Source organism: Homarus americanus, unplaced genomic scaffold, assembly GCF_018991925.1.
Source record: "Homarus americanus isolate GMGI-L3 unplaced genomic scaffold, GMGI_Hamer_2.0 scaffold51704, whole genome shotgun sequence".
Classification (NCBI taxonomy): Eukaryota; Metazoa; Arthropoda; class Malacostraca; order Decapoda; family Nephropidae; genus Homarus; species Homarus americanus.
The window spans coordinates 3,561-75,649 of record NW_024734086.1 but is presented as its reverse complement, the minus strand read 5'-3'; the positions used below and the strand labels follow the sequence as shown (position 1 = coordinate 75,649).

Sequence of the window (72,089 nt, the reverse complement as noted above, 5' to 3'; positions counted from 1 at the left end):
GTACTGTCTATGTCCATTGTTTGTATATGCACTGTCTCTGTACATTGTTTGTATACCTGTATATCTCTGTCCATTGTTTGTATACCTGCACTGTCTCTGTACATTGTTTGTATACTTATACTATCTATCCATTGTTTGTATACCTCTGTCTATCCATTGTTTTATACCTGCATATCTCTGTCCATTGTTTTTATACCTGCTATCTCTGTCATTGTTTATACACTGCTGTCTATATCCACATTTGTATTCCTACTATCTCTATCTATTGTTTTTATACCTGTACTGTCTATGTCCATTGTTTGTATACCTCTGTCTCTGTCCATTGTTTGTATACCTACACTGTCTCTGTCCATTCATTTTCTTCTGTCTCTGTCCATTGTTTGTATTCCTGCTATCTCTGTCCATTGTTTTATACTGTACTGTCTCTATCATCCATTGTTTTATACCTGTACACTCTCTATCCCATTGTTTGTATATAACCTGTCTGTATATTGTTTGTATACCTGTACTTTCATCTATCCTTCCTTTGTTTGTATACCTGTACTGTCTCTATCCATTGTTTGTATTCCTACTTATCTCTGTCCTTTGTTTTATACCTGTACTGTCTCTGTCCATTGTTTTGTATTTACCTTACTGTCTCTATCCATTGTTTCTTCACCTTGCTGCTTCTTCTATCCATTGTTTGTATACCTGTACTGTCTCTGTCCATTGTTTTATACACCATACCTGTCTCTATCCCATTGTTTGTATTCCTGCACTGTCTCTGTCCATTGTTTTTTATACCTGTACTGTCTCTGTCCATTGTTTGTGTCCTGCACTGTCTCTGTCCATTTGTTTTATACTGCAACCTGTCTCTGTCCATTGTTTGTATACTATACTGTCTATATCCCATTGTTTTATACCTGTGCTGTCTATCCATTGTTGTATTCCTGCACTGTCTCTGTCCATTTGTTTTTCTATATGCTGTCCTCTGTCCATTGTTTGTATTTATACTGTCTCTGTCATTGTTTTATATATTACTGTCTCCATCCATTGTTTATGTTCTGTCTCTATCCATTGTTTTATACCTGTACTGTCTCTGTATGTTGTTTGTATACCTGTACTGTCTCTATCCATTGTTTTATGCTTATATACTGTCTATGTCCATTGTTTGTATACCTCTTTATCTCTGTATATTGTTTGCTTATACCTCATATATCTCTGTCATTGTTTATGCATACTGTCTCCATCCATTGTTTTTATACCTGTACTATCTATATCCATTGTTTTTATACCTACACTGTCTGTCATTGTTTGTATACCTGTACTATCTCTATCCATTCTTTGTATACCTATACCTGTCTCTGTACATTGTTTGTGTATACCTGTACTGTCTCTATCCATTGTTTGTATACCTTATCTGTCCATTGTTTTGGCCCATACCTGTCTATCTCTGTCCATTGAACATTATACCTGTACTGTCTCTGTCCATTGTTTTTTTATACCTGTACTGTCTATGTAAATTTGTTTTTGTATATATATGCACAATTCTATATCCATTGTTTGCCTTTTCTGTCTATATCCATTGTTTGTATATATGCTGTCCTGTACATTGTTATGCCTACTGTCTATATACATTGTTTTATACCTGTACTGTCTATATACATTGTTTGTATACTATATATCTATATCCATTGTTGTATACCTGTACTGTATCTCTGTCCATTGTTTGTATACCCTGTACTGTCTCTGTCCATTGTTTGTATATACTGTCTATGCATTGTTTGTATCCTGTACTGTCTATGTACATTGTTTGTATACTCCATTATCTATGTACATTGTTTGTATACCTGTACTGTCTATACATTGTTTGTATACCTGCACTGTCTATGTTCATTGTTTGTATACCTGCACTGTCTCTGTCCATTGTTTGTATACCTGCACTGTCTATGTTCATTGTTTGTATACCTGCACTGTCTATGTATATTGTTTGTATACCTGTACTGTCTCTGTCCATTGTTTGTATACCTGCACTGTCTATGTTCATTGTTTGTATACCTGCACTGTCTATGTATATTGTTTGTATACCTGTACTGTCTCTGTCCATTGTTTGTATACCTGCACTGTCTATGTACATTGTTTGTATACCTGCACTGTCTATGTACATTGTTTGTATACCTGTACTGTCTCTGTCCATTGTTTGTATACCTGTACTGTCTCTGTCCATTGTTTGTATACCTGTACTGTCTCTGTCCATTGTTTGTATACCTACATTATCTGTAATTCATTGTTTGTATACCTGCACTATCTCTGTCCATTGTTTGTATACCTGCACTGTCTATGTACATTGTTGTATACCTGCACTGTCTATATTGTTTATACCTGTACTGTCTCTGTCCATTGTTTGTATACTATATTACTGTCTCTGTCCCATTGTTTGTATACCTGCATTACATCTGTATTTCGTGTTTGTATACCTGCACTGTCTCTGTCCATTGTTTGTATACCTGCTGTCTATGGCACATTGTTTGTATACCTGTCAATGTACATTGTTTGTATACCTGTACTGTCTCTGTCCATTGTTTGTATACCTGTACTGTCTCTGTCCATTGTTTGTATACCTACACCTCCTATGTACATTGTTTGTATACCTCTGTCTATGTACATTGTTTGTATACCTGTACTGTCTCTGTCCATTGTTTGTATACCTGTACTGTCTCTGTCCATTGTTTGTATACCTGTACTGTCTCTGTCCATTGTTTGTATACCTGCATTGTCTATGTTCATTGTTTGTATACCTGCACTGTCTATGTACATTGTTTGTATACCTGTACTGTCTCTGTCCATTGTTTGTATACCTGTACTGTCTCTGTCCATTGTTTGTATACCTGTACTGTCTCTGTCCATTGTTTGTATACCTGCATTGTCTATGTACATTGTTTGTATACCTGCACTGTCTATGTATATTGTTTGTATACCTGTACTGTCTCTGTCCATTGTTTGTATACCTGTACTGTCTCTGTCCATTGTTTGTATACCTACGTATCTATATTCATTGTTTGTATACCTGTACTGTCTCTGTCCATTGTTTTTATACCTGTACTGTCTCTGTCCATTGTTTGTATACCTGTACTGTCTCTGTCCATTGTTTGTATACCTGCACTGTCTCTGTCCATTGTTTTTATACCTACACTGTCTCTGTCCATTGTTTGTATACCTACACTGTCTCTGTCCATTGTTTGTATACCTGCACCGTCTCTGTCCATTGTTTGTATACCTGTACTGTCTCTGTACATTGTTTGTATACCTACACTGTCTCTGTCCATTGTTTTTATACCTACACTGTCTCTGTCCATTGTTTGTATACCTGTACTGTCTCTGTACATTGTTTGTATACCTGTACTGTCTCTCTATCCATTGTTTGTATACCTGTACTGTCTATATCCATTGTTTGTATACCTGCACTATCTCTGTCCATTGTTTGTATACCTACACTGTCTCTGTCCATTGTTTGTATACCTGTACTGTCTCTGTCTATTGTTTGTATACCTACACTGTCTCTGTCCATTGTTTGTATACCTGTACTGTCTCTGTCCATTGTTTGTATACCTACACTGTCTCTGTCCATTGTTTGTATACCTACACTGTCTCTGTCGATTGTTTGTATACCTGTACTGTCTATGTCCATTGTTTGTATACCTACACTGTCTCTGTCCATTGTTTTTATACCTACACTGTCTCTGTCCATTGTTTGTATACCTACACTGTCTCTGTCCATTGTTTTTATACCTGTACTGTCTCTGTCCATTGTTTGTATCTGTACTGTCTATGTCCATTGTTTGTATACCTGTACTGTCCATGTCCATTGTTTTGTCTATACCTACACTTTCATCTATGTACATTGTTTTACACCTGTACTGTCTATGTCCATTGTTTTGTATACCTGTACTGTCTCTGTCCATTGTTTGTATACCTGTACTGTCTCTGTCCATTGTTTGTATACCTGTACTGTCTATGTCCATTGTTTGTATACCTGTACTGTCTCTGTCCATTGTTTGTATACCTGTACTGTCTATGTACATTGTTTGTATACCTGCACTGTCTCTGTACATTGTTTGTATACCTGCACTGTCTATGTACATTGTTTGTATACCTGTACTGTCTATGTCCATTGTTTTTATACCTGTACTGTCTCTGTACATTGTTTGTATACCTGTACTGTCTATGTCCATTGTTTGTATACCTGTACTGTCTCTGTCCATTGTTTTTATACCTGCACTGTCTCTGTCCATTGTTTGTATACCTGTACTGTCTCTGTACATTGTTTGTATACCTGCACTGTCTCTGTCCATTGTTTGTATACCTGTACTGTCTCTGTACATTGTTTGTATACCTGCACTGTCTCTGTCCATTGTTTGTATACCTGTACTGTCTCTGTCCATTGTTTGTATACCTGTACTGTCTCTGTACATTGTTTGTATACCTACACTGTCTCTGTCCATTGTTTGTATACCTGTACTGTCTCTGTACATTGTTTGTATACCTGTACTGTCTCTGTACATTGTTTGTATACCTGTACTGTCTATGTCCATTGTTTGTATACCTGCACTGTCTCTGTCCATTGTTTGTATACCTGTACTGTCTCTGTACATTGTTTGTATACCTACACTGTCTCTGTCCATTGTTTGTATACCTGTACTGTCTCTGTCCATTGTTTTTTACACCTGTACTGTCTATGTCCATTGTTTGTATACCTGTACTGTCTCTGTCCATTGTTTGTATACCTGCACTGTCTGTCCATTGTTTGTATACCTACACTGTCTATGTACATTGTTTGTATACCTGTACAGTGACCCCTCGTTTAACGAACGCCTCGGTTAACGAAATTTCGGTTAACGAACTGCCTTCCATGAGGATCTTCAATTCGGTTAACGAACAAAAATTCGGTTAACGAATTTCTTACGAACCGACCTCAACATGTTTTCGCTTGCACTGACCGGGCAACCAGCTTTAGTATCAGTCCGCCAATACATTAATCGGTTCTAGGGCTTAAATTCCTAACTATTTTAGTAAATATCAAGAAGTTTATACTATTCAATAATTTTAAAAGTTTAATATTAATTTTTTTAGTCATTTTAACAATTATTGAACATAATTGAAGGTAAAGTGACTAGTATAATGCGCAGCATCCAGCCTCTTAACACAGCAAACAGGCGTTAGTCTCTCTGTTTACACTGGAGGTAATATCTTGCTTGAGACTCTCTTCAACTAAACGCTTTTTTCTGTGTTTCCAAGCAAATTATTGGTCATTTTGAAATATATTTTACATATTGACAATATATAATGCAGTACAGTGTTGATTTAAAGAAAAAAATCTTGAAATACACCAAGAGAACTAAAATTTTATGGATGAAATGGTGCCATGGGGTGACTTCTCTTCCACCCCAATGCCTTTTCTTCTTCCTTCTCCTCCACCCCCATTCTAATTCCCATCATCATCATCATCATCATCATCCAGGAGCCTTTTACATACACACCTCAAAGTAAGTGAACTTTTCTACCATTTTTGTTGAATTTAGGAAATTTTCGGTGAGCTGGAACCAATTACCCAAAAACCCTTTGAAACAATGGTTTCGGTTAACGAACTTTTCGGTTAACGAACGACCTTCTGGAACGGATTGAGTTCGTTAACGAGGGTCACTGTACTGTTTATGTACACTGTTTGTATACCTGTACTGTCTATGTACATTGTTTGTATACCTGCACTGTCTATGTCCAATGAAAGACAAAAGTTGTGTCGTGAAATTTGGTGAAAACATATGCCGAGGGAATAATCTTTTGGTGCACTCTACCTTGTGGTAGGGGGCTCTCATAATGTGTCACGAGTTATATTTAATCTTCGGACAAAACCGCACACACGACTTTTTGTCTTTGATTGTACATTAAAATCATACCGAGGATTTTGTTCAGATTTCCCACAGAGGTACAGTACTTCTTTACATGGTGATCTGGTTCTTAACATTCAGCAACTGGTGGGATACTATGGTAGTGTACTGAAGGACTGTTCCACCAGCAGCAAGTACACCTTAAAGTGCAGTTTACTGTATTCATTTATTGTTGAGAAGACGAGGGTTAGTTGACCACCTTTTTATGAAGGAATTGGTCTGCAACACAACTATAAGAGCTTTAATGTTGCAACTTCAATATCTTGTAAGATGTAACACAATCTGTGAGACTCTTCAGGGAACTCATTCCTGACATGAGTGTTTTCACTTGTTTTCCTCAGATGTTGGCAAGTGTGAGGTCTTGAAAGTTACATGTTCTTTAGAGTATCAGTTTGCCTCCCTCTAACACTTGGTATAACACTGTGAGGTCAATAACAAAAGCAGATCATTTGTATCATTTACTTTACCAAATTTCTGTACAGAATTAGGTTTAAAATGTACAAGAAAGAAAAAAGAATACAGTTTTAACCATACTATAATGAGGATAGCTTTAACCATACTATAATGAGGATAATATTAGAAACTACATAAAATTCATATAGCATAAATGCTGTACTGCATAACAGGTTATAGTATATAAATGTGCTTCTAGTATTTTATTCAATTATAGTAAAAAGAGAATAATTATAGTATATTACCAGATGTTATACTAACATATTCTGGTACTGTACTAATATTGCACAAGATTCATGGAACCAAATACTGTATCATCAACAGCCGAATATCTCACCAACACAGAGTGTAAGTTATAGTTACCAACAATTATACACATTTTGGCACAACTCAATTATAGGTACAAGAGGATACAATAGCGTAGTAATACCTTTGACCTGTAAGGCGTTATGAACTGAATAGTGTGAGCAAATAGGTCATTGTAATACTGTTAATATATGGCAATAAATAATGTTATTAAATATGCCACAAGTGAGCAAAGTTGACATATTCATATGTGCAAGTTTTTATTTCAATAGAAAAATAGAAAAATTTACTTACTCTTGATGTAAAATGGACAATAGGTCTTGTGACTTTCTTAGATCTCTAAAAAGTTCATCTATTGATAATATATTGTATAATGTATAACTGTGCAAGTAGGCAAACGTTATTTCTTGCAAAGTGATGAGGACATTTATTAAGCTTTCTGAAGTTACATGTTGACACCACACCATCACAACTAATGCATACATCAGCAGGATACACCAAGTTATCTTTTCATTTCATACCAGCTTGAGAGTTTGGTCAAGTTCCAATATTCTAATTTTAATTATAATAAAAAAAAAATATTCATGATTAAAACAGTACTGTACTGTACGATGTATTTTGACAACTAGCACTTGAACTAAACTGAGTACAGTATGTATAGATCTGTTGTCCACAGGACGAACAGTGTAAATCCCCTCATGAATTAGGATGTTTATCTATTGGATGGTCGAGATGCTCGGCACGTGTAATAAATTCTCCCGACAAAATGGTTGACATAATTTCCTGCCCTCCCATCTTGATGATAATCATTCAAGGTTATATGAGTGTATTGACTGCCTCTGCTGAGAGAAGGTCTTCTGCTGAAAGAGCTTGACGTGATGTGACGTGACGTAACGTGACGTGACATAACATGACATGATGTAATGTGACATGACATGATTCTTCATATCCAGGAAATACAATGCAATACGTGCAACTTGACTCCTGGAACAAGCACATATTTTTGTTTATGGAGTATTATCAATGACACAACTTTTCTGGCTGCAGTTTTTTTAAATATATTCAAGGTGTAAAAATATCTATCTTCCAAATTGCTTCAGTGAGCAGTTCTGTGCTGGCAATCTTCTCATGCAGTGCAGGAAACATGTGCATGATACACATGAGGATAATATAAGTTGTCAATAAACTGAGAGAGACAATGTTACCACCGATAACTTGACTAGTATGATCTCTACCACTAGTCTCTCAGGGCCCCTCATGTATGGTCTCTACCACTAGTCTGTCAGGGCCCTCATGTGTAATCTCTACCACTAGTCTCTCAGGGCCCCTCATATGGTCTCTACCACTAGTCTGTCAGGGCCCTCATGTATAGTCTCTACCACTGGTCTCTCAGGGCCCCTCATGTATGGTCTCTACCACTAGTCTGTCAGGGCCCTCATGTATGATCTCTACCACCTAGTCTCTCAGGGCCCCTCATGTATGGTCTCCACCACTAGTCTGTCAGGAGCCCTCTCCTTTGCTTGGTCTCTACCACTAGTGTGTCCCTCATGTATAGTCTATTACTGCCTGGTCTGTCAGGGCCCCTCATGTATGGTCTCTACCACTAGTCTGTCAGGGCCCCTCATGTATGGTCTCTACCACTAGTCTGTAAGGCCCTCATGTATGGTCTCTACCACTAGTCTGTCAGGGCCCTCATGTATGAGAATCTCTACCACTAGTCTGTCAGGGACCTCATGTATGGTCTCTACCACTAGTCTGTCAGGGCCCCTCATGTGCCATGGTCTCCCTCTAGTCTGTCAGGGCCCTCATGTATGGTCTCTACCACCCCTAGTCTGTCAGGGCCCCTCATGTATGGTCTCTACCACTAGTCTGTCAGGGCCCTCATGTATAGTCTCTACCACACTAGTCTGTCAGGGCCCCTCATGTATGGTGCTACCACTGTCAGGGCCCCTCATGTATGGTTCTACCACTAGTCTGTCCAGAGGCCCTCATGTGTATGGTCTCTCTCTACCACACTGGTCTGTCAGGGCCCCTCATGTATGGTCTCTACCACACACACTAGTCTGTCCAGGGCCCTCATGTAGTCCCTCTCACCCTGACTCTGTCTGGGCCCCTCATGTACATGGTCTCTACCACACTGGTCTCTCAGAATTTCTTATGGTCTCTACCACTGGTCTGTCAGGGCCCCTCATGTATGGTCTCTACCACTAGTCTGTCAGGGCCCCTCATGTATGGTCTCTACCACTGGTCTGTCAGGCCCCTCATGTATGGTCTCTACCACTAGTCTGTCAGGACCCTCATGTATGGTCTACCACTGGTCTGTCAGGGCCCCACATGGTCTCTACCACCACTAGTCTCTCAGGGCCCTCATGCCCAATTCTCCCCGTCTCTCAGAGCCCCTCATGTATGGTCTCTTCCACTGGTCTCTCAGAGCCCTCATATGGTCTCTGCACTAGTCAGGGCCCCTCATGTAATTCTCTACTAGTCTCTCCAGGGCCCCTCTTCTTATGGTCTCTACCTAGTCTCTCAGGGGCCCCTCATGTATGGTCTCTACCACTAGTCTGTCAGGGCCCCTCATGTATAGTCTCTACCACTGGTCTGTCAGGGCCCCTCATGTATGGTCTCTACCACTGGTCTGTCAGGAGGGCCCTCTTGTGTCTCTACTACTAGTCTGTCAGGGCCCCGCATATGGTCTCTGCTGGTCTGTCCAGGCCCCTCATGTGGTCTCTACCACTAGTCTGTCAGGACCCTCATGTATGGTCTCTACCACTGGTCTGTCAGGGCCCTCATGTATGGTCTCTACCACACTAGTCTGTGGGGCCCCTCATGTATGGTCTCTACCATAGTCTCTCAGGGCCTCCATGTATGGTCTCTACCACTAGTCTGTCCAGGGCCCCTCATGTATGGTCTCTACACTAGTCTCTCAGAGCCCCACCTCATGTCTCTACCACTTGCCCCCTAGTCTCTCAGGGCCCCTCTGCTGGTCTCTACCACTAGTCTGTCAGGGCCCTCATGTATGGTCTATACCACTAGTCTCTCAGGGCCCCTCATGTATGGTCTCTACCACCCCTAGTCTCTCAGGGCCCCTCATGTATGGTCTCTACCACTGATCTCTCAGGGCCCCTCATGTATGGTCTCTACCACCTAGTCTCTCAGGGCCCCTCATGTATGGTCTCTACCACTAGTCTGTCAGGGCCCCTCATGTATGGTGCCTACTACTGATCTCTCAGGGCCCCTCATGTATAGTCCTCCTACCACTCCTAGTCTCAGGGCCCCTCATGTATGGTCTCTACCACTGGTCTGTCAGGGCCCTCATGTATGGTCTCTACCACTAGTCTCTCAGGGCCCTCATGTATGGTCTCTACCACCCTAGTCTGTCAGGGCCCCTCATGTATGGTCTCTACCACTGGTCTCTCAGGGCCCCTCATGTATGGTCTCTACCACTGGTCTGTCAGGGGCCCCTCATGTGTGGTCTCCCACCTAGTCTGTCAGGGCCCTCATGTATGGTCTCTACCACCCCTAGTCTGTCAGGGCCCCTCTGTATGGTCTCTACCACTGTGGTCTGTCAGGGCCCCTCATGGTCTCTACCACTGGTCTGTCAGGGGCCCTCATGTATGGTCTCTACCACCCCTAGTCTGTCAGGGCCCTCATGTATGGTCTCTACCACGCACTGGTCTGTCAGGGCCCCTCATGTATGGTCTCTACCACTAGTCTGACAGGGCCCCTCATGTATGGTCTCTACCACTGGTCTCCTGGGGCCCTGTATGGTCTACCACTAGTCTGTCAGGGCCCTCATGTATGGTCTCTACCACTAGTCTGACAGGGCCCCTCATGTATGGTCTCTACACTGGTCTGTCAGGGCCCCTCATGTATGGTCTCTACCACCTAGTCTGTCAGGGCCCTCATGTATGGTCTCTACCACTGGTCTGTCAGGGCCCCTCATATGGTCTCTACCACCCTAGTCATGGGGCCCCTCATGTATGGTCTCTACCACTGGTCTCTCAGGGCCCTCATGTATGGTCTCACTCAGTCTGTCGGGGCCCCTCATGTATGGTCTCTACGCCACTAGTCTGACAGGGCCCCTCATGTATGGTCTCTACCACTGGTGCAGTAGGGGCCCCTCATGTATAGTCTCTACCACTAGTCTGTCAGGGCCCCTCATGTGTATGGTCTCACCCTGTCTGTCAGGGCCCCTCATGTATGGTCTCTACCTAGTCTGTCAGGGCCCCTCATGTATGGTCTCTACCACTGTGGTCTCTCAGGGGCCCCTCATGTATGGTCTCTACCACCTAGTCTGTCCAGGGCCCCTCATGTATGGTCTCTACCACACTAGTCCTGACAGGGCCCCTCATGTATGGTCTCTACCACTGGTCTGTCAGGGCCCTCATGTATGGTCTCACCACGCTGGTCTGTCAGGGCCCCTCATGTATGGTCTCTACCACTAGACTCTCAGGGCCCTCATGTATGGTCTCTACCACTGGTCTGTCAGGGCCCTCATGTGGTCTCTACACACTGGTCTCTCAGGGCCCCTCATGTATGGTCTCTACCACTAGTCTGTCCCAGGGCCCCTCATGTATGGTCTCTACCACTGGTCTGTCAGGGCCCTCATGTATGGTCTCTACCACTAGTCTGTCAGGGCTATGTATAGTCTCTACTGGTCTCAGGGCCCCTCATGTGGTCTCTACCACTGTCTGTCAGGCCCCTCATGTATCAGTCTCTACCACTAGTCTGACAGGGCCCCTCATGTATGGTCTCTGCACTGGTCTGTCAGGGCCCTCATGTATGGTCTCTGCTGGTCTGTCAGAGGGCCCCTCATGCTTATGGTCTCTACCACTAGACTCTCAGGGCCCCTCATGTATGGTCTCTACCACACTGGTCTCAGGGCCCATGTATGGTCTCTACCACTAGTCTGACAACCAGGAGCCCCTCATGTATGGTCTCTACCACTGGTCTCTCAGGGCTGTGCTCATTCTACCACCTAGTCTGTCAGGGCCCCTCATGTATGGTCTCACCACTGGTCTCTCAGGGCCCCTCATGTGGTCTCTACCACTAGTCTGACAGGGCCCCTCATGTATGGTCTCTACCACTGGTCAGGGCCTCATGTATGGTCTCTACCACTAGTCTCTCAGGGCCCCTCATGTATAGTCTCTACCACTAGTCTGTCAGGGCCCCTCATGTATGGTCTCTACCACTGGTCTGTCAGGGCCCCTCATGTATGGTCTCTACCACTTACTAGTCTGACAGGGCCCCTCATGTATGGTCTCTACCACTGGTCTCTCAGGGCCCTGTTTATGGTCTCTACCACTAGTCTGTCAGGGCCCCTCATGTATGGTCTCTACTGGTCTCTCAGGGCCCCTCATGTGGTCTCTACCACCCCTAGTCTGTCAGGGCCCCTCATGTGGTCTCTGCACTGGTCTGTCAGGGCCCCTCGTAGCAGCATGGTCTCTACCTAGCTGTCAGGGCCCCTCATGTATGGTCTACCACTAATCATGGGGCCCTCATGTATGGTCTCTACCACTGGTCTGTCAGGGCCCTACCATGTATGGTCTCTACCACTGAACTGACCAGGGCCCTCATGTATGGTCTCTACCACACTGGTCTCTCAGGGCCCCTCATGTATGGTCTCTACCACCACTAGTCTCTCAGGGCCCCTCATGTATGGTCTCACTGGTCTGTCAGGGCCCCTCATGTATGGTCTCTACCACTGGTCTGTCAGGGCCCCTCATGTGGTCTCTACCACTGGTCTCTCAGGGCCCCTCATGTATGGTCTCTACCACTGGTCTCTCAGGGCCCTCATGTATGGTCTCTACCACTGGTCTGTCAGGGCCCCTCATGTATGGTCTCTACCACTGGTCTCTCAGGGCCCCTCGTAGCATGGTCTCTACCACTGGTCTCTCCCAGGGCCCTCATGTATGGTCTCTACCACTAGTCTGTCAGGGCCCTCATGTATGGTCTACCGTTATCAGACCCTCATCTTCATAGATTCTCTACCACTGGTCTCTCAGGGCCCTCATGTATGGTCTCTACCACTGGTCTGTCAGGGCCCCTCATGTATGGTCTTCATCACTAGCCACCATCGCCACATGCTGTGATCCCATTGACTAGTAGAAGTGATCAATGACTCATCAGGCACAATTAATTTAGTCATCTTGTTACCATAAAGGAAGAGTCAGCACACCTCTTGATGCTGTACCATGAAGGAGAGGAATCACATGAGCAAAAAAATTAATTCAACTTCATCAATGGAAAATCTGGGATGAAATAGACAATACATATCTGGGATTTACAATTCACTAAAAACTGGTTTACATTATTTTCCTCAGGCTGTGTCTCAGAATGTACTGACACGGATTACCTCCATAGATACGTAGATTGTAAAAGAGATAAAAATGTTGTTCAACTTGAAATGAACAGGAAGAAATTAATGCTCTATTGCTGTACATCCCAACTGAGTGTTGCTGGTAACTCTTTTTTACTGACAGGAGTAGAAGAGAAGCTTACATTACAAGTGAAAACATAACCAGTTTATTACCTTTCTAATAATATTTCAATGAGTTATTAAGTTTGGAGAGTCTAAGAAAGCTTCATAAGTGACAAGCATCTGAACTATATGAATGGGACAAAAAACAAAATATAAATAAATACCTGCACCAGGATTTAATACACTGTAGCAACAAACACTACTTAATACCCACCTACAACAGACCATTCCTGGCTCACTGAGGTAATGAACATTCCAACACAAACACCATATATAATCTTTCTTTTTTCAGAATATATTATCTAAAAAGAAAGAAGAGTTGTTTACCATTCAAAATAATCTTGACCAAGTTGGGAATTAAATAAGCTAAACACTTCATCATGTGAGCAACATGATCTACTCCAGGAGCTGCACATGGTCTCCTATAACAAACTACAGTACCAAGGATTACTGGAAGTTCTCTTCTTTTCCATCTTATCAACTCTGAAAATATTATTATGTAAGGTTTTCATTTTGAATGAGGATCTGACAGCTATATGAACCAATTCAGCTGATGTCTGGGTCAGCTCAAAGTAATCCTGCATCTTTCTGATAACAGAAAAAAATTATCGTAATTATTTTCTGAATGGCTCTATAATCATGGCTCAGAATCACAGTACAGTATAGTCTGGATTTACGCGGTTGTTGTTGTTTACGCGTTTGATCATTTACGCAGTGCCTTACCAGAATGAAAATGCTTTAATTACGCGGTAAATTTGGTCATTTACGTGGCGAGCTGCTGGAGAGGTGCAGACCGCCACGCCATTTTTTACCCACGCGGTCCATTCTTGACCATACGCGGGAAGCGGCGCGGTGAGTGGTGCGCATTAGGCCGCTCTTACGTTATCGCTGACGTCATATGACGTATCGGACTGTGATTGGGCCACGCATCCTTACCACCCACGCATTCCCTCCGCCGTTAGCTGTGATTGGTCTAATGTAACATGACGTGCCCTGCCACCAGAGGGTAGAGGTCGCTGACCTAGCCGGGCCTGTCTCATTGTTCTCAGTCCGCGTATACAGTTCTCTCTTGTGCCCGCTATTCCCCTCACAATGGCTTCAGCGGGACCCCCACCACCCGAGAAAAACATTGAATTACCTGGACCAAGCCATGATAATGTGAAGGAAATCATCGAGTTGGGGGAGAAAATTAAGCTCATCCTTGACAACGACCCAGACAAGCATAGGTATAAAATGTCTAATAACCATCTGACGAAATTTATGGAGCCGTATATCCAGATCTGTCTCGACAACATCAATGCTAGTCATCAACGTAGTATTGAGGACTTCCTCGCCCGCAACCCACCACAACCACAGCCAGCCCAAGTCAGTGATAGTGATAGTGACAGTGAGGATATGGACTTTGAGAGGTTTGTCTGGGAGGCCCTGCAAACCTCTGCGAGTAGTGAAAGTGATTCACCGGAGGGCAACTAATCTGCCCTCTGCCTCGGAACCAGCCGCCATCCACGTGTGCCGACCCAGCTTTTCTACTAACGTAAGTGTTAAGAAACCTAATACTATTGATATTTCTCTTAATTATTAATTGTGTATGCATACCATCATAAAATTAAGATGTTATTTTGACTACAAGGTACGTATTGTGTCGGAAAAAGTGGAGTTTGGGGGTCGACCCAGTCTCTATTTCAATTATTCCCATATGTTCTGTTATTTCATTTACGCGTTTCTCGTTTTACGCGGGCCTCCACGGGTTCAATTGACCGCGTAAATGCAGACTATACTGTACTTTACCCATCTGTTTGGTGACCAAGTGTGTAAGCCAGATAATCCTTTACCCTCACACTTTAAAATTTTCTTTGGACAATCTTGAAAAAATACTGTATCAGGGTTTGCCCTGAGTATATGGTTGAAATATGAACACACAGCAAGAAACATTAATTAACATTATTGTTATTTCTGCTTTATGTCTGATTAAAAACATGTACAGGTACACAGAAATGGACTGTTGTAGGTCATGATAAAACAATGTGGTCTTAGGGCTACTTATAATAGATAACTTGAAGGACTGGAATGTATACAGTGTGCTTCATCATCACCCACATACTGTACACACAGGAAATGCTTCGCTCACTAAACTCATTTATGACACTTACACAATCTCTCCTTGTACCTGTTATTTACAAAGAAAAAATTTATAAAAAAAAAATTAAAAAAATACTTAGAATTTGTTTAAGCATACAGTATGGTACACCAATGAAAAATAAGTTATCTTTATATATTGTGGTATCATACATTTTTCTATCAAACACAACAAAACCATACCATAAAATTCATGAGAACTTGATACAATAATAAAAATCTTCTATTCACAAAGAGAATAAATACATAAGCAATGTGATGGAACTATTAAATTACACACATGTATATTAGTAGAAAATAGGGTTAGACCAGTAAGTGTGAACCTTTGCTGTATTATACATCAAATGAAGACTGCAAAAGATTATAGTAAGTTCATACTTACTGACCTAGTGATTAATGTGTTTCAGGGTGCATCTAATACACTATCATCAGCCTGGTGCCGTTAATACCTACATATGGCTCAATTTCAAAATGGATTCCTAAGTGTGTCCTGCTTCAACTGACACCTTTCTTGTCAGAAACTAACTTAACTTTGAAGTTGTGTCAAAAAATTTTCTGACAACAAAAGAGTTAAGACTATTTTAATCTTACATCTTTACAAATACTGTACAGTACATATGAATAAATGGCCATTTTATACAAACTTAGAGTTTTGTAGGCCTTGAAGGCCCATTGTGTCAGGTGCTGATCCCCTGAAAATTACCATTCAGCAGCTAATGGGTTACTCCACCTCTTTGGCAGGATGCTGGTCTACCAAAAGGCTACTTCACCATCAACTAGTGCACCTGATAGTGTGATCAGTTTAATGTGCAAGAGTTTATACTGTACTATAATGTAAAAGGAGGAGATCCTAACCCCCTCTCTGAGTGAGCATCACACCCAGGACCTGTGGGGTGAACACTACACTACACGGCTGCATTATGTTAAACATGGATGGGCTTCACCAGCTGCTTCACTCAACAAATACAGTACAGTACCCTGTACATTACATATTTCAAAATTTGGCTTAAGTGAAATTAAAGTAATTCAAGGTTATTATTTTGCCATGAAAACTGAATTTCTAAAATAGGGAATTCTACATTTTGATCGTAAAAAATAAATATTTTGCACAAACTCACAAAATGAATGAAGAGAAGTGTTGATCCTCTAACAGCTCTGTATCCAATATGTCACCACCACCCTCAATGTTTTATGGTTGCCTTCCACACTTGCACAACTTAGCCGTACATTCTAGCACAGGAGGGTATTACTGGTGTAGCCTTCCAATGTTAAGTTTACAAAAGTATAACTCTACATAGTTACTGTAATCACATTTACACACACACACAGCCTCCTTCCAGTCAACTCCCTAATCCCTCATCAACATTACCAAATAATCCCTTCTCTATCTGTGCTCTGGGCAACTTGTGTTCTCTTCCTTTAAACATTACAATTACATCAGAAATTCTCAACACTACACTTCCCTTTACATGCCTGAAGGATGACCAGAGCCTCTATATCACAATTTATACAGTACAGTACAGGCATATCTTGCTCTCTTTACTCCCTTACTTCCCATGTTTCTCCTACCACTGGCAACACTGCAGCTCCTCCCCGTGGCATGTTCCTCTACATATTGTCACTGATTGTTCTCCCTTCAGACAGCAAAATATTCTTCTCTTAGAATTTTGTTACATTACTTATCTACATTCACAAAAGAATAATTTAGCTTCGTATTTTAATTTAAAATTTCTTTTGGATTTAACATATAATGTAGACAGTGCCCACTGTTCCTTTCCCTTTCATGAATGCATACTGTCCTTCACTAAAGTTCACTGTCTCCATCAACCTCCAGTCCACTGTCTGCTACAATGCCTTCACAACAAATTCCTCTATAGTTTCCAAAGTCCATAATGCCATCCTTTCACTTGTCTATTAACATTGTCAAATAGATATTATACCTTCAGTCCTCTTATGTCTCTACACTTCCCTTCTTAACAGATCCACAAATCACTCCTTCAAGTCTTTACCAATACCTCTACTACTTCAGGCGGCCCACAAGCCTTTTCTTCCTACACCTCTGTTGTCATCACTTCTACAATGGCCAGTTTCTTATTACCAACATTCATCAGTCTTCAACCCATCTCTTTCCACCTACTGTAATCTTATGTCCTTTTCTCCATACAATATGTTCTGCCTTTTATCTGCACTACCAAATCAGTCATATCCCTAAACAAAATCAATTCCATTACTGTAATAATAATCACATGCCCTTCATCTACTTCCAATGCTGCAAGTACGTCTACATCTGCCATAGGATATTTTTTGTGAGTGAGACAATCTTAACAACGTTAGGTGTTCCATTTACCTTTAAGGTTCCCCCCATGAAAGAAACTGCTCGGTGAGGAAGCAAGGAATCCAGGACATACAAAGACATATTCTTTGTGTCACTTTGGCAAATACATGTTGTTTAAATAATCTTCCAGGTCATTCTGTCTTTATATCCATAAAACCTTCATCCAGTACTGTATATGACATTTCTTTCTCAGTTTTCATTCTAAATACAAGACTCACAAACTTTCATAACCACCCATGAGACTTTCCTTCTCACTCCACTGGTCACTTTCCTGTTACTGACCCAAGACTCATACAGCTTATCATAGCCCAAGGTAAGCTAACTATTGAGATAAAAACTAATGTGTCTTTCTACACCAAGTTACTATCTTCTTCTCAATTATTATTTTTCATACATCTTTGGCAACATCATATCTCCCATCCATAAAACTTGTCAATCACTTGTACTCCTCTTAGATATCCTCCCTCATATTGGAGACTTGGGTTACAATTACTAAAAAACACTTTGGCCTCAAGAAACTATACTAGCCATCAATGCTTATCTTTACCCATTAAGGTATGCACACAGTACCTCTTGAGCTGGTACACAACCTGATTTTAACTCATTTCGATACTGAATGAAACTTCTCACTAAAACCCAACTATCTTACTGTTACCACATTCAAATTTCCTTTTTATACACCAAAAAATTATCACCTACTGCCTATGGCTCTTTTAAATCTATACAAACGTAATAGTATCCCCTACACACCACACCCTACATGCCACACCCTACACACCACACCCTACACACCACACCCTACACACCACACCCTACACGCCACACCCTACACGCCGCATACGCCACACCCCTCTCCTTTCCTAATAACAAGGACTTCTATGTTTACAACTGTTTAATAATTTACCTCCACCTTAAAAACAACAATACAGTGCCACATAGTATCAACACAGGAGAACAACCCTACTGTCTGTTCTGGGCCACAAAGATTATAATCATCGATCTTTCTCGCACTACAATCAATAGGCTTCTGCAGATCCCTATGACCAACACCCTAGTATAGTTTATTGAAGGTTTGATATGTGTAATAAACGTTACTGCGTGAAAAACCTAAATGTTAACAGACAGACAAGCAGACGGCATCACTGCATTATACGCTCTACAAAGCAGGTGCTTAAAAATATAGATTAAATGAAGCACTACAGAGCGCATAAGTGTTACTCTATACTTTTGTTAATGCTGTAGGGAAAGAGAACCATACTGTCCTGCAGAGCTTCACGTGTACACTACAGTATAAAGCCCAGGGAAACAACACTGTCCTGCAGAGCTTCATGTGTACTGTACACTACAGTATAAAGCCCAGGGAAACAACACTGTCCTGCAGAGCTTCATGTGTACACTACAGTATAAAGCCCAGGGAAACAACACTGTCCTGCAGAGCTTCATGTGTACTGTACACTACAGTATAAAGCCCAGGGAAACAACACCACTGACAGATGATCCTCAGTACCATGTGAAAAAACTAACATTATGAGGCACCTTAACCTTCATCACTCTCTAATACTCAATATATAATTGATTTCAACTTTCAACATGAGGCAAGTATCTGGTGTGTGAGTTGCCAAGACTTCTATGCCTACTAATTTATATTGTCATTAAACACACACACACAATATTATATATATATATATATATATATATATATATATATATATATATATATATATATATATATATATATATATATATATATATATATATATATATATATATATATATATATATATATATATATCAGATCTCATAATTCCTTATACAAAACACAAAAAATGACTAAAGGTAAATTTCAGATAAAAATATATATTTCTGCATCACTCACTGTACCAACATCAACAGAAGATTATACTGTATCTTAACTCTTAAGTATGAACTATATTGAGAGCTCACTACAGCATCCCCTTCCTCTCAAACTGATGTTAGCTGTCTGACTTAGAATGGCTGCACAAGACATGAAAGACAGCAAGAGACATGAGAAAGTCAATGTCACTAGACAGACAGTTGCTGACCAGCATGGGCAACACACAAGTGTACACTTAAAGGAGTTAATAATCCCCCAACTAACTGTGTGTGAGTCAGAGCCTGAGAATGTCCAGTGCAGTATCCTGGTATCCAGGACACCAGGAAGTCAACCAAGTTTTGATCACATGACAAGAAAGAAGGAAAAACGGGAGGTAAGGGAAGGAGCAGTGGCGGCTCGTGAAAAATAAAATGGAGGGACTGCAAGCCTCACACCGAGTCCCCACCAAACAATAAGCAGGGAAAGCAGAATAAAGTATTTGCCTCGTCACAACCACAGAGCCATTCACATTTCTGATAAACACTGATGTTAAACTGGCGTGTATATTCTTTGTTCCTGCTTGTACTGTTCTGAAATTCCATGCTTATTGTTTGGTGGGGACTCGGTGTGAGGCTTGCAGTCCCTCCATTTTATTTTTCACGAGCCGCCACTGGGAAGGAGTATCAAAGCAAAAGGAAGGAAGTGAAAGTAAAAATTTAGTTGTCCCACTTCACTCATTTGGGGAGCTCCTCTATTGATGAGTGGCTACAAGAGGAGAGTTTTAAGTGGTTCTTCCATTACAGTAAATGTTTCCTTTGCCCTCTCTCTTCCTCTCCTCCATTATTTCCCCAATGAAAACCAGTACCAATCACTCCCATGGTGTAATATAGGCTGTACAAGACACCTGCTACACTGTCTCTGTAACCCTTCCCATGTGCCCACACGACTTATAAAAAAAACTTCACCCATTTTATCACCTCACATTTCACACTCTCTGCCATTCCTAACATCCAAGACACATCATTATTTCTTATCCCTTCCATTCCACTAACCCCAGATGCCTCTCTTAGATAATGCATTTGAAGAGCTTGAATAAGAATACTGTACTTCATTATAAGGCCACATTTCAGTTCCTTCTTCACCTCTAAGCTTACTTTATCTTTTCTCAATATTAACTTCCCAACCTTCCTCCCCTGTGATGTTTTATTCATTATGCAGCATCGATTTTCATTGCATAATCTTCACCCAGCATCTCCCAAAATACTTTACGTCATTCATCTTGGTTTTATACTAAAAAAAAATTTCTATTCTTATATGATTTACCGAATTAATCTGGGGTCAAATGCCTTCCTCTCAAAAAAAAAATTACAGCACTCTTCCAAACATTTATCATATATATTCTTTTACCATTCACCTTCTCAAAGTTACCTATCACCTTTTGTAGTTTCTGTTCATAAAACACAGAAGCCATAACATGATTCACCCATATATGTTATTACCTATGATCTAACTCCAGCTTTGCTCCATCCTACATCTATACTTGCCCTCATTCCTCTCAACAGTTGTAAATATATATACAGTATTGAACAACCACAGAGACATCACACAGCTCTACATCACTCCCCACTTAAAACTCTCCTTAAGTCCTTCACACAACTCAAACCTAACCAAGTGCTTTTATAGACTAATTTCCCCCCACACCATAAACCCTAACTGCCTCCTGAAACACCGTAACACATACATTCTCCAGATCCATAAATTCATCATATATTTTACTTTAAGCAAAAGACAATTCTTGTGAGTATAGTTTCGATTTACACGGATTTCCTTTACGCGGTTGGTCATTTACGTGGCACCTGGCCAGACCAGCAATTATTAGTTACGCGGTACATTCCATCATTTACGCGGGAAGCGGCGCGGGCAGGGTGCGCGCTAGGTCGCCCAGTCAACAAAACATTACAGAGTTCTTCACCTGCCACCCACCACAGCCAGCCCAAGTCAGTGATAGTGATAGTGAGGATATGGACTTTGAGGGGTTTGACAAAGAGGCCCTGCAAGCCTCTGTGGTGGATAGTGATACAAGTGATACAGGTGAGGGCCAATAATCTGCCCTCTGCCTTGGAACCAACCCCCCCATCCCCGTGTGCCCAGCAATAAACTTTGTCTTTATACTTACGTGTATGTGGAATACTATATACGTACATATACACTCTTACTCTTAAATTACTACTGTAATGTGATACAGGTGATTAATTTTTATCTATTGTGCAAAATATATGACGTTTATATTCAAATTATTCGCTGTCTTACAAGGATGCCAGCAATGCAAATTATATTCTCCTAACTTTAGTGTGATATATTATATAAGATAAACACTGTAAGCCTAAAACCCTGGCTGGGCAGATGGGGGAGATGGAGGGAGCGAGCAAGGGAGCGTGGGGGGGAGGTGAGGTGGTACGTTTGACAGTAGGCACAGGCCCAGGTCTAACGCTTGTATATTTATCAGTCCTTAAGTGACTAAGCTTCTCTCTTATAAAAAGCCAGTGAAATGACCTGGGTGAATATAATTTACATTGCTGGGATTCTTGTAAGATAGTGATTAATTTGAATATAAACAAGCTATAATTTGCAATAGACATAACAATTTTAGTACCGTAATCAATTTAGTACTTTTACACTCCAGCTTTGCACTAAGGTCATTTATTTCTTTTACGTTTCTTTTAGTATGGTGTGTGCATGTAAATGGGTGAAAATAAATGAAGAAATTTATGTAAATCTACCCAAAAATACAGTTGAAAAACTTTATATTATAAAATGTACTACAGAACTGTACACTAATGTACTACAATTTTTATCTCTTGAGCAAAATATATGACGTTTATATTCAAATTATTCGCTGTCTTGCAAGAATTCCAGCAATGCAAATTATATTCTCCTAACTTTAGTCTGAGATATTATATAAGATAAACACTTTAAACCCTAACGAAACCACCAAACTTTTGTCTGGGTAGGGAGGGAGGGAGCCAGCGAGCGTGGGAAGAGGGGGGGAGGAGCGGGTGTATTTTGATTGACAGATAGTGTCTGGTGAAGTATAATTTGTTTATTTACTTGAGATTTTTGTTTTTAGCTCATAAAACTCATAGAAATTACCCAGCCAGAATATAATTTACATTGCTGGAATTCTTATAAGATAGTAATTAATTTGAATATAAACAAGCTAAAATTTGCATTAGACATTCAAATTTTAGATCTAATTTAAGAATTTTATTAGGGAGAGCAAAAATTTGATCTTTTGTGCAAAATATATGACGTTTATATTCAAATTATTCGCTGTCTTGCAAGGAATCCAGCAATGCAAATTATATTCTCCTAACTTTAGTCTGTGATATTATTTGAAAAACTTAAAGCCTAAAACCCTGGCTGGGCAGATGGGGGAGAGCGAGGGGGGGTGGGAGGTGAGGAGATATGTTTTGACAGTTGGCGCTGAAGGTCCGTGTGTTTATTTATCAGTCCTTAAGAGTGACTAAGCTTTTCTCTTATAATTTGCCACCCAAACAACCAGGGAGAATATTGCTAGGATTCTTGTAAGATAGTGATTAATTTGAATATAAACAAGCTATATTTGCAATAGACAACAATTTTAGTACCGTAATCATTTAGTACATGTACAGTACAGTGGGGTATGCTATAACGAACGGATCCTACTACGAATATTCCTATAACGAACGGTTTTACCTATAAAATTGAGAATGCTATAACGGACGCAACTCCTACAACGAACGCGGATGAATACGGGACTATTTCGCCTGGCGCATGAATATTGTTGTACCGCGACCCACAACAAGAGCGTCAGGCGCCATCTTTTTCTCATTGTGTAGCCAGTGCACCACTGTTATTGTTGAAATTTCGTCTTTTAATGTGGAAATTCGCGTTATTTGTATAACTATTTTGTTGTACAAGTATACAATTGTAACAATGAGTCGTCCAAAGTGAGTGAGAAAGCTAATAACCCTTGAAACTAAGAAAGAAATTATAAAGAAACGTGAGAATGGAAGAAGCATTGCGAAACTTAGTGAAGAACATGGGATGGCTAAATCGACTATATGTAAGTGGTTGTATTTGGGGGCCTGGAACGGATTAATCCTATAACGAACGAGGTTCTGGAACCAATTACGTTCGTTATAGCATACCCCACTGTACAGGTTTGCCAATAATCTGCCCTCTGCCTAGGAACCAACCCCGTGTGCCCAGCCATCTCTTCTACTAAGGTAAGTGTTAAAAAACCTAATATTATTGATATTTCTCTTAATTATTAATTGTGTGTGCATACCATCATAAAATTAAGATGTTATGTTTACTACAAATTACGTATTGTGTCGGAAAAAGAGTAGTTTCGGGGTCGGCCCAGTCTCTATTTCAATTAATCCCATATGTTCTGTTATTTCATTTACGCGTTCCTCGTTTCAAGCGGACCTCCACGGGTTTAATTGACCGCGTAAATCGAGACTATACTGTATCTGGTTTGTTTCACCCCGTCAATTATTACTCGGCAGCTTAATTCCTTTATAATGACAGTATTGTTTTCTTCCTCCCTACCTGTCTCTGTACACAAGGATGCTAGTACTGTACAGTCTTCATCTACCCATCAAATACTTTATAGTTTCTTATGTCATCAGTCATAACCTTAAGAAGAGCCATTTTTTATTTTCTCACCTAAATGTTTCATGTTTCTTGCCCTAATGCCACTCACTCACCTCGAGAGTTTTTCACAGTTTCCAGGAGAGAGGAAGGAGAAGAAAGACAGAGACTTCTGTAAATTTGTGATGAAACTTTTCCTTCAAAATTCTGGACACCAGGAAACAATGATTCTTTTCAGGCCCCGATTGTAGTTACCATCATTAATAATGGACTACCACTCACTATCAATCTAATCCTTCAACACTCATTACATTCTGTAATACTGTAATTAAAAAAATAAATGTATTTATACTGTATATAAAATCAAAATATAAAGATGGTCTTTTATTTAAACATGGTGATAGACTCTTCAATTTAACAATATTATACGCTGCTTTAAAGATAACAAATACATTCTTCTCCTCCAGATACCAATATAAAACAATAGTGATTATAAGAAATAATTCCCAGCCATGATAAAAGTGTTGTTTGGTGAATGTCCATGTCTAACCTGAGTGTTAGAGGAATTATGTCTTGTAAACTACGGGACGAATGAGACATTATAGAGAAACTGATCACAACAAACAGAGAGAAATAATGTTCTCTAAATACAAATATTACACAAACTAAACACAAGTGCATGACAGTTAAGAGAAGCTGATTGGTTGTGCCTAAGCACTGTATGTTACTCTACATCTAATGTTCGACAACAACGAGAGAATCATTTTATGCATAGTTAAAAATATGGAAAATGTGAATCATCTTACCTTCGTCCATCCCTCATTCCATGTGAGTAATTAAAGGTGGATGATCTACACACCTGGTCTTTCATGTTCTATGGATACAATCATTTTAGTTTTTCGTTAAAGTTCTTCGGGTAATTTTCTTGAGGTACAGAACGGAAACTTATGAGAAACTGAACAAAATCTTTCTGTAAAATCTCTCTAAGTTTTATAATTAATTGCTTCAATATTTCTTCTCATTACCATTATCAGTTTACATGTTTTCATTTATCTTATTTTGAAATCAGACAAAAATTTTAAACAAATATTTTGTGTCTTTGAGGGGAATCATGCAGAATAATTTGCTCTGCTTATGCTTGTATGATACAGCTAGACAGATGTTGAAAGTGGGCTGTGTACAGTGGAGTCAATTCTAAAATTTTGTGGTAATACTGTATTGTACAACCTAACCTGACCTGACTGTACAACTTAATATGCACCATGAATTGTTATGAAGCACTGCAAATAAATGTCAATGATAAAAATTCACTCTGTGTGTTGTATATACAAGTTGAGGATATCTGTATATATGACTTGTTGTTCCACCTTTTTCCTATTGCTTTCTACACTTGTCCCACCTTAATACCTGTCCCATTCTTTGAGGTTTTTATCCACCCCAATGTTAAAGCAGAAGAGGTGTAAAAATAATAAATAAAGATGAATTAATACATGTGTGAGGGAAGACGTCAGTTTGTCATTACATAATTATCTTTTACTTCAAAGCTTCTCTCTACTGTCATAGACGTTCACTCGGACGTAAACCTTTACCTGAGTGTGGACGCTACAACCGACACCAACGCCGGAGGTTGAAGAACAGTTCTTTCTAATTTGTAGATGCATTAAAACTAGGATTTTAGCTTTAGTTATATTCATGAGTAATAAAAAATGGAGAATTGAATTAAGTTTTGTGATAAAGGAGACTCAATTTTTAGGATGTTGACTTAGACTGAGTGACAGCACATTAGGAGTGAGTGACAGCATGTTAGGAGTGAGTGGCAGCATGTTAGGAGTGAGTGGCATGCATGTTAGGAGTGAGTGGCAGCATGTTAGGAGTGAGTGGCAGCATGTTAGGAGTGAGTGGCAGCATGTTAGGAGTGAGTGGCAGCATGTTAGGAGTGAGTGGCAGCATGTTAGGAGTGAGTGACAGCATGTTAGGAGTGAGTGGCAGCATGTTAGGAGTGAGTGGCAGCATGTTAGGAGTGAGTGGCAGCATGTTAGGAGTGAGTGGCAGCATGTTAGGAGTGAGTGGCAGCATGCTAGGAGAGAGTGGCAGCATGTTAGGAGTGAGTGGCAGCATGCTAGGAGAGAGTGGCAGCATGTTAGGAGTGAGTGGCAGCATGTTAGGAGTGAGTGGCAGCATGTTAGGAGTGAGTGGCAGCATGTTAGGAGTGAGTGGCAGCATGTTAGGAGTGAGTGGCAGCATGTTAGCAAAGATCACACTCATTTTATATTGCTGTTTGGTTATTTTAAAATTTTCTAGTTTCAAAGATGTTAGGCCATAGGGTCTAAGGTTCCATTATATATATTATTTTCTCCATTATTGAATCAACATCCAAACACGAGTCTTCAAAACAGAAAATACCTTAGAAGTGTATGGAGAGAAGGGTCAGTGTGTTACATGTGATGCTTAACTTTATGACCTCCTGCAGTGTCTGGGCTTGAAAATGTACAGTATCCTGGAGTCTGTCATCAGAAGGTAACCCAACTGAATAACTTGAAGAGGAAGAAGAAATAAAGAAGAAAGATAATGATGGAAAAGGGAGAAAAAAGAAAGATGTGGAAACAAAGGAATGATAGAAATTTGGCCTTTAAAAATTTGGGACACCAGGAAGTAAAACTTTTTTCAAGCTTTGACATAAATGTTAATTGATGATATAAAAAAGTATAGATTGACTCTTGAGAAAGTTGTTTGTGGGTGTGACCTGCATTGGTGGTGAGGTGGACTACTGTGGAACTGAAGAAGGAATGTCAAATTAATTTAAACCGAGAGGAAAATGAGGGATCCCAGGCTCCACTCACAGTCAGCAACCAATACATGTGCTCACTCTGACTCAGCCTCATTCAACAGGCTCCTGCTAAGACATCAGCAACCTTTTCAGTATAATTGGTGGATTCGCCGGCTGCTTTCTGTTGATGCCGAAGTATTAGATTTAAAGAGAAGACATGACATTAAAGAGTAGACATGACATTAAAGAGTAGACATGACACTGTAAAGAAGGAGAGGAAATTGTCCAGCCAGAAAGGGTTTATTGTTTACATTGACAAGTGTTGAAGTGGATGGAGCGAAGGGTCCCTGAAGTATACAGAACGGAATAATTATAAACAGCTGTTACTGTATGAGGACCAGACAATATTATAAGGTATAGGATAATATAAAGATGCTATATGTAGATATTGTATAAACATTATATTATAAGAAGAACCTGAATTACTAATGTGCAGTAGGGACAAAAGGCATGCAGATCATTTCTGAGTATATCTGTAGTTCTGAGTTTGTCCATATCTCTGAGTGAGTCAGTAGCTGTGTCTGTGTGTGTTTTTATGTTAAGACTGGAATGTACTGTACTATTAACCAGAAACTATCACCCCACTAATGAAAATATATATGGTACTGTACATGGAAAAAGTAACATTAATACTCACATCTAATAAGTACAAAAAATATTTTAATCATACAGTTTTAAAAGTAAGAAACAAAACAATACAAAATTTGGTGTCAATTTTTATAACATACTGAGAGGCTATACTGTGTGTCCAGACAAACATAGTCTAACTTACTATAAAATCTGGCAATAGTTAATACTATAAACCTTTATGTCCACAAACACCAACTATAACAACTTGTATGGGTAAACACATTACCCAACATCCACAGCTCTCAATGCACAGCTGGCATGTGTGAATAACTTGCCCTGTGCCCAAAGTTATCAACACAACTTATGTGGGTAAATACCTTGCCCGTGCTCACAGCTATGAACACACAACTTGTTTGGGTAAACACATTGCCCCGCGCCCACAGCTATAATCGTAGTCTCTCCATCAACCACTGAATCAGTGAGTACAAGATGAGAGCAACCAGAATGGATGCCCATGAGTGGGTGGACAGTGACATGCCATTGTCTTGTGAGCTGCCCATATGTGCTGCTCGGTGTCTTGGGCTACCCATGGCAGATATCCGTCGAGTCAGGCTGTCCATGTCCTGCCGCACCCCCTTAATTTCCATCATAAGAGACTCTTGAGTGTTTGCCACTTTATTCAGGGACTCGAGGACACTGTAAAACACAACTCTGATGGTAATTCTGGCTCACATTTTCCACAAATGATCTATTAAGTATTACATATTACACTATCTATAATAATTCACTGTTACATCATAATATACTGTATATATTGTAATACATTTTGGACTGCTTCAGCATATAAATCATGAACTTATGCAACAAATGGACTCAGTTTGTTCAATGATCACTTGATAACAACAAACTACAGCAAGTGAAGCAGAGCCCACAGCGAAATCATCCTTCCATGCAGGTACAGTACAGTACAGTACAGTAGAGTACAGTACAGTACTGTATGTGAATAAGTTAACTGCATAATCTCTAAAACTGTTGCAATATTGATCTATCAGTCTCTTTAACTCTATTTTCATTTGTCTCTGAAGGATAAAAGTGGGAGACATCCTGACATCATAACACCCTGACATCCTGATATCCTAACACCCTGACATCCAAACACCCTGACATCCAAACACCCTGACATCCAAACACCCTGACATCCAAACACCCTGACATCCAAACACCCTGACATCCTAATGCCCTGACATCATATTTTAAATGAAGGAAATCCAAGAGTCCAGTAGGTTATGAGGATTAATGTTGTGTGATGTATAAAGGCCAGACTGTGTACAGGTGGACTTAAGAGGCTGTGTTGTGGCAAAGAAACAAAGAGTAAAGGTCATTTAGTACAACAGTTGGAGTTAGATAATTAATGCAGAATAGAAGAATCTGCGTTGCCCTTCATAATAAACTACAAGTACAGTTGGAGAGGCAGTAAATCCCTCCTCCTCCATTTTAGTTAAACGATAAACCCATCACAAGCTGGTGGCTTAAAGAGGAGAGGGGGTGATGAATACTCCCCCACTAGATGCCATTAACACACACCCTCAGCCCAGTGGTTGTGTTCCTCAGGTGACAGTGTTCTGGCTCCCCCACCCCCCCACTATCAATGAGAGCCCTACTGAGGTATCGGTAGTGTGAGGAGGTCTACTGGAGGTCTACTGAAGGTCCTTATGGAGGTTTACTGGAGGTCTACTAGAGGTTTATTGCAGGTTGACTGGAGGTATATTGGAGGTCTACTGGAGGTTTACTGGAGGTCTACTGGAGGACTACTGGAGGACTACTGGAGGTCTACTGGAGGTCTATTGGAGGTCTACTGGAGATTTACTGGAGGTCCTTATGGAGGTTTACTGGAGGTCTACTAGAGGTTTATTGCAGGTTGACTGGAGGTATATTGGAGGTCTACTGGAGGTTTACTGGAGGTCTACTGAAGGTCCTTATGGAGGTTTACTGGAGGTCTACTGGAGGTTTACTGGAGGTTTACTGGAGGTCTAATAGAGGTCTACTGGAGGTCTAATAGAGGTTTACTGGAGGTCTACTGGAGGTTTACTGGAGGTCTACTGCCAGGTTTACTGGAGGTATACTGGAGGTCACTGAAAGTACTGATACTGGAGGTCTACTGGAGGTTTACTGGAGGTCTACTGAGGTCTACTGAGGTTTATTGGAGGTTTACTGCAGGTTTGCTGGAGGTCTACTGGAGGTTTACTGGAGGTCTACTGCAGGTTTACTGGAGGTATATTGGAGGTCACTGAAAGTTTACTGGAGGTATACTGGGGCTACGGAGGGACTGGAGGTCTACTGGAGGTTACTGGAGGTCTAATGAGGTTCATGGAGGTCTGCTAGAGTCTACTGGAGGTCTACTGAGGTTTACTGAGGTCTACTGGAGGTCTACTGGAGGCTGAGGTCTACTGGAGGTTTACTGGAGGGTCTACTGGAGGTCTACTAGAGGTTTACTGGAGTGTCTACTGAGGTATACAGGAGGTTCACTGGAGGTCTACTAGAGGTTTACTGGAGGTCTACTGGAGGTCTACTAGAGGTCTACTGAGTTTAGGCTCATTAGAGGGTTGGGAGGTCACTGGAGGTTTTGTTACTGGAGGTCTACTGGAGGTTTACTGAGTGTCTACTGGAGGTTTACTAGAGGTTTACTGGAGGTCTACTGGAGGTTACTAGAGGTCTAATGGAGGCTCTAGAGGTTTACTGGAGGTCTACTGGAGGGGTTACTTGGAGGTCTACTAGAGGTTACTGGAGGTCTACTGAGGGAGGTAGTTATGGAGGTCTACTGAGGTCTACTGAGGTCTACTAGAGGTTTACTGGAGGTCTACTGGAGGTTTACTAGAGGTCTACTGGAGGTCTACTGGAGGGTTATTGGAGGTCTACTAGAGGTTTACTGAGGTCTACTGGAGGTCTACTAGAGGTTTACTGGAGGTCTAGAGGGAGGTCTACTGGAGGTCTACTGGAGGTTTGCTAGAGGTCTACTAGAGGTTTACTGGAGGTCTACTAGAGGTCTACTGGAGGTCTAGAGGCTGGAGGTCTACTAGAGGTTTACTAGGAGGTCTACTGGAGGTCTACTAGAGGAAGGCTGGAGGTCTACTGGAGGGAGGTCTACTAGAGGTTTACTGGAGGGAGGTCTACTAGAGGTTTAATAGAGGTCTACTGAGTCTACTGGAGGCTGGAGGTACTACTGAGGTCTACTAGAGGGAGGTACTGAGGTCTACTGTAGAGGTTTACAGAGGAGTCTCTAGAGGTCTGTAGAGGTCTGGAGGTAGAGGGGGTCTACTGGAGGTTACTGGAGGTACTGAGGTCACTGGAGGTCTGGAGAGGTCTACTGGAGGTCTACTGGAGGGTTATTGGAGGTTTTCTGGAGGTCTAATAGGTGTACTGGAGGTCTACTTGAGGTTTATTGGAGGTCTACTGGAGGTCTACTAGAGGTTTATTGGAAGTCTACTAGAGGTCTACTGGAGGTCTACTGGAGGTCTACTGTGACAGGTAATCACTTTAAGAGTATTAAAATTGTTGCCTAATGTACAAGTGGCTGTTGTTGTGTGAGGAACATTAGAGTGACACACTGGCTCTACTGTTGGACTGTGTAATGGCTGAAATAAAGTTACAAACAATTATGTTTTTCTTTATCTAAATTATCCAAACTGCTCCAATTTCCTTAGTGTATATAATTGAAGAACCAATACCCTTCATCCTTAATAAAAATAATTAAGATATTAAAAATAACTAAATCTGTCAGTTTCATTATAAACCTATTTCAAAAGATCAAGACTCAAAGCTTCAGAAAAAATTATTGGCCAGTTTTTATAAAACTTCAACATTCAAATTTTTTTTCTACTTCTCTCATACATCAACAAAAAACATGTGAAGCAGTATACTGTACAGTCATTTCTGCTACAACGCGAGTTTTGTCAACGCGAATTGGTTGTAACGCGATTGATGAATAGGGGAACGCTGTTTGTAAAACGCAAACTTTTGTATCCGAATGTTGGCTATAACATGACTCCATCTTCAACATTTTAAGTGTAATGTGGCGCGGGGTTATGCAATGTTTACAGTTCACGTTCGACATCACATGTTCAATTGAGTCGTGTGTTTTGTTTGTGAAGTGTTTTTTGAGAGGTACTCTGTAAATTTTGTTCTTTTTCTGCATATTTAGCTGTTACCCATTAATACTGTATGAAAAGAATAAGTAAAAAGAATGTTTTGCAGTGCGGACTAATAACAGTTTACACCAGAGCTCTCCATTTACATCACATGATTAGCTGAATAGCATGATGTCTATCGATTGCTCTGTGAAGTGTCCGTGATTTTCGCTGTTTTCTCTAATTTTGTTGTGTTAGCCATAAATATAGAAATACAAGGTATGAAGAATGTTTCCAAGAAGCGTTCTGGAGATTGAATTGAACGTGAAAGAAATACGATAACACTTAAGAGAAGCTTGATGTGTTAGGTTAACTAATATATTTGTTTCAATTTTGAATAAGCTGCACCTAACCTTATTTTCTCCATAAGCCTTGTTATTTTTATTGTGTGAATTTCTATAGCGCGAGGTTTCACAAGAACGCAACTATCGAGTTGTAGCAGAAATGACTGTACAGTACAGTATATACTTCAGGTGCTGCCGACCTTCTCGTAAAATTTAAAATTATCTGAGCAGTTTTGAGGTGCGTGCAACTTTTCACTACTACTACTTCTTTATAGTGGCCTCCAGCCTCCCCCAATAGCCACACCTTTGCTGCCATTTTATTACCTTAAAATTAACTATCCTAATATATAAGTAGATACCCTAGCTGTGTTGAGTTAGTTGAGCTGCAGATCTATGCAGCATTCAGTGACTGTTGCCTCAAAGTCGATATCTGCGCCTCTTGTGGCTTTGGGGGCTGATGCTCTCATTCACTTGAGGCAGAGCAAAGCAGACCAAAGGAGAGAGAAGGACAGTCGACATCTCATCCAGGCTGTAACATAACTTCTGGGCTGCTGCTTCTGTTCGGATAGCACCTCCGCGAGTCTGGCGTAGAAGCATCTTGCACTTGGTCCCATCCCACCAGAGGTTGTGAACACCAGAGGAGTGAAGCTGCGATTAGATAAAAAATCCTAATGTCGAAAAAGGCTCGCTGTCCCCGCGTCCAGAATCCTTGAGCACTGACATCAACACGGGCTTTGTTGGATGTGTTTGAAGTCCTCTGTTGGAAATTCTCACCGCCCAATGGAAGGAGGGTCGGTTCTACCCTGACATCACGACATATTTCCTTCAACATACAGTATTTGCTGTGAGGTCCCTTACTTCGTCATGCCTCATGCATATGAAGCCCCCTTTCTTGCACACCATGGCGTGATTGACGTCATAGGAAGAGCCACACACGCATTGGGAGGGCAAACCTTCTACTGGCCTACCATACCTTAGAGCAATGGCATCTGAAAATGCTTGTTTATTATGACTGAAACCTTTTGCCCGTATTGGTAACGTAGTTAACCAGTTCGAGGCACTTACCTCCTGCGCTATAGCTACTTTTTTTTAAATTCTCTGGTATTTGCAGCATCAGTTGCTGCAACTTATCACTTTGGCTGTGCTGTTGTTCTGTCATAATGGACCGTCGAATCTTGTTTACTTCGCTGGTATCCACCACGCCTGTTGTGTTCTTAAATGAGTTTTGATGTTCGGTGGCAGCAATCTCCTCTGGATTGGACAATCCCATACCTCCCAGTCTCGGTGGTAGTGCAAGGAGTGATCTTTCTGCTGGGGTTAATTGAAGATGTTTCACTAATTTGGGAATGAAATTGACTTTGATAGCTTCTTCCAGAGGGTGGAGGAGGGGTCCGACATCAGATACAGTGAGCATCAGGTAGTTCCAGCGATGCTCGACTCCATGGGTGAATGCCAAGAAAGCCAGATGTGGCTCTGTGTTAGCAATCTCAGACAGGGCTTGATTACTTAACCCACTCATTCACTTCTACCGCTACGCACTCGGTCTTGAAGTCCGTCGAGCCGATACGCGCCTAGATGACTTTGGCCGCCCTTTTTATTTTGACCTCACTTCCACTGGGGAAGGGAGGGGGAAGGAGGGAGGGAGGGGAAGGGAGGGAGGGGAGGGGAGGGAGAGGGGAGGGAGAGGGAAGGGAGGAGGGGAGGGAGAGGGAAGGGAGGAGGGGAGGAGAGGGACGGGGAGGGAGGGGAGGGGGAGGGAAGGGAGGAGGGAGAAAAGGGGAGGGAGGGGAGAGGGGAAGGGAAGGAAAGGAGGGGGGGGGGAAAGGAAAGGAGGGGAGGGGAAGGGAAGGAAAGGAGGAGGGGAAGGGAGGGGAGGGGGGGAGGGAGAGAGGGAAGGGAGGAGGGAGGGAAGGGGGGGAGGGGAGGGGAAGGAGGGAGGGAGGGGAGGGAGGAGGGAGGGGGAAGGGAGGAGGGGGAGGGGGAAGGGAGGGGAGGGGGAAGGGAGGAGGGAGGGAGAGGGAGGGGGGGGGAGGGAGAGGGAGGAGGGGAGGGAGAGGAGGGGGAAGGGGAGGAGGGAGGGAGGGGAGGGAGGGAGGAGGGGGGGGGGGAGGGAGGGGAGGGAGGAGGAGGGGAGGGGAGGGAGGGGAGGAGGGGAGGAGGGAGGGGAGGGAGGGGAGGGGAGGGGAGGAGGAGGGGAGGAGGGAGGGGAGGGGAGGGAGAGGGAGGAGGAGGGAGGAGGAGGGAGGGGGAGGAGGGAGGGGAGGGGAGGAGGAGGGAGGGAGGGAGGGAGGGGGAGGGGAGGGGAGGAGGGGAAGGGAAGGAAAGGAGGGAGGAAAAGGGAGGGGAGGGAGGGGAGGGGGGAATGAAGGGAGGGGAGGGGAGGGGAGGGGAGGGAGGGGAGGGGAGGGGAGGGAGGGGAGGGGAGGGGAGGGAGGGGAGGAGGGGAGGAGGGGAGGGAGGGAGGGAGGGGAGGGAGGGAGGGAGGGGAGGGAGAGGGGAGGGAGGGAGGGAGGGGGGAGGAGGGGAGGGGAGGGAGGGGGAGGGAGGGGAGGAGGGGGGGAGGAGGAGGAGGGGGGGAGGAGGGAGGAGGGAGGGGGGAGGGGAGGAGGGGAGGGGAGGAGGGAGGGGAGGAGGGAGGGAGAGGGGAGGGAGGAGTGGAGAGGGGAGGGAGGGGAGGGAGGAGGGGAGAGGGAGGAGGGAGGGGAGGAGGGAGGAGGGGAGGGGAGAGGAGGAGGAGGGGAGGGAGGGAGGAGTGGAGGGGGAGGAGGAGGAGTGGAGGGGAGGAGGGAGGAGGGAGGGGAGGGAGGGAGGAGGAGGGAGGGAAGGGGGTTAAAAGTCACTTACCTGGGAGAGAGAGAATGTGGTTGCCTCTTGGTAGGTAAGGCTGCTACAGTAGTTGCATGGTCTGGCATATCTTGGAGGTCATCATGGTCTCCTGAACTTGTCTCCTCAGCCTCTGCTCTCTCCATCACTCCTCTCAGACGCTGGACTCCCTCCACACCGCTCACCCGTACAACCTAAGACACATCCATTATGGTACAGAGTCTCTCATGGGGGTTACTCTTCACTACAGCTCTGTGCAATACAGTGCACAGCAAACTAAAGTACTCTAGCCCCTTGATACTGTGGATGAAATCTGTAAACACTCAAGTGCCGAGACAGTGAACCCATGAGGCCACCCAGGTAGTGATGACTTGTACTGTAGTTTTTACTCAAATAACATTAGAAATAAAACAAGAAAAAAGGGTCTTTTCTTCCTTTTCAAATCGTGTGAAGTTTTGTCTCATTGCTGAAGCTCTACATGCTATGATCAGCTTCAAGTGATTCATTATGTATTCCTTACAATATAATATAACTTACATTATATGTAACTTACAATACATGTAACTTACAATATATGTAACTTACAATACATGTAACTTACAATATACAGTATGTAACTTACAATATAATGGAACTTACAATATATGTAACTTACAATATATGTAACTTACAATATATGTAACTTACAATACATGTAACTTACAATATATGTAACTTACAATATATGTAACTTACAATATATGTAACTTACAATACATGTAACTTACAATATATGTAACTTACAATATAATGGAACTTACAATATATGTAACTTACAATACATGTAACTTACAATATATGAAACTTACAATATAATGGAACTTACAATATAATGGAACTTACAATATAATGGAACTTACAATATATGTAACTTACAATATATGTAACTTACAATATATGTAACTTACAATATAATGGAACTTACAATATATGTAACTTACAATATATGTAACTTACAATACATGTAACTTACAATATAATGTAACTTATTACATAATGTAACTTACAATACATGTAACTTACAATATAATGTAACTTACAATACATGTAACTTAGAATATATGTAACTTACAATATATATACAGTATATAACTTACAATACATGTAACTTACAATATATGTAACTTACAATATATGTAACTTACAATACATGTAACTTACAATATAATGTAACTTATTATATAATGTAACTTACAATACATGTAACTTATAATACATGTAACATACAATACATGTAACTTACAATATATGTAACTTACAATACATGTAACCTACAATACATGCAACTTACACTTATATGTAACTTACAATATATGTAACTTACAATATATGTAACTTACAATACATGTAACCTACAATACATGCAACTTACACTATATGTAACTTACAATATATGTAACTTACAATATATGTAACTTACAATATATGTAACTTACAATATATGTAACTTAAAATACAAGAAAATCCAATATATGTAACTTACAATACATGTAACTTACAATATAATGTAACTTACAATATATGTAACTTACATTAAATGTAACTTACAATATATGTAACTTACAATATATGTAACTTACAATACATGTAACTTACAATATAATGTAACTTACAATATATGTAACTCACATTAAATGTAACTTACAATATATGTAACTTACAATATATGTAACTTACAATACATGTAACTTACAATACATGTAACTTACAATATATGCAACTTAAAATATATGTAACTTACAATATAATGTAACTTACAATATATGTAACTTACAATATATGTGACTTACAATACATGTAACTTACAATACATGTAACTTAAAATATATGTAACTTACAATATAATGTAACTTACAATATATGTAACTTACAATATATGTGACTTACAATACATGTAACTTACAATATAATGTAACTTACAATATATGCAACTTAAAATATATGTAACTTACAATATATGCAACTTAAAATATATGTAACATACAATACATGTAACTTACAATACATGTAGCTTACAATACATGTAACTTACAATACATGTAACTTAAAATATATGTAACTTACAATATAATGTAACTTACAATATATGTAACTTACAATATATGTAACTTACAATACATGTAACTTACAATATATGTAACTTCATAATATAATGTAACTTAAAATATATGTAACTTACAATGTAATGTAGCTTACAATATAATGTAACTTACAATATATGTAACTTACAATATATGTAACTTACAATACATGTAACTTACAATACATTTAACTTAAAATATATGTAACTTACAATATATGTAACTTACAATACATGTAACTTACAATACATGTAACTTACAATACATGTAACTTACAATATATGTAACTTACAATACATGTAACTTACAATATATGTAACTTACAATACATGTAACTTACAATATATGTAGCTTACAATATAATGTAACTTACAATACATGTAACTTACAATATATGTAACTTACAATACATGTAACTTACAATACATGTAACTTACAGTACATGTAACTTACAATACATGTAACTTACAATACATGTAACTTACAGTACATGTAATGTACAATATATGTAACTTACAATATATGAAACTTACAGTACATGTAATGTACAATATATGTAACTTACAATATATGTAACTTACAATACATGTAATTTACAATACATGTAACTTACAATACATGTAACTTACAATATAATGTAACTTACAATATATGTAACTTACAATATATGTTACTTACAATACATGTAACTTACAATATATGTTACTTACAATACATGTAACTTACAATACATGTAACTTACAATATAATGTAACTTACAATATATGTAACTTACAATACATGTAACTTACAATACATGTAACATACAATATAATGTAACTTACAATACATGTAACTTACAATACATGTAACTTACAATATAATGTAACTTACAATATATGTAACTTACAATACATGTAACTTACAATACATGTAACTTACAATATAATGTAACTTACAATACATGTAACTTACAATACATGTAACTTACAATACATGTAACTTACAATATAATGTAATTTACAATACATGTAACTTACAATACATGTCGCTTACAATATAATGTAACTTACAATACATGTAACTTACAATACATGTAACTTACAATACATGTAACTTACAGTACATGTAATGTACAATATATGTAACTTACAATATATGAAACTTACAGTACATGTAATGTACAATACATGTAACTTACAATACATGTAACTTACAATATATGAAACTTACAGTACATGTAATGTACAATATATGTAACTTACAATATATGTAACTTACAATACATGTAATTTACAATACATGTAACTTACAATACATGTAACTTACAATATATGTAACTTACAATACATGTAACTTACAATACATGTAACTAACAATATATAAAACTTACAATACATGTAACTTACAATACATGTAACTTACAATATATGTAACTTACAATACATATAACTTACAATACATGTAACTTACAATACATGTAACTTACAATACATGTAACTTACAATATAATGTAACTTACAATATATGTTACTTACAATACATGTAACTTACAATACATGTAACTTACAATATAATGTAACTTACAATATATGTAACTTACAATACATGTAACTTACAATACATGTAACTTACAATATAATGTAACTTACAATACATGTAACTTACAATACATGTAACTTACAATACATGTAACTTACAGTACATGTAATGTACAATATATGTAACTTACAATATATGAAACTTACAGTAAATGTAATGTACAATACATGTAACTTACAATACATGTAACTTACAATACATGTAACTTACAATATATGTTACTTACAATACATGTAACTTACAATACATGTAACTTACAATACATGTAACTTACAGTACATGTAATGTACAATATATGTAACTTACAATATATGAAACTTACAGTACATGTAATGTACAATATATGTAACTTAGAATATATGTAACTTACAATACATGTAATTTACAATACATGTAACTTACAATACATGTAACTTACAATATATGTAACTTACAATACATGTAACTTACAATATATGTAACTTACAATACATGTAACTTACAATATATGTAACTTACAATACATGTAACTTACAATATATGTAACTTACAATACATTTAACTTACAATAAATGTAACTTCCAATATAATGTAACTTATTATGTAATGTAACTTACAATACATGTAACTTACAATACATGTAACTTACAATATAATGTAACTTACAATATATGTAACTTACAATACATGTAACTTACAATATATGTAACTTACAATATATATGTAACTTACAATACATGTAACTTACAATATAATGTAACTTACAATACATGTAACTTACAATACATGTAACTTACAATATATATGTAACTTACAATACATGTAACTTACAATATAATGCAACTTACAATATATGTAACTTACAATACATTTAACTTACAATATAATGCAACTTACAATACATGTAACTTACAATATATGCAACTTACAATACATGTAACTTACAATATATGTAACTTACAATATAATGTAACTTACAATATAATGTAACTTATTATGTAATGTAACTTACAATACATGTAACTTACAATATAATGTAACTTACAATACATGTAACTTACAATATAATGTAACTTATTATGTAATGTAACTTACAATACATGTAACTTACAATATATGCAACTTACAATACATGTAACTTACAATATATGTAACTTACAATATATGTAACTTACAATATATATGTAACTTACAATATATATGTAACTTACAATACATGTAACTTACAATACATGTAACTTACAATATAATGTAACTTACAATATATGTAACTTACAATACATGTAACTTACAATATATATGTAACTTACAATATATGTAACTTACAATATATGTAACTTACAATATAATGTAACTTACAATATATGTAACTTATAATATATGTAACTTACAATATATGTAACTTACAATATATGTAACTTACAATATAATGTAACTTACAATATAATGTAACTTACAATATATGTAACTTACAATATATGTAACTTACAATATATATGTAACTTACAATATATATGTAACTTACAATACATGTAACTTACACTATATGTAACTTACAATATATGTAACTTACAATATATGTAACTTACAATATAATGTAACTTATTATGTAATGTAACTTACAATACATGTAACTTACAATACATGTAACTTACAATATAATGTAACTTACAATATATGTAACTTACAATATATGTAACTTACAATATATATGTAACTTACAATATATGTAACTTACAATACATGTAACTTACAATATAATGTAACTTACAATACATGTAACTTACAATATATATGTAACTTACAATACATGTAACTTACAATATATATGTAACTTACAATATATATGTAACTTACAATACATGTAACTTACAATATAATGTAACTTACAATACATTTAACTTACAATACATGTAACTTACAATATATATGTAACTTACAATATATATGTAACTTACAATACATGTAACTTACAATATAATGCAACTTACAATATATATGTAACTTACAATACATGTAACTTACAATATAATGTAACTTACAATACATTTAACTTACAATATAATGTAACTTACAATATAATGTAACTTACAATATATGTAACTTACAATACATGTAACTTACAATATATGTAACTTACAATATATGTAACTTTCAATACATGTAACTTACAATACATGTAACCCCACTGATGTGACAGCCTTGTACAGTACAGTATTTACAATCAACCTAAGCTAACAACAGTGTTTGTTGAGTCCCCAATGCAGCAAAGTATTTTTGTGATATGCCAACATATTCAGTTAACTTATAATCAACCATTATTTTTTCCAATTACTCAATTAATAAAAATCACACACACACACAGGATAAAATTACACTTACATCAATCTTTGGATCTACGCTGACTATGGATGCAGTTCTGATCATCGGAGCTTTATGTCTCGTTTTAGTCGAGATCATATAATTGTATTCATACTGGAAGAGGTCAGTCCTAGGGTCCCAGGGTCGAAGATCTGAGTGTTTGTACACATAAACACCACTCACTGGGTCCTGTCACAGAAGATGGTTCTCAATTATCAGGAAACAAAGAGTATGGCAGCATATCATAAACACATTGTCTTGTTGGTGTCTGTCCTAATATGACCTTTACTTTTGACACAGAGACTAGACTCTGGTGTTCTGTAGTCCATGTAGTGGACAGTACAGTCATATTCATGTGAGACTTTCATCAAAATATTTATAACAATGTAACAATGATGCACCAAGCAAGGAAGAATTTACGGATGCCATGATAACTACAAGACAACATCAACCAGTTGTCATAAGGAGTATAAATGAGGGGCTGATACAGTCTTCATTTTGGACCAACAGTAAAGAAAAAGTCTGGTACAGCAGCTGAACAGTATCTATGGTATCCACATTATCCTGTATAATGACAGCAGGCAGACCAACCCAGAATGGTCATTATCTTTCCACGGTCCACTACACGGATGGAGCTCTGTATTCTGGCAGCTAAGAGTTTTCAGAGCTATAAGAGTTGTACTTTAAGACAGGAACTGTTTTTATACCATGTATTTGGGACACAATGAATGGTGCTTTGTTCAATCCAAACTAGAAATTTATTGAAGTGAATAATAATAATAATAATAATAATAATAATAATAATAATAATAATAATAATAATAATAATGATAATGATAATAATAATAATAATAATGATAATGATAATGATAATGATAATAATAATAATAATAATGATAATGATAATAATAATAATAATAATGATAATGATAATGATAATAATAATAATAATAATAATAATAATAATAATAATAATAATAATAATTACTGTATTGGCGGACTAGCCGATCAGCTGATGTGTACAACAAAACATGTTTGTCGTAAGGATTTCGTTAATCAAAGTTTTGTTCGTTAATTTAACTGAAAATCCTTATGGGAGCTAATTCATTAACCGAAATTTAGTTAATCGAACCGTTCGTTATATGCTGATAACCACAAGGAAAGAAGAAAACACGAAGTTCCCAAGCGCGTTTTACCGTATACGCGGTGCCTTGCCAGAGCTGAACTTTCACTTAACACGGATTTTTTCATCATATACGCGGTGAGTGTCCGGCTCGAGACGCTATTTTTAGATTTGCCCCACGCGCCACCCGCCCGCCTGCCAGCCTGCCTGCGCTCATCTCCTCTCCCTCCTCCTCCCTCCGCTTGGGCAAGCAGCGCGGTAAGGTTGCGCAGTGTGTGTCTTTGTTGCGTTATCACTGATGTCATATGATGTATCGGACTGTAATTGGCCATGCATCCCTACCCCCCTCTGCTGCTAGCTGTAATTGGCTTAGTGTATTATGACGTGACCACCCCGGGGAGGGAGGGAGGAAAGACGATGCTTGACCTAGCCGCGGCAGTTTCATCCCTCAAGGCCACACCGTGTAAACGCGCATCCATTGTTCCGTAAAATGGCTTCGCCGGACCACCACCACCACCAGAGAGAGACCTTTCCTTACCTGGACCCAGCGGCACTAAGCCAAAGAAGACACGACGTTCCTTAAGCTACGAGGTGAAGTACCAAATTGTTCAAGATTTGGAGAAAGGAACACGGCAAGTTGATCTCGCGCGCCAGCATGGCGTCAACGAATCTACGATTCGCACGATCAAGAAGGATGCAGCCAAGATCAAAGAGCACATGAAAATCACAAAGTCTGCAGGTGCTTCATCTATCAGGTATTGCCAGAACAGGGTGCTGGCAAAAGTGGAAAATTTGCTGGTGAGTTATTTGATTCGTCAGGCGCGACGCAACATGGCGGTGGACACGCGCTCAGTGCAGGAGTACGCACGTGAGCTATACGCAACAGTGTCACGTAAGCTGGGAATTGCAGAGCCCAAACCCTTCAATGCTTCCTCTGGTTGGCTGCATAGGTTTAAGAAGAGGAACAAGATCACCAACATCAACATTGGTGGTGAGGAAGCGAGTGCTGACCGTGTGGCAGCTAGAGATTTTCCTCCATTCTTACGTGAGGTTATGGAGGAAGGACAGTACACTGACGACCAGGTGTTTAACATGGACGAATCTGGTCTTTTCTGGAAAAAGCTACCTTCCAAGACCTTCGTTATCCAGTCTGCCAGCAAGGTAAGGGGTCGGAAGTTGCAGAAGGAACGCATCACCGTCCTGTTTACCACCAATGCCTCCGGTACCTGTAAACCAAAGTTATCGGTGATTCACACAGTCCGCAAGCCGCACGCCTACAAGAATATGGACATGAACAAGCTTAATGTCCACTGGCTAACCGCACGTAAGGCGTGGATGTCCTCTTCTCTGTCCCTCTTCTGGTTTGACAGCTGTTTTGTTCCTGACGTGAAGAAATTCTGCGAGCAACAGAATGTTTCATTCAATATTTTGTTGCTCCTTGACAACGCACCTGGACACTCGCCCCTACTTATGGATCGTCGCCCCTACTTATGGATCGTCACCCCAACGTAAAAGTGGTCTTCCTTCCTCCCAACACTACGTCATTAATCCAGCCCATGGACCAGGAGTTGATTTGCAATGTGAAAGCTGCATACTCTGCAAAGAAGTTCAAGCTCCTGAACGACTCTACCAACACCAAGGATGAGTTGCGTAAGCTGGGTGACACCGACAGCGAGAGCAAAAGCGACGAGGACAAGGAACAAGAGGTGGTGACTCAAGAACTTCTCGTCAAACAATTTTGGAAGAAGTTTAACGTTAAACAAGCTGTAGACTTCTTGGTGGAGGCATGGGATCTGCTGACTATTGCTACGATTCGTCACGCATGGAGACATGTGTTGCATGGCATACCAGGTGAGAGGAGGAGTGAACCTGTGACTGGTGAGGTTCAGACTGTTGCAGTAGCAGTGGACCTTGCCAGAGAAGCTGTGCTCAATATTACAGCTGAAGGCTTCTCCGAGACCACCAACTACGACATCCTGGAGGTGATAAGGGATCCTGACGTGACTACCGACGAGATGGTAGATGATGATGACGTCGTCAGTGAAGAGGCTGGTGGTGCGTCATCCCAAGAAGAACGCCGCTTATCCCATAGTAATGTTAGGGGTGCCATCTAGTGTATTGAGAAAGTCAAGCTCCTCCTTTCCAACGACCCTGACGCTAACAGGTATGTAATCTCCACTACCCAGCTGTTGCAGCTATGGAGCCCTACATCAAGGTTTATCACGACAACATAAAACACCAGGCGTCAGCAAAGCATAACAGAGTTCTTCGCCCGCAACCCACCACAGCCAGCCCAAGCCAGTGATAGTGACAGAGGCAGAGACAGTGATGATGACTTTGAGTGATTTGTCAGGGAGGCACTAGTAAGTGTGGATGACACCGATGAAGACTCACCTGAGGGCCAGTAGCCTGCCCTCTGCCTCGGAACCAGCCTCCATTTCCATACGCCGACCCATCTCTACTACTAACGTAAGTGTTAACCCCAACCTTGTTTTTTTCTAACCTAACCTTCAGTTTATTATTCTCTTATTGATTGTTCCCTTCTATATTATGTGTGTGTGAATACCATCATTAAGTTAATATGTTATTTTTAGTAAAACGTACGTATTGTTTCGGGAAAAAGTGGAGTTTGGGGGTCGACCCGGTCTCTATTTCAATTAATAACATACAGTGAGTTCTGCTATAACGCGTGTTTTGACAACGCGAATTTGCTCGAACGCGATTTATGAATTGAGGAACGATATTTGTAAAACGCGAACTCGTTTGCTCTAACGCGATTCCACTCGAACGGTTGTTGTGGCTTCAGTTCACGTTCGACATCACATGTTCAATTGAGTTATGTGTTTTGTTTGTGAACAATTGCAGAAATAATGTATGTAATATTTATGTATACAGTATACCTATATATTATAAGTAAATTGTAAAATTTTACATAAAAGAGAAAATCAAATTACATAGCGTTTTACACCCGCGCTCTCTTTACATCACACACACAGTGTTTACAGTTCACGTTCGACATCACATATTCAATTGATTTATGTGTTTTGTTTGTGAAGAATTGCAGAAATAATTTATGTTATATTTATGTATACAGTAAACCACTCACAAGGTCCTACAGTACCACTAATTATTTTATACTGAAACTTACGTTTGGGAAGCTGGATTAAAATGAAGATTACCGGTATATTAAAATAATAAAAATGTATTATAAACCAGTCTAACATACCGTAATAAACACAGCTGCTATTATCATCCCCCCCACCCCCATTTGCCAGTGACAAGAAAGGGAAAGTGACCTTGACTGTGACCGCCTGTGGCTATTTTTAGCCATCCTTGTGTTCGGAGGTGGTCAGTAATGCATATCTGTATATTTACTGATCATAATACTTATCTCTTATAAATAATTCATTTAAAATTTATTTTTTGCAAAGAATATTCAGTAAATGACTGCATTAATTCTTGAAACTACAACAGTGGTAAATTTAGGATATAAATAATGAACAGAAGTCGCGTCATGGATTCGGAGTTTGGTCCTTAACGATCACCATAAATGTAGCCTCCCTTTTTCGCGAAACACGTATATAAATTAAAGAAAATACTTGCATTATATTTAATATATTACAGTATATTATATATAAATAAATAAACAAATAAATTCAAATTCCCTTATCATCCTGTGTCATATACAGAAATACTTGAGTCCCTGAGCGAGTACACAAAAAGAAAACGGACATCCTGGAGTGGATAGAGAACGGACATCTCTACTGGGGGACTCAAACGTTTCTCATGTTTTGTGGGCGCTCTAGCATAATATGAATAATATGTAAATTACAATTTATATATATATATATATATATATATATATATATATATATATATATATATATATATATATATATATATATATATATATATATATATATATATATATATATATATATATATATATATATATATATATATATATATATATATATATATATATATATATATATATATATATATATATATATATATATATATATATATATATATATATATATATATATCTTGACTCAAAAATCACACGGGAAAATGGAAACAACGGAGTACCTTAGCTTCGTCTTTATTCAAGACATCTTCCAGAGCAACTGGGTTACATGGACAGAGAGGCTTAAATATACAGGAGTGACCTAAAAATATAAGGTCAGGTCATATGATGACATCCACTAATCCGCACACAACACACACGTATTAGAGGCTTAAGAGAAGGGTAGTGGCTGTTGACTAAGACAAGGTCAGGTCAGAAAAAAGGGACCCACAAAATAACTATCATACATCAAGATCAAAAGGTTTTCAAAGCATTTTTAACCTTGGGCCACTGACAAATAAATTTATGTAACATATTTATCAGTTTTGAACTGACCATCGCAAATTTGTCCGGTGGCAAGAACAACTGCCCCGATGCCCAATGCTATGATGAGTGCTTTAATGAGTCTGACTGTGGCTCTACGTGTGTTAGTGGCAGTGAACAGATGTCGTGCCGACCTGACCTTATATTTACAGGTCGCATATTAAACTTCTCTCCATGCTGGCTGGGCCAATTAAGGCAGCTCGTTCCGACCCCGTGTGAATTTATCTTATCACGTTTTCATTGTGGATATATATATACCATATATATATATATGCTGCTATATATATATATATATATATATATATATATATATATATATATATATATATATATATATATATATATATATATATATATATATATATATATATATATATATATATCATATATATATATATGTAAATTGTAAAATTTTAAATAAGAGAGAAAAACAAAATAAGTAGCGCTTAAAGTGTACTGTACATTGTGGCTTGGCGCGGGGTTATGCAGTGTTTACAGTTCACGTTCGACATCACATGTTCAATTGATTTATGTGTTTTGTTTGCGAAGAATTGCAGAAATAATTTATGTAATATTTATGTATACAGTATACCTGTACAGTATATGTAAAATGTAAAGTTTTAAATAAGAGAAAAACAAAATACATAGCGTTTTAGACCCGCGCGCTCTGTTTACTCCACACTTTGTTTGAAACACTTGTGAAGTTTTTAAGTGTCCTCAGTGAATTCTGATTACTGTTTCTCCAATTTTGTGACCATGGAAAAGAAGAATATCTCTGGGAAGCACTCTGGTGATCGCATTTCCGGTGGTGATCGTAAAAGAAAGGCTATAACACTTGAAGAAAAGCTTGATGTTTCATGACTCCTCAGCCTCAACATCACCCTTATCCCCCATCAAGTTATATTCATATTTTTTCAAGGTAAAGTGTAACATTTACTGTATGATTTCATTATTAGATATGAATGTAACATTTATTTAGACTGCTATCCTTTGTGTTAGGCTAACTACGAAAATTTTTTTCGATTTGGAGTAATCTGCACCTAACCCTATTTTCTCCATAAGCCCTGTTATTTCTATTACACGAATTTCTATAACACGATGTTTTACAAGAACACTACTATCGCGTTATAGCAGAACTACCTGTATGTTATGTTGTTCACTTTACGCGTTTCTCACTTTACGCGGGCCGCCGTGGGTTCAATTAACCGCGTAAAGTGAGGGTTCACTGAATATATATATTATATATATATATACAGTGACCCCTCGTTTAACGAACACCTCGGTTAACGTAATTTCGATTAACGAACTGCCTTCCACAAAGATCTTCAATTCGGTTAACGAAAAAAAATTCGGTTAACGAAGTTCTTACGAACCGACCTCAACATGTTTTCGCTTGCACTGACCGGGCAACCAGCTTTAGTATCAGTCCGCCAATACATTAATCAGTTCTAGGGCTTAAATTCCTTACTATTTTAGTAAATATCAAGAAGTTTATACTATTCAATAATTTTAAAAGTTTAATATTCAATTTTTTAGTCATTTTAACAATTATTGAACATAACTAAAGGTAAAGTGACTAGTTTAATGCGCGGCATCCAGCCTCTTAACACAGCAAACAGGAGTTAATCTCTCTCTGTTTTCACTGGAGGTAACATCTTGCTTGAGACTCTCTTCAACTAAACGCTTTTTTTCTGTGTTTCCAAGCAAATTATTGGTCATTTTGAAATATATTTTACATATTGACAATATATAATGCAGTGCAGAGTTGATTTAAAGAAAATAATCTGGAATTACACCAAGAGAGCTAAAATTTTATGGGTGAAATGGCGCCATGGGGTGACTTCTCTTCCACCCCAATGCCTTCTCTTCTCCCTTCTCCTCCACCCCCATTCTAATTCCCATCATCATCACCATCATCCAGGAGCCTTCTACATACACACCTCAAAGTAAGTGAACTTTTCTACCATTTTTGTTGAATTTAGGAAATTTTCGGTGAGCTGGAACCAATTACCCAAAAACCCATTGAAACAATGGTTTCGGTTAACGAACTTTTCGGTTAACGAACGACCTTCTGGAACGGATTGAGGTACATATATATACTTCATTTTTAGTCCATATAACACGCGGACTTTGAACATATAATCAACGACCTCACCAGCAAGGAATCGAACCCTCGACCTCGCGTTTCATACCAGCTGGATTCGGTAAAATGCTACTGACACCACATACGAGGCACAGGCAGTTTCCCAATGAGGTTCACGGCGCCATCAGCTCGATGAACAGGCTTTGTGTGAAATATAACAGAGTCTAGAACTGCTTTTAGTGTCCTTGTGGGCTAGCCGGTAAGCGTTCCCTAGTCCCACCCAGTAGGTCGAGGGTTCGATTCCTTGCTGGTGAGGTCGTTGAATATATGCTCAAAGTCCACGTGTTATATGGACTAAAAATGAAGTATATATATATATATATATATATATATATATATATATATATATATATATATATATATATATATATATATATATATATATATATATATATATATATATATATATATATATATATATATATATATATATATATACTCTCTGCTATATATATATATATATATATATATATATATATATATATATATATATATATATATATATATATATATATATATATATATATAATATTAAGAAATTTCAGTGTAATTTCAAACGCCCGCGCCATTAAGCGATACTGAGTTTTCAAAGATTAGATCTCTGAGGGAGCGCTCCCTTTTTATAGCGAGAGGTTCTGGAACTAGGCCTATATGATATTGAATGTAATTTGCCGAATTAATAATGATGCGATTCATGAAGTTAAAAGGGACTATTGAATTTGGAATTATTATGGATCATTTATCGGTCTGAATAATGTCACGGGTGTCCCAAGGGTTATTAGTTAGGCGGAAAGAGAAATATGTCACGTAGGCCGCTGGCGCTTGGAGGCAGCGGCTGGCTGGTCGCTTAGTCACGATGGAAGCATTCGGTCCCAGCAAGGCGTCCCTTGCAGTATAACAAAGTAAGTCTCATTCGATCTTAGACAGGGGTTTAGATAGGGCAGTGATAAAGTTAACAGAGCTAACAGTGAGTTCATTTCAGAGGTTTCCGTCCAAGAACCCACTTGACTGCGAGAAATTATTTGCCAGAGACTGGCTGCCGGGTGAGACTGCCGTTGATATTGAGGCTTGGCAAAGTGTCGCCATTGGAGCGATCAGTATAGGCTTGTCCTACTAGCGGGGGTAGCAAGGATCACTGTGACGAGTGCTCCCAGCAACTAAAACTTGACAAGGACCCGGCATCGGCATTGGGTGATCAGTTCTTACCACGTGGGTGCCCACCATCACGTGCCCTCGATCCAGCTAGAAGTATTATTACTTACTGGCCATGGTCACCTGCAAGTTCTCTCTTCCCGCCCATGGGCCTTTAGAGTATACAAGGGCTATCTGAGTAAATTAATTGTCACACTGAGACCAGGAATCTCGAGGATACCTAGAGAAACATTTTATCTCCCTTATTACGGGTGTATGTTGAGTTGGGTGGAGCATGGTTCACGGATAGTGGTGGACCCAGTAACATCCTCGATGTACTGACAATATTTTTTGTGTGTAGTTAGTACCATTTTCAGTTCCTGATATTATCTTGGAAGCGTGTGTAGTAATAGTTCCTAAATGATTTTAGTAGTATTGTTGTTTATTTAGTAATTTTGTGTCACTAAATTGGGAACCAGAGTGATACTCGTTAATTCTTTAATGCATCAAATTTTCTTTATAATTCCGATCTCAGAGTATAACCTGTGTTCCCAGAGTAGTGTTTAAGTTAGGTTAGAATTGTGCATCTGTTGGGGGGTGATATTATTTTGTTAAGCCCATAAGGCCTGTTTCATGTGTGCAAGCAACATTTTCTTAATACTTTAAATTTATTGTTGCCTGAGTTTCTAATAATTTCTATATCATGTATAACTTTTATTCCCCAGAGTAGTGTTTTAAGTTCAAGTTAAGAGGTGCATATTGGTGTACCATTATTTGATTGTGTTTGTAGTGTTGGAGGGAATATAAGTGTCTAGAATTTTTACAGTGTCTCATTCATCCCAGTCACAAGGCAGCTATCCTTCCATAGTCACGGACAATTCATTTTGTTTAGTAGATTTAAGTGTTCTTGTGCTGGTTCGGGATTTTCTCAAATGGCCGCTTCCACTGCAATTACCATCTAACAATCTTTAATAAACCCCCAAGTCAAGTGAGAAATTAAGTCAGTAATTCCGACCCGATTTATATATATATATATATATATATATATATATATATATATATATATATATATATATATACAGACAGACCCGACTTACGACTGCTCGACTTACGACCGTCGGGACTTACGACCGCCGCCAGATTTTTATTAAAAAAAAATTTTTTAAATGACCGCATTTTCTATACGAAACGTTTCCAGTTGAGTGTAGTCTCCATGTATAATTAGAAATTATGGGGGCCCATGTGCATTCAGCTGACTGCATTAAAGGTTAAGTGCTCAGTCACACTGTAACCATTCCTTGTATTTATTACTTTCACTGTACTGTATCCATTCCTCATTATTCATTACTTTTGCTGTACTGTATTTCATTGTAGATTATTTATCAAAAAAAAAAAAAAAAAAAAAAAAAAAAAAAAAAAAAAAAAAAAAAAAATTATCTATGTCCGGACTTACGACCTGGATTTAGATTACTAACCCCGTCGTAAGTCGGGGGGATATATCTGTATATATATATATATACAGACCTGACCACCAACGTTGTGTGCTATTTAAAGATTAGTAAGGTCATTACCTAATTCCTGACCATTGTGGACCTGGTCTCACCTCTGTATATATACACCTTGATTTGTATTACTCTCTCTAGTCTGTACTCACCCTGAAGATGTGAATACAATTTAAAGCTTGGGAACTTTGTTTTCTTCTTTCCTTGTGGTTATCAGCATATATATATATATATATATATATATATATATATATATATATATATATATATATATATATATATATATATATATATATATATATATATATATATATATATATATATATATATATATATATATATATATATATATATATATATATATATATATATATATGGGTGTATATCATCTATACATAGCTAACCAGAGCATGAAAGTAGATGGTGTAAACTAGACAACAGTCAGAATTTATTTTATCTTTTCACAACCTATAACTTATTGAAGTACATACCTGAGCAAAATGTATTGGCACCCATTCTTCACACTTTGCTTTTCTTTCACTTGCTGCACTTCTCTGTGCTTCCTCCAAAATGGTTTTCTCCTCAGTAGCTGCAACCTGGGAAAAAATGCACAATAAAGTTATCAACCAAACAGGAAACTTTCTATCCATCTACAGTAGAAGTCCAAAAATCCGGACTGTTTGGGGATTGGGTTGGTCCGGATTTTCGGATTTTCCGGATTCTCAGGCAGTACTTTTAAAATTCAAATTTAAGGAGGAATAAAGAAGAGATGAACAGGTACATTTTGATAGTTTATTCATTAGCAAATATAGCATGCTTCATTTATCAAAACGAGCAGTTTTAATGAAAAAGCTGTGAATTCTAGAATTTTATTCTTTGCCATTTTTATATCATAAATTGTATACTTTCCAATGTCGTATGTTTCCATTAGAACAGTATTGCTCACACCACGTTCTAGTTTCTTAATTATTTCAAGTTTGTCACTCAATTTCAACGTGTTCTTCTTTCTCTTCACACAACTAAGTTTATCTACTTTAGGAACCATTATTATGGGCTTGTACAGTACTCTGTAAATGGAAAGAGTAGGACTCAAAATATTGTTATATTATAATGGTATTCTATTCATACTGTGCTTGATATAATGCATTCACGGAAATGTAATATTTTTGCTGAAATGACATACGTATTACAGTGGAAAGTGGGAAAAAATCGTGACGAAAACAATGACTTTCCCTTTCTTTCGTTCAAAAGATGTTACCGTAATCGCTTTTCGTATGGTTTTCAGTTAAAAACTGTTGTATTACAATAATATTCTATCCTAATTGACTTGAATAAATACTACGATACTATATTTCTGAATATTTTCATTAAAATCCATCAAAATCATTTTCCTTTTCATCGTCTGCAGCACCAAACAGCTTCTCCCAGTCCTCTCCTTGAACAGGGCTAGAGGGTACGTGTTTTTCGAATCGTTTTCAGTTAAAAAATTATTACATCACACGTAAATTTTACCTAAACTGCGCCTGAATGAATATATTCTCGGAAATAAATAGTAGTTTTGCTGAAACGTGATGTATTTCAATGTAAAATAGGATAAAATACATGACGAAAACAAAAGACTTTACCTAAGCTTCCAATGTTCTTGAGATGTTACTCGTTTTTTTAATAGTTTTCGGTTAAAATCCTGTTATATTACAATGATATTCTATTCATACTGTGCTTGATATAATACATTCACGGAAATGTAATATTTTTGCTGAAATTACGTACGTATTACAGTGGAAAGTGGGATCAAATCGTGACGAAAACAATGACTTTCGCTTTCTTTCGTTCAAAAGATGTTACCGTAATCGCTTTTCGAATGGTTTAGTTAGGAAACTGTATTACAATAATATTCCCTCCTAATTGACTTGAATAAATATTTGAATGGAAATATACAATATTTTTGTTGAAACTACCCGCGTTTCAGTGTAAAGTGTCGTAATAATAAATGGTAAACAATTTGCCTTCGGCACTCGTGTTTCAGGCACGGCGAGCCTCGGTTTATAGGACGTAGTGTTTTTACTGAAGGTTTTGTTGTTCCATTACCCTCAAAAACGTGGGTCGAACTATAAACGAGGAATATCATGAATTAACGATTTCTTGGTCAAAAAATCAGGGTCGACCTATAAACGAGGGGGGGTTATAGACGAGTATATACGGTATGTTGTCACAGTTTGATTGCTCGTTTTAAAGTGGCGACCACGAGGTCGCTTGTTGTCGCTGTGCAGCTGTGGCGCTCACGCATGCGCACATACACACAAAAGCCCGCTAAAAAAAAATAGTTTTCGAAAAGTCCGGATTCTCGGGTGGTCCGGATTTCTGGCATCCGGATTTTTGGAATTTTACTGTATCTGTCTACCTGGCTCACTGCCTACATTAACAGCTCAATAGATCCATCTATCTGTCTACCACGCTCACTGCCTACATTAACAGCTCAATAGATCCATCTATCTGTCTACCACGCTCCCTGCCTACATTAACAGCTCAATAGATCCATCTATCTGTCTACCACGCTCCCTGCCTACATTAACAGCTCAATAGATCCATCTATCTGTCTACCACGCTCACTGCCTACATTAACAGCTCAATAGATCCATCTATCTGTCTACCATGCTCCCTGCCTACAATAACAGCTCAATAGATCCATCTATCTGTCTACCTGGCTCACTGCCTACATTAACAGCTCAATAGATCCATCTATCTGTCTACCTGGCTCCCTGCCTACAATAACAGCTCAATAGATCCATCTATCTGTCTACCACGCTCCCTGCCTACACAATAACAGCTCAATAGATCCATCTATCTGTCTACCACGCTCCCTGCCTACATTAACAGCTCAATAGATCCATCTATCTGTCTACCACGCTCCCTGCCTACAATAACAGCTCAATAGATCCATCTATCTGTCTACCTGGCTCCCTGCCTACAATAACAGCTCAATAGATCCATCTATCTGTCTACCATGCTCCCTGCCTACATTAAAAGCTCAATAGATCCATCTATCTGTCTACCTGGCTCCCTGCCTACATTAACAGCTCAATAGATCCATCTATCTGTCTACCACGCTCCCTGCCTACATTAACAGCTCAATAGATCCATCTATCTGTCTACCACGCTCCCTGCCTACAATAATAAAAATCCCATAACTGGAGTATCACTGAATTTACTTTAATAATGATGGACACTGATTTCTTTATCATACAAACTCCTTCTTTTATATCTTGTGTGACTCAGTCCTCACACTTTTTATCCCAGAACCAGTTAGTTAGTAAGTACAGTCCAGCCAACCTCTGCAGGGTTATGTTCCCAGCCATACTGAGGACCTGTGAAGAACTGGTCTACTGTATGTAACTTATAGGGAGGAATAAGTTAAGAGGAAGTGGTTTACATTGTTACTTGACTATGAACTGTACCTGTAGGTCAAACTGTACTGCTGTTATGAACTATTTGATTATGGTTCGTCTCCTTTAACATTATGGGAACTGACGTTTTCTTTTTCATCCTTACAAACACCATGATGCTGGGTGGCTGGGATGAAGACTGAATCTCTCTTCAGCTGCTGTTATTTATTCACTCAGACTTCCATAACAGATGGGTAGTGGTAAAGTGTTTCCCTCTTGTACACTGTTAAACATCAATGGTCTCTATGTGTGCCCCAACACTCTACTGTACCGTACTATACCCAAGATGCTTCTCTCAGTCTTATGACGGAGGTGTTGTTCTCTCACCTGATCATCATTCTTGATGGCCAATGACACAAGCTGCCACAGTCTCTCAGACTCAAACTGTCCCTGCTGATCAACGGCCACAGTATACCGCTCCAGTCTCTGTGCTTTAACTTCAGGGGTTGCGTGCCATAGTATTTCTTCTTCCTAAAATATACCACAATATATTAACACACATTCATCAGTGTTAGATACAGTACACAGATCACAGGTACATTAATATCTTCTCCTTTCAACATTAATCAACTAATGGTAAAAAAATATAACAGGTTAAAACTTCACTGTTGGAGATGTTGCTCAGTGCCTTGTAATGAAACTGATCCAGTTTTAAGTGATCTAATATTAAGACTGAATTATTATCATGTTCTTAAGTGCAAATATCTAAGATATAAGAATTGTAAGAATTACTGTATATGGATTAGCATAAAGATGACCTGTAAAATTTATAAGAGTTAGCATTTAAAATAACTGGAGAATGTGTTTTGATAACAGAACAATTAGATATATTCAAAATACTCTGAATATGTTGTCATTATGATATGTTGACTGATGTAAACAACTGTAGGATGATACTGTATACTGAGAGAGTTTTGAAGTTCTTAAATTACTGTCCAGTATTACAAAAGAAATTGAGGATAGAAGGAAGGAGCCTAAGAACATAAGGATGGAGGACACTGCAGCGGGTCCATACTGGGCAGTCCCGTTTACACCCAACTCCCTATCACTCATATATCCACCCAACCTACAGTGTTTGAAGCTGTCCAGCATATTAGAGTTAATGATGATGTTTGGTAACTTGTTCCAGTCATCCACTACTCCATTTCCAAACCAATGTTTACCTATTTCGCGACCAAATCTGAATTTGTCTAATTTAAAACCACTGTTACGAGTTCGCTCCTGGTTGGACAGTTTGAGTACTTTTGTTATATCACCTTTGTTTAGACCTGACTTCCATTTATACACCTCGATCATATCGCCCCTCACTCTACGTCTCTCGCGGGAGTGCAAATTAAGATGCTTTAACCTGTCTCTGTACTCAAGGTTCCTAATGCCTGGGATTAGTCTTGTCATTCTCCTCTGAATTATTTCTAGGGATTCTATATCCATTCTGTAGTATGGTGACCAGAAATGAACTATGTAATCCAAGTGAGGTCTCACAAGCGCAAGATATAGTTTTAGGATGACCTCGCTAGTCTTGTAACTAACACTCCTTTGTATTTTTTTATTTTTTATTTATTGGGCACTCCCCTACATCCTTGTAGCGCAGAAGCATTTAAAGTGCCCAACAGGGAAGCATGCTAAGTTCATGCTTGCCTTTATGTCTCATGAGTTAAGGGCGTAGAAGCCTGAAGAGTCAAGGGCATAGAAGCCTGAAGTCAATGGTTTATGTCATCAAGTTATTGGAAGCTCCAACAACTTGTCCCTGAATACGAATTCGCAACTTTCGATTTACACCAGGTACCTACTTTACTGCTAGGTGAACAGGGACTAATGGGGGCTAGGAAGAGTGTCCAAACAACTTCCACCGGCCCGGGAATCGAACCCATGACATCTCGCTTGCGAAGGCAAGAGCAGTACCACTCTACCACCAGCACCCCCACTCCTTTGTATGAACCCAAGTACTTTGTTAGCCTTGTTTCGAGCAAATACACATGGTTTACTTGGCTTAAGATTCCTACTTATCATTACAGGTACTCCTCGACTTACGACCTACTCGACTTACGACCACCCGGTCGATTAACCGACCCTCGATTAACCGACTTTCGGATTAACCGTCAATCCCGAACTCCTAAACAAAAAAAAACAAAAACAAAAATTTTATTATTTTTTTTTTATGGGGATTAGCCCACCCGGGCACAGGTCACTGACCCACATTAGGGCCTGGGGGGCGATAATGTAATAGTATTAATAATGATAATGATAATAATAATGGTAATAAAGAACCATGAATAAATGCAAAAATGAAAAAAAAAATCAATAATGAGAAACAATATATGTATGTTGTGTTGTCAATAGTAAGAGAAGCAATTGAGACCCTGCAATTGTGTGTAAATGAGGTAGAAAGTCAGATGAGCAACCTGGGACTTGGTCACAATGTTTGTGATGACATATGTTCTTTGACTTTTCCATTTTGTATTCACGGTTTCTGTGCTGGTTCATATTTATTTACTAAAGTGGTTAATGTTTTAAAGCAAATTCTATTGAAATATGAATGGCAAATGAACAAAAATGAATAGAGGGACTTAAATGAGGTAGGTTAGGGAAAGGTACTTTGAAAATGTATGTTTTATTTCCGTAGACTTTATGTACTATTAACCAACCTTTCGGATAATCGGTCGGCCCCTTCCCCCCATATGTGGTCGGTTAATCGAGGTTTTACTGTATGTATTTTCGAGTCCCGACTTTATTGATTGCGCTGTGTACTGACAAAATTTTCATTTGTAATTCCCTTTAAAATGGCTGGCAAGCGTAAAAGTGAGAGTTCTCGTGGTGCTGAGAAGAAAAAGAGACACCCATTTTAGATTTTCTATGTATTATTTTTGCCTTTTTGATTTACGACCCGGTCGTCGGGATGGAACCCCGTCGTGAGTCAAGGAGTGACTTAATCCTAAGTCTTTCTCACAGTCGGATTTCTCAATAACATCGTTGTTCATCTGGTATCTGGTTTCTCTGTTTACATCCCCTAGACTAAGTACTTTACATTTGTCCACATTAAATTTCATCTGCCATTTTTACAACCATTCAAAATTTTTTTTTAGATCTTCCTGTAGCATTTGCGGAGTCCTCGTCAGATTTAATTACACTCCCTATTTTAGTGTCATCAACACAGTTACTTATGTTGCTGTTTACACCAATATCTATGTCGTTTATGTATACAGTAGTACCCCGCTTAACGCGGTCAATTGAACCCACAGGGTACCGTGTTAAGTGAAAACCGTGTTAAGTAAACAACAGAACATATGGGATTAATTCCAATAGAGACTGGCCGGACCCCCAAACTCTACTTTTTCCGACACAATACCTGTGTTCTAGTAAAAATAACATCTTAATTTTATGATGGTACATGCACACAATTAAATACTTAAGAGAAATAGAGAAATACAGTCGCCAAGTTAATGTTCATTCAAATAATGGACTCAACTCCCTCCCCCTCTTCTCACACTACACTGCTGGCTCTTCCCTCTCTGAGAAATTTTGGGGGGAAAACCACTAAATTTTAATAAATAATACCTCAAACTAAAGTTAGGATAATATAATTGACATTGCTGGATTCCTTGTAAGACCAGGAATATTTTGAATATAAATGTCATATATTTTGCACAAAAGATAACATATTTACTCAGAGTAAACATTATATCTAAAATTTGTATGTCTAATGCAAAATCTATGATGTTTATATTCAAAATGATCATCAAATTATAAGAATTCCAGCAATGTAAATTATATTCTGGCCGGGTAATTTGTATGAATTTTATGAGCTAAAACAAATATCTTCAGTTAATAAAAAAAAAATATTCTTCACAACACTATCTGTCAATCAAAGTACCCCACCTTGCCTCCCCCCCCTCTTCCAACCGCGCCAGGTGGTCGGTCCGTCCCAACCCTCCCCCCACCTCCCACCAATCCTCCCTTCAAGAGATGTTGGGTGAAAAAACAAAATTTTAACATTTAGTATTAAATAATACCTCAGATTAAAGTTAGGATAATATAATTGACATTGCTGGATTCCTTGTAAGACCAGGAATATTTTGAATATATATGTCATATATTTTGCACAAAAGATAACATATTTACTCAGAGTAAACATTATATCTAAAATTTGTATGTCTAATGCAAAATCTATGATGTTTATATTCAAAATGATCATCAAATTATAAGAGTTCCAGCAATGTAAATTATATTCTGACCGGGTAATTTGTATGAATTTTATGAGCTAAAACAAATATCTTCAATTAATAAAAAAAAAATATTCTTCACACCGTAACAGATGGTCGGTCGGTCCCTCCCTACCAGATGTGTGGGAAAACCAGAATATTTATCTTTTTAGTAATAAATAATACCTCAAACTAAAGTTAGTGTAATATAATTGACATTGCTGGATTCCTTGTAAGACCATGAATATTTTGAATATAAATGTCATATATTTTGCACAAAAGATAACATATTTACTCAGAGTAAACATTATATCTAAAATTTGTATGTCTAATGCAAAATCTATGATGTTTATATTCAAAATGATCATCATATTGTAAGAATTCCAGCAATGTAAATTATATTCTGGCCGGGTAATTTGTATGAATTTTATGAGCTAAAACAGGCAGGCAGGCAGGCGGGTGGCGGGTGAGGCGAATCTAAAAATAGCGTCTCGAGCCAGACACTCTGCGCATATACGTGGAAAAAACCCGTGTTAAGTGAAAGTTTGGCTCTGGCGAGGCACCGCGTATACGTGAAATCGCGCTAAGCGAAACCGCGTTAAGCGGGGTATTACTGTATAATAAATAATAATGGTCCAAGTACTGAGCCTTGGGGTACTCCACTAGTGACGTTACTTCCATCTGATTTAGTGCCATTAATGCTTGTGTGAGATCATAAAGATAATGTATTTGTTATGAATATTTCTCTGTAAAAAGATGATGTTAATATCCTAGAAGTGCAGTAAGTACATGAAAGAATAATGACTGTACATTATGTTAATGTCAGAGAGAAGTTATAAATTATTAAGGCTAAAACAAATAGTAAGAGATTGTGGGAACAATTTTATGAGTCGATATTCCACCACGTGACTCCCACATAGATCAGTAGTGTTCATCTGTGAAGTTATTTGAGTATAAACGGCCTTGTGAAAAGTTATTGGGTTATAATAAGTTAAGAAAATTTCTGAAACAATTTGCTTAAAGAAAATTACAGGATACAGTATTGTATTTAAAATAAATTAACTGAAATTGTATTAATTGTGAAACTTTGTAGTTGAAGTTTATGTCAGTAAGTAAATGGCTGTGAAGGGCCTCGTGACAACAACAATGATGTCATTTATCTTCTGTGTTTCACCCAGGAAGGATGTGTTTCATGTCTCCCTCAGTTAAGCATTTGTTTGTTTCTTTAACCCAACACCTCATTCTATGGTAAGGAGAAGTACAATGTTTTGGTTTATTTACAAATATTTAAAGTGAAATGTAAATTATATAGTGATAAAGTAATTAATTTGAAATGATAAAATAAGTAAAGAAAATAAGAATTACAGTATATGTGTTTAATTTAAAATGAGTCAGTGATATATAGGGCATCACTAACCATGACTCCTCTTATTAGTAAAATATTCTGTTATTTTTTAAAACAAGTGAAAACATATTTAATGCAGTGAAATAAATGTACAGTAGTGAGTAATTTAATGTTACAGTACAGTACAGTACAGCACAGCACAGCACAGCACAGTACAGTACAGTACAGTACAGTACAGTACAGTACAGTACAGTATAGCCCGCCAACAGCCACTGCTAACAGCCAGCCAATAAGCCATCAGTTAACTGCCAAACAAGCCACCAGTACCAGCCACCAGCCACCAGCCACTGCCACTGCCACTGCCAACCAACGCCAACAGCCAAAGCCACTGCCACCAGCAACTCTGCCACCACACAGCCTGCACAGCCAACAACATCCAACAGCCACTGCACACAGCCAACCCCAGCAACAGCCATTGTCAGCACAGCGCCAGCCAGCACATCAGCCAACCGCACTGCCAAAGCCAGCCAACTGCCCAACCGTCAACTGCCACTGCCACTGCCACTGTGCCATCAAACACTGCCACAGCCACTGCTACTGCCACACACACCCACAAAGGCAGCATTGATAGCACAGCACAGCCACAGCATTGTTATTGTCACCAGCACAGCACAGTAATAGCACTGTTACCAAAAATCCACTGTGTTACTGTTACAGTGCCACGCCACAGCCACCAAGCAATCCGCAATACAGCACAGCCACTGTCACTGTAACAGTTATTGTTAATGTTAATGCCACTGTTAACTCGTGCCATGCCACTCGTTACCGCCACTGCCACCGCCACTGCTAATCGTTAACCTACAACAGCCAGCCACTGCCACTGACAAATTTCACTGCACACCTGCTGACACTACCGACCAAACCAGTAACAAGCCACCATGCCACCAAATGCACCACCTCAACAGAACAGCCACCGTTCAAAACAACATCAAAGCACAGACAACCAAACCGCACAGCACGTTATCAGATACTGTTACTGTTAATCTGCTACTGTTAATAGCAATGTTAACAGTTACTGTTAATCATATTTCAGCTACCGTTACAGTATCAGCATTGCCACGTTAACCGAACAGCACACAGCATAGTTAATAGCACAAAAGCACCGCACAGCACATCAGTCAACCTACCAGCAAACAAGCACAGCACACTGTTACTAAAAGCACAGACACAGCACAGCACAGCCACTGCCACAGCACACACAGCACACACACAGCACACACAGCACAGCACAGAAGCACAGAACCGTACTGCCACAGCACAGCACAGCACAGCACAGCCACCAGCACACACAGCACACACAGCACAGCACACAACAGCCACAGCCAACAGCACAAGCACAGCACAGCCAATGTGCTAACAAGCACCGTACACACAGCAACAGCACAGGCCGACAATACTGTGCACAGCCATTGTACTGTTAACCGCACAGCACACACAGCACAGCACAGCACAGCACCAACAGCACACATGTGCACAGCACAGCACAGCATGGACGTTAACGCGCAGCCACTGAGCACACATTGTGCACAAAGCATGTACAGCCATCGTCACAGCCAACAGCCTCAACAGCACAGCCACCGTCAACTGCCAGCCACTGCCATCAGCACCACACAGCAAGCCAGCCAGCCACTCATCAGCCACAAACACTGCCACCAGCCACTGCCACTGCCAACTGCCACAGCCAGCCACCAGCCACCAGCCAGCCAACTCCCACTGACAGCCACAGCACAGCCAAGCCTGCCAACAGCACAGCACAGCCACAGCCACCAGCATGTGCAACAGCACTGCCACTGCCACGCCACAAGCACAGCCACGCACACAGCACAGCCACAGCACACTGTGCACAGCACACACAGCACAGCCACTGCCACACAGCACAGCACAGCACTGTCACAGCACGTCAGCACAGTGCTGTTAAGTTATCAGAGTTGTTACTACAGCACTGGTACAGCATGTGTTATCAGTACAGCAAGTACTGTATCTCATACATGTACTTGTATTTTTGTTTAGCCTGGAGTAATAATGATAAGATCGGTGTTTTATTTCACTTTTCTGTGTGTGTTTATATAATTAAGGAAGATCCAGTTTGTACCTCCAAGAGGAAGATCATCATGGATAAGAGAGGAATTCCTTTGATCTGGAGTAATGACAGGAAGACAAATATTTGTTCTTTTTAAACATTATGAAAGATGCTGTTATTATTACATTAATTGTGAGGGTAATTTACTACTTCTAAAGTACAATTAGTTAAGAGACGTTATTATTAATCTTTCTTTTAGCCAATGGACACATAACTGGTATATCTACAGTGAAGTTAATAGTCTTCTACCTCATAAATTTACTGGTGACTCTGTGACATGGACAAAGTCATTGCTGAACTTTACTTAACTCTTGGAATTACTTTGTAAGTTTAAGATAATGAGGATTACTATCAATTATTTCCTTAAAGTTAATCCATAAATGTTACTTTACCTTTGTAATTAACACAACAAACCAGAGTCCACTCACAGTCTTCATAAGGCTTATGGAACAACAAATGTCCACCAATCTACAAACAAAATAAATAAATTAAACCCATCCATCCATCCACCCACCAACACCCATCCATCCATCCATCCATCCACCCATCCACCCACCACCCACCCATCCATCCCCACCCACCCACCAACCCACCCATCCATCCATCCACCCACCAACCCATCCATCCATCCCATCATCCACCCACCACCCAACCCCATCCATCTATCCACCATCCATCACCAACTAACCCATCTATATCTACCCATCCCACCCATCCATCTATCCATCCCATCCATCCATCCATCTACCTACCACCCACCCATCCATCCATCCATCCATCCATCCACCACCCACCCACCCCATCCATCCACCCACCCCACCCACCCACATCCATCCATCCACCAACCAACCCATCCATCCCATCCATCCCACCCATCCATCCCCATCCACCCACCAACTAACCCCATCTCATCCCATCCATCCACCACCCCAACCCATCCATCCATCCACCCACCACCCACCCATCCATCTCATCCATCCACCCACCAACCCACCCATCCATCTACCCACCACCCACCCATCTATCCATCCATTCACCCACCCACCTCATTCATCCATCTATCTACCTACCACCCACCCATCTACACCCATCCATCCATCTCATCCATCTACCACCCACCCATCCATCCACTACCCAACCCATCCATCCATCCATCCACCAACCACCCACCCATCCATCCATCCACCCACCCACCCAACCCATCCATCCATCCACCCACCCACCCAACCCATCCATCCACCCACCACCCACCCATCCATCCATCCACATCCACCCACCCATCCATCCATCCACCCACCAACCATCCATCCATCCACCACCCACCCACCCATATCCATCCACCAACCACACCCATCCATCTATCCACTCCACCAACCCACCCATCCATCCATCCCATTCCACCCATCCATCCATCATCTCCCACCCACCCATCTACATCTATCTACCCACCAACCCACCCATCCATCTATCCACCCACCACCCACCATCTATCTATCCATCCACCCACCCACCACCCATCCACCCATCCATCCACCAACCCACCCATCCACCCCATCCACACCCACCAACTAACCCATCCATCCATCCACCCACCCATCCATCCATCCATCCATCCATCCATCCACCACCCACCCAACCCATCCATCCATCCACTCCACCCACCAACTAACCCATCCATCTCATCCATCCATCCACCCACCCACCCACCCATCTCACCCCACACCCACCACCCACCCATCTATCCATCCATCCATCCACCCACCACCCACCCATCTATCCATCCACCCACCACCCACCCATCTATCCATCCACCTACCACCCAATCCATCATCCATCCACCAACCACCCACCCATCCATCCATCCATCCACCCACCAACCAACCCCATCCATCCATCCACACCCACCCATCCATCCATCCATCCATCCACCCACCAACCAACCCATCCATCCATCCATCCACCCACCCATCCACCATCCACCATCCATCCACCCACCCACCCACCCATCCACCCACCCATCCATCCACCACCCAACACACCCATCCATCCATCCATCCACCACCCACCCACCCACCCATCCATCCATCCATCCATCTACCCACCCACCCATCCATCCATCTACCCACCAAATCCACCCATCCATCCATCTCACCCACCACCCACCCATCCATCCATCTACCACCCACCCACCCATCTCATCCATCTACCCCCACCCATATCCCCATCCATCCACCCACCAACCAACCCATCCATCCATCCATCCACCCACACCCACCCATCCATCCATCCACCCACCACCCACCCATCCATCCATCCACCCACCCACCCATCCATCCATCCATCCATCCACCCACAACCCATCCCATCCATCCATCCACCAACCCATCCATCCACATCCACCCCACCACCCACCCATCCATCCACCACCCACCAACCCATCCATCCATCCACCACCCACCCACCCATCCATCCATCTACCACCCACCCACCACCCATCATCCATCCATCCATCTACCACCCACCCACCCATTCAATCCATCTACCCATCCATCCATCTATCATCTACCCACCCACCATCCACCACCATCCATCCACCAACCCCATCCATCCATCCAACCCACCCCATCCATCCATCCATCCACCATCCATCCATCCACCCCACCCCATCCATCCACCAACCAACCCATCCATCCATCCATCCATCCACCCACCCATCCATCCATCCACCACCCACCATCCATCCATCACCCATCCATCCATCCACCACCCACCCATCCACCCATCCATCCATCACCACACCCACCCATCCATCATCACCACCCCCCACCACTCACATCTACCACCACCCACCCACCATCATCCATCATCACCACCAACCACCCAATCCATCCATCCACCAACCACCCACCCATCCATCCATCCATCCACCACCCACCCATCCATCCACAATCCATCCACCAACCAACTCCATCCCCACCACCATCCATCCACCCACCACCCAACCCATCCATCCATCCATCCATCCACCACCCACCCATCCACATCCATCCATCCATCCATCCATCCACCCCACCCACCCATCCCATCCATCCACCAACCAACCCATCTCATCTCACCCCACCCATCCACCATCCATTCATCCACTCACCACCCACCCATCTATCTTCCACCCACCACCCCATCCATCTATCACCATCCATCCATCCATCTATTCATCTACCACCAACCCATCCATCCATCCATCCACCACCCATCCACCCATCCATCCACCAACCACCCATCCATCCATCCACCCACCACCCACCCATCCATCCATCCACACCCACCCATCCATCCATCCACCCATCCACATCCATCCACCCACCCATCCATCCACACCACCCATCCATCCATCCACACCCACACCCCATCTCCATCCACCACCCACCCATCCATCCACCACCCACCCATCCATCCATCCATCCATCCATCTCACCAATCTAACCCATCCATCCACCACCCATCCACCATCCATCCATCCACCACCCACCCATCTCATCCATCCATCTATCCACCACCACCCACCCATCTATCTCATCTCATCTATCCACCCACCCATCCATCCATCCATCCATCCACCACCCACCCACCATCCATCCAACCCACCCACTCCATCCATCCATCTACCACCCACCATCCATTCCATCTACCACCCACCCATCCATCCATCCATCCACCCATCCAACCCATCCATCCCAACCCATCCATCCACCAACCCACCCATCCATCCATCCATCCAACCCCACCAACCCATCCATCCATCCATCCATCCACCAACCATCCATCCACCCACCCATCCATCCATCCACCCCACCCACCAACCATCCATCCATCCATCCACCACCCATCCACACTCCACCACCCAACTCCATCTCATCCATCCACCAATCTAACCCATCTCATCCATCTATCCATCTACTTCATCCATCTACCAACCACCTCATCTCAACAACCAACCCACAACCCACCCCATTCACCACACCAACTAATTAACTCACCAACCACCAATTCCTGACTCCATCCAACCAACTCATCTGCCCAACCACCATCTAACACCACACCTGACAACTCTCCCACCCAATCTGGCTCCACCAACTCCACCATCTACCACTCCACCTGTTTCAACACCCCACCATCTAACCCAACTCACCTATCTACCACCCAACCACACCACACCCATTCATCCATCTATGGTGATATATTGTCCACTAACTAATCATTTCCATCAGCCTTACTCATCATTAGTCAGAGCTCCAGGGACATACTGTATTTACCTGTTCTTTAGAAACTCAACCCAATTTGTTCACTAGAAGGTTAATTGTCTTGTACTATTACTGATAAACTGTCTTGTACCACTAAGGTAACTGTCTTGGTACCAATAAGGTTAAATTGTCTTGTACCAATAAGGCTAACTGTCTTGTACTAATTTCTTACTGATGTTAACTGTCTTGAATTACTATATAACTGTCTTGTACCACATAAGTAACTGTCTTGGTACCACTAGGTTAACTGTCTTTGTACTAAGGTTAACTGTCTTGTACCACCAAGGTTAACCGTCTTGTACCACTAAGGTTAACTGTCTTGTACCACATAAATGTCTTGGTACCACTGGTTAATCGTCTTGTACCACTCAATGTTAACTGTCTTGTACCATTAAGGTTAACTGTCTTGTACCACTAAGCTAAACTGTCTTGTACCATAGCTAAATCGTCTTGATACTTGTACAATGTACACCATAGGTTAAGTAACTGTCTTGTACCATCACTGATGGTTAACTCGTCTTGGTACCACTGGTTAACTGTCTTGTACCACTTGTATATAACTGTCTTGTACTAATTCTTACTGATGGTTAACTGTCTTATACTACTAAGGTTAACTGTCTTGTACCACCATGGTAACCGTCTTGTACCACTTTGGTTAACCGTCTTGTACCACTAAGGTTAACTGTTTCCTGTACCATTAAGGTGAACTGTCTGTACTTTACTATTAACTTGTCTTGTACCAATTTAATATTAGGTCTTAAATTTTGTACTACGTTAATTAACTGTCTTGTAAACACTAAGGTTAACTGTCTTGTACCACCAAGCTTATTAACTGTCTTGTACCACTAAGGTTAACTGTCTTGTACCACTGGCGTTATTAACTGTCTTAAAACTACTAAGTTGAGTTTAACTGTCTCAATTATCAAGGTTAATAACTGTCTTGCAAATTACTACGTTAAGGTTGTCTTGCTCTGACCACTAATTGGTTAAACTGTCTTGTACCACTCAAGTTAAGGTTAACTGTCTTGTATCTACTAAGGTTAATCGTCTTGTACCACTATATAAACTGTCTTGTAAATTAATGGTTGGTTAATCGCCTTGGTAAATTACTGTTCAAGGTTAACTGTCTTGTAACTAATTAAGGTTAACTGTCTTGGTACCACTTTAAGGTTAAACTTGTCTTGTACCACTAATGTTAACTGTCTTGTACCATTCAATTGTCTGTACCACAACGTTAACTGTCTTGTACCACTAACGTTAACTGGTCTTGCACTGTTCGCTGTTAACTGTCTTGTACCATTAAGGTTAACTCGTCTTGTACCACTTCATAAACTGTCTTGTACCACTACGTTAAGGTTAATCTTCGGTACCAGTTACAATGTTTAACTGTCTTGTACCATTGATTCAACTGTCCTGTACCACTAAGGTTAACTGGTCTTGAAATTAATTGATAAATGTCTTCGAACCACTATGTTTAACTGTCTGTACCACTAAGGTTAACTGTCTTGTACCACTATACAATTGTCTGTACCACCATTTCTCAAGGTTAACTGTCTTGAAAATTACTAAGTAAATTGTTGTCCACTAGTAAAGTAATCACCTACCACTAATAACTGTCTTGTACCACCAATTAATTGTACCACTAAGGTTAACTGTCTGTACCACCATACAACTGTCTTGTACCACTAAGGTTAACTCGTCTTGTTCACTATACAATCGTCTTGTACCACTATATAACTGTCTTGTTACCATAATAACTGTCTTGTACCACCAATTTTAACTGTCTTTCTAAATTAATTGTCGGTACCACTAGTTGGTCTTTACTATAACTGTCTTGTACCACTAAGGAACTGTCTGTACCACCAACGTTAACTGTCTTGGTACCACTAAGGTTAACTGTCTTGTACCACTAACGTTAACTGTCTTGTACCACCTAAGTTAACTGTCTTGGTACCACCTGCCACTAAAAAAGATTGGGAGAGGAGGAAAGTTTAAAGACAGACAGACATCATGTCATTAACCTTACCTAGGTCCAGGCAGAAAAAAAAGATAAACAGCAATATAGGTCAACAAAGAGGAGAGTTAAAGGTTAAAACTTACCAAAACTAAACTAAGCTAACCTAAGCTAAGCTAAACAACTAAACTAAACTAACCTAAGCTAAGCTAAACAACTAAACTAAACTAACCTAAGCCTGCTTAAACAACTAAACTAAGCTAACCTAAGCTAAGCTAAACAACGAAAAACTAAGCTAATCGTTGCTAAAACAACTAAACTAAGCTAACCCAAGCTAAGCTTAAACAACCAAACTAAACCAACCCAGCCAAGCTAAACAACCAAACTATGCTAATTCCAAGCCTAAGCCAAACAACGAAAATCTAAGCTAACTCAAGCCAAGTTAAACAACTAAACTAAACTAACCCCAAGCTTGTTTAAACAACTAAACTAAACCAACCTGCTAAGTAAACAACTAAACTAAACCAACCTGCCAAGCCAACCAAACTAAGCTAACCTAGTTGCTAGTAACACAAAAGTCATAGTAACAGAATTCCATATTGAGACCATCATTTATAAACACTAGAGGACCATTCTACTCACCCCTGTACGCTTGTCTGTGAGAGTGATCTTCCCATCCCAGTGACCCTCCAGACTGGCCAGGGTGTCTTTCCCTAACTTTAGCTTGCCTAACATGTTGTTGGCATCACCACCACTCAGAAACGGCTGCAAGTAAAAACATTATTGTTAAAGACAACCCAGGAGACTGGTGTCCTTGGGAAGGTTCATCACATTAAAGGGATAATTATAATGAACAAGACTCATTAGGTCATGATGTATAGTGTACAGTAAGCTCCTAAGTGATATATCACCCATCTTATTAAAAAATATTGCTTCCAATCAAAAATATGGATGGTAAGTGAAATATTGTTAAATTAACCAAGACTTGTAGTAACATCATATTGTAAAGATGTTTTGAGCCAATGAAGAAATTATTTTGTTCTTGTACGTCCACCTGGGGTGGGTAATGCACAACTGCTGCCCTACCCCACTATGTATGAGGCACCAGTGTTACCAGTGTGCTCCGTGAGGAACCCGCTCACCTCACCTTGGTGTGGATGACATAGGCCATACCAGGATGTGCATGCCATGTCTCCTGACTTGCCTCATTCACTTACACCTGTGTGTGTAGATGGTTGTGTACCACCCAGGTGTGGTGTAGATTGTGGGCACTCACCTGGTGTAGGTGTAGGTGGTTGATGCACCACCTGTGTGAGTAAGTGTTGTGTACCTCACCCTGAGGTGTGGCTGAGCACCAACTGTGTGTGTAGGTGGTGGCGTACCCCACCTGTGTGTAGGGCTGACACCACCGTGTGTGTGGTGGATGGTTGTGTACCCCACCTGTGTGTAGTGTAGGTGGTTGTGCACCTCACCTGTGTGTAGTGTAGGTGGTTGTGGCACTCACCTGTGTGTAGGTGGTTGAGCACCACCTGTGTGTAGTGTAGATGGACAGGCACCACCAGTGTGTAGGTGGTTGTACCTCACCTGTGTGTGTAGATGGTTGTGCACCACCCTGTGTGTAGTGTAGATGGTCAGGCACCTCACCTGGGGTGTGTAGGTTTTGGTACCACCCGTGGTGGTTGAGCACCACCCGTAGTGTAGATGGTTGCACCAATTGGTGTGTAGTGTAGATGTCAAAATTCACCAGTGTAGTGTGGTATATTGCACCACCTGTGTGTAGTGTAGGTGGTTGTGCACCAATTGCGTGTAGTGTAGATGTCAGTACCCTGGTCTGTGTGTGGTGTAGGTGGTCAGGCACTGACCTGTGTAGTGTGGTGGCGAGGCACCACTGTGTGTAGTGTAGATGATGCACCAATCTGCAGGCAGTGTGATGGCTGGGTGTACCACCTGTGTGTAGTGGGGTGAGCTGTGCACTGACCTGTGTAGTAGGTGGTTGTGTGATCACCTGTGTGTGTAGTGTAGGTGGCTGAGCACCACCCGGTAGGTGATGGTCAGGTGTACCTCACCTGTGTGTGGTGTGATGGTTGGTGTGCACCACCAGCAGACAGTGTAGGTGGTTGCACCTCACCTGTGTGTGTAGTGTAGGGGTGGTTGTACCACCTGTGTGGTGTAGTGTATGGAGTACTCACCTGTGTGTAGTGTAGATGGTTGTGCACCACCAGTGTGTAGTGTAGTGGTCAGGCACCACCTGTGTGTGTGTGATGGTTGCACCACCTGTGTGTGTAGTGTAGGTGGCTGTACCACCCGTGTGTGTGTGTAGGTGGTTGTGCACTGGCCTGTGTGTAGTGTAGGTGGCTGCACCTCACCTGTGTAGTGTAGATGGTTGGGCACCTCACCCGTGTGTGGTAGTGTAGGTGGTCGTGTACCTCACCCGTGTGTGTGAGAGTGGTTGAATTCTCACCCGTGCAGTAGTGTGGTCAGCACTCAATACGTGTAGTGTAGATGGCTGTGTACCTCACCCGTGTGTAGTAGGTGGTTGAGCCTCACCTGTGTAGTGTAGATGGTCAGTACCTCAATTCAGGTAGTGTAGGTGGTTGTGCACCACCTGTGTAGTGTGGTGTTGTGTACCACCTGTGTGTAGTGTGATGGTCAGGCACCACCTGTGTGTAGTGTAGATGGTCAGGTACTCACCTGTGTGTAGTGGATGGTCAGGTACCACCTGTGTGTGTGGTTGTGTACCTCACCTGTGTGTAGTGTAGATGGTTGTGTACCTCAATCTGTGTGTAGTGATGGTTGTGTACCACCTGTGTGTAGTGTAGATGGTCAGGCACTGCCTGTAGTAGTAGGATGGTTGGTGCACCAATTGCGTGATGGTGGTCAGGTACCTCAATTGTGTAGTGTAGATGGTTGTGCACCCTGACTGTGTGGTGGTGGTTGCATTTCACCCGTGTAGTGTGGTGGGTTGTGCACCACCAGTGTAAAGTGTAGGTGGTTAAAAAATTCACCGTGTGTGGTGTAGGTGGTTGTACCACCCGTGTGGGTGTAGATGGTTGAGCACCACCTGTGTGCAGATGGTTGAGTACCACCGTGTAGTGTGATGGTTGTGGCACCACCTGTGCAGGGTTAAAACCACCTGTGTAGTGGTGGTGGTTGTGCACCGACCTGTGTGTAGTGTAGTGGTTGTGTACCTCACCTGTGTAGTAGATGGTTGCACCAACCGTGTGTGTAGTGGTGGTTGGGGCATCAATCTGTGTGTAGCACAGGTGTTGTGCACCACCTGTGTGCAGTGTAGTGGCTGTGTACCTCACCTGTAGTGTAGATGGTTGTGTACCCCACCTGTGTGTAGTGGTGGTCAGTACCCCACCCTGTGTGTGTAGGTGGTTGAGCACTCACCTGGGTGTAGTGTAGAGAGACAAACCACCTGTGTGTAGTGAGGGGTTGTACCACCTGTGTAGTGGTAGGTGGTTGTGCACCACCTGTGTGTAGTAGGTGGTTGTGCACCACCTGTGTGTGTAGTGGCTACACCACCCAGGTAGTGGTGTGATGGTCAGGTGCACTCAATCTGTAGTGTAGATGGTC

The 72,089-nt window shown here is 40.3% G+C and overlaps 1 protein-coding gene and 1 long non-coding RNA gene across 4 annotated transcripts; both read right to left on the bottom strand.

Annotated features, from left to right (window-relative positions):
* Positions 1 to 9,251: 9,251 nt before the first annotated feature.
* On the bottom strand, positions 9,252 to 10,620 carry LOC121870142. 3 transcript variants are annotated; one of them, XR_006089655.1, is made up of 2 exons: positions 10,569 to 10,620; positions 9,252 to 9,313 (listed from the first exon to the last, which is right to left on the bottom strand). It is a non-coding gene; the product is annotated as an uncharacterized LOC121870142 (long non-coding RNA). The 3 variants fall into 3 exon arrangements; XR_006089657.1 differs by lacking the exon at positions 10,569 to 10,620 and adding an exon at positions 10,164 to 10,201; XR_006089656.1 differs by lacking the exon at positions 10,569 to 10,620 and adding an exon at positions 9,828 to 9,886.
* A 19,439-nt stretch (positions 10,621 to 30,059) lies between these two features.
* LOC121870141 (oxysterol-binding protein-related protein 8-like) lies at positions 30,060 to 69,238 on the bottom strand (the record flags this gene model as incomplete). The annotated part of the gene is given in 7 exon segments (XM_042371915.1): positions 30,060 to 30,141; positions 30,772 to 30,876; positions 34,817 to 34,989; positions 40,858 to 41,025; positions 51,620 to 51,724; positions 54,899 to 55,042; positions 69,153 to 69,238. Coding segments are annotated over 7 exon segments (863 nt in total), but the record flags the coding sequence as incomplete, so codon positions are not given.
* Between the last annotated feature and the right edge of the window lie 2,851 nt (positions 69,239 to 72,089).